Consider the following 72,089-nt stretch of genomic DNA (forward strand, 5'->3'; position numbering starts at 1 on the left):
TCCTGGTGTGTCCGCTGTGCCGTGCGTGTGATCATTGCTTGTACAGCCCTCTCACAGTGTCTGGAGCAAGTATGGTGGGTCTGACACACCGGTGTCAATGTGTTCTTTTTTCCATTTCCAGGAGTGTATTTTTTTTGTCCATCTACTTTGGCTTTGTGTTACCAGTTTCTTGTTTTACTATGTTCCAAATGGCTTTGCTTTTAGAATGAAACTTTCACTCCGCAGCAGAGTGTGTGCTAGTATGAAACTTCCTGACAGATTAAAACTGTGTGCTGGACCATGACTCAAACTCAGAACCTTTGCCTTTGTAGGCATGTGCTCTACCAACTGAGCTACCCAAGCATGACTCATGACCTGTCCTCACAGCTTCAATTCTGCCAGTACGTTGTATCCTACCTTCCAAACTTCACAGAAGCTCTTCTGCAAACCTTGCAGAACTAGCACTGCTGGAAGAAAGGATATTGCAGACACATGGCTTATCTGCAGCTTGGGAGATGTTTCCATAATGAGATTTTCACTCTGCAGCGGAGTGTGTGCAGAAGAGCTTGTGTGAAGTTTGGAAGGTAGAAGATGAGGTACTGGCAGAATTGAATCTGTGAGGACGGGTCGTGAGCTGTGCTTGGGTAGCTCAATGGTAGAGCATTTGCCAATGTAAGGCAAAGGTCCTGAGTTCTAGTCTCAGTCCGGCATATGGCTTTGCTTTTTTTTGCGTTCTTTGTGGTCTTGTTATTTTGGATGCTTTTTGCAGCCTGCAGCAGTTTTCTGTACATCCTCTTCTATCTGAGAAAGAACTGTAAGAAGGCTTGTCACTTTTATTTTCTTTGATAGAACTGAAATATTTGAGAGTTTCAGAGGATTTTCTGATACCTTTTGTTATTCAGTTCTTTCTTCTAGATTCCACAACAGAATGTCCTATCTTAGGATTTGCCTCCAAAAATTTCAATTTGAATATGTTCATGAATTTATTAAATTTTTTATTTACGTGTGTTCCAGAATAAACTCCCAGCCATGTCTGGCTGGTCATCTGCATTGCAAATTTGCACCTTTTTGATTTCGAAAGTACCCTGAAGCTAAGCTTTTGTATTTGTTTCTTTGGAGATATTCTGAGTTCTGTAATTTGATCAAAATGGTCTGATACCCTAAGGTTTTTACAGCCACCTTACAACATTTATTGTTGATATCTATTAGAATATGGTCAATAAGTTAACGTGAGTGATTGGTTATTTCTGTGGCATTTGTTACCCATTGTGAGATACCATAACTGTACAGTATATTCAAGAATCTGTTGCTGACTTCATCCATTTCATCATACTGATGTTTAGATCTCCACAAGTAACAGCATGTCATTTAGGATTACAAATTTTTTAGTGAATCTTATAGTGAAAAAAAGTTTTGACAGTATAAACAGTTTTCAATTGTATTTTGTTCTTTTAACTCTACTACTGAGAATTCAAAACATTTTTCATCACTCAAAGAAATCATGGCACTTCTAACTATGAACTGGAGTCCTCTTTTAGCATGTAAGAAATGGACTTTCAAAATATAATAGGAAAAATATACAAATAAAATATCAAGTAATAGTTGTCAAACAACATAATAATCTGAAAAGCTCCCATACTGAAATAAAATATGAAGTTTTCAAAGAAAGATTTTGAACAGTTCATTAAACAGAGATGTATTGTCACATCATCTGAATAGGCAACACAATGGTACAGTTTTGTTTCAGCAGGTAGCTAGCTGTCAGAACTTTTGACTCCCTGAGTCTAGAGGTACATATTCAACTGGTAGGGATTTCCAATTTTTTGCCTTATGTTAGATGGGAACATTTTGAATATCTTACCAACGAAGGACATAATTCCATTATGAACACTGGACAATGAGGAGAAGTCTACATAAAATTATTTTTGTGTGTTGTGTTGTGACTATGAATGACACAGTTCAGCTGAAACTGCATTTTATATCAGCAACAGGAACTTTTAAGATGTTCAGTTGTGAAATTGGATATTCTTCAAGGCATCAGGATGTGTTGTATTAACTGATCCTTTCTTATCCATAAATTTCTGTGCCATAAATTTCTTATCATCCCAGTTTGATTCAGTACTTCTCAATTAGTTATCAGGTCTACCAGCTAATCTACCATGCTAGTCCGATGCACACTGCAGTTAGGCTTCAGTGTGCCCTTAATGAAATTCGTTCAATGGTCTGTTTATCAGTGTGTGATTGCAAATGAACCATTGGTAGAAATTTACTACTCTTAGAAACCACCATAGTTCTCTGTCTGTGATAGGTTGAGGGTATTTGCTTATGGCCTTTAGTTTTCTGTGTGGCAGTCATACCCTGCGTATTACCCAAATATCCTAGGAAGTGCACCTCTTTCTCACCAAAAGCACACTTGGTAGGTTTAATTACTAGTCCCTGTGTGCATAGGCAGTTGAACACTTGTATCAAATACTGTAAGTGCCCCTCTTCCGATGTGGATGTCACCAACATAATGTACACATAGAAAAAAATCTAAATCTTTTATCACCTCATCCATAAAGCACTGGAAGGTCTGAGCTGTGTTATACAGTCCAAATGGCATCCTGATGAACTCATGTAGGCTGTACAGTGTCATCACTGCTGTTTTGAGAATGTCTTCCATAGCTACAAGGATCTGATAGTATGCTCAGACTAGGTCAATAGTGGAAAATATCATCTTACTGTGAATGTTTGTTGAAAAGTCTTCTATGTGGGACCAGGTACTGGTCTGGAATTGTCCTTGCATTAAATTCATGATAATCATCACAGCAGCACCATCCATTCTTCTTTTTAGTCATAACATGAATCGGACTGCCCAACTGCTATTAGAAACTCTGCAGATACTCTGTGACAGCATGCTGCAAAATTACTGTTTTACCACTTTTAGCTTTTGAGGTGGCAAATATCTAGACTGAGCATGAGTTGACAGCTCTAGTGTGGTCAAAAGGTGGTGAACGGTTGTGTGCTTGACCTGCGGGAGAGTAGGCAACTGCTGAATGATGTCAGATTATCCATTCAGTAACTGCATGTATGGCGTATCACCTATGGCTGTGCCTACCACTACTAGGGTGACACAACAGGCTTTTCCTGGAGTATGATTATTAGTAGTTCAATCTGTTAATTGCTGACGTTGCAGATCTGACAGTAAGGTATGGATGGGCAAAAAAATCTGCTTCGATAATGTGCTGTGATATATCTGCCACTGTAAATTGCCATTCAAACACACAGCATAGGCCAGGTTAAGGAATAACGTCACTTGACCATACATTCTAATCTTTGAGTCATTAGCAGTGAATACACAGGAATCATCACAGCACTGGCATGGCACGGAATTTGCTGGATATATTGATACTGCTGCCCTGGTATCAACCAGGTATTGTAGTTTTGTGTTGTGGTTCATCACAAAAAGTCTGTGTGTTTGCAATGAAGTTGTTGTAGTCCCCATGGTGTTTGGTTTGTGCTTCCATCTGTAAGATTGTGTACTTTTTTGTTCATAATTACCAAAACTTCTTGCGGCACCAATATAAGTTCTGTGCTGATGGTGACTGATTATGATCTTGTGACTGTCAGTGATGAGGCCATTGATGGTTGTGCATTGTTTGTAATGCAGCTACCTGAGTGGTTAGTTCTGCCAGTTGCGATTGCAGGGAGGTTAGCGTCACTATGTGCACGTTTTCTTGTCATTACATAAATGGTGAGACATTTGGTGCAGGATATATTTTAACTTCACTGTCAGTTATTTGAGCCAGTGCTTTTAAATTGCCGGTACCCACTGTGAGATTTTTTGGGTGTCTGGGAACAATCAGGACAACCATATGTTCCACAGCACATCAACACTTACAGTGTTACTTGCCAATGTGTGTAAATGTCTTAGAGTTGTGACAGAATGTGATCTCTGAGCTCCTCAGTGAGAAAAATCTTATCTAGCTGTTTTGCTTCTGGTTGTGACAGGTGCTTGATCATTGCATTTCTTACTGATGCATACCATTTGGTATCTGGTGATGTGGCTTCTGCTGCTAGATCCTCCATGAAAACTCGAGATACATAGCTGTATTTAGTCTTATCTGCTAATATTTGTGTGAGGATGTGCTAACTTTCTAGCTTGACAAACCATAATAGAAGATTATGGTGCCAGAATGGTCAGGTTTTTATTGTCACCCTGTTAATTGCACTGCTGGCTGCTGGTTCAGTTGTGACTAGTGAGTCATTCATTCTCATGTGGGAGTGTGCACAGTACAGCTAGTGGGGAAGTTACAAGCATCAATGCTGCAAAACTGCACAAAATGCTGAAGCCAGCGTGGACGTATCGCAGTTGGCTGGGGGTCACCAAATATGTGGGTAACAGGGAAAATAAGATATTTATTCCACATATACTTGATAACCGCTAACAGTTATACAAACATGAAAGTATGCACAATGTAGAGCATGAAGTAATAAGCAAAAAGTAAATGAAAGACCAACTACATCAGTACAGCTTGAAATCATCACTGCACAGAATGTTTATAGGCCTCTGTACATTTCTGAAGACAAAATGTCAGAATGGGTCACTACATACTAAAATAATTTTTAAAAACATATGAAACAGTATGTTGCTTAGATCTCTTAGTCTTGTATTTCGATATTATCTGCTGCACTGCATTGGATTGTACTATAATATAATTCACCTGTGCTTTCATGGAACAAATTTGAAGTTAGACACAGTGTCAAGCTTCATTAATTAAAGAGGGTCAGGACCTATACATCCTGGAACACAAATAAAATTTAAAAAAAATGACTTAATAATATAGCAATTCCTTCTCCCATAGCTGGCATGTGATACTACAGCATTGGCATTAGTAGACAACAAGTACCAGTTTCTGGTATTTATTACTATTACTCATTAGAGTTACATTGAATTTACGTTGCCGTGCCCAAGTAAGCTGATAAATTGTAGAAGGAGTGGTTAATGAGATTTTCTTTTACTTTGTTTTTAAATGTTTGGGGAATAATCTGATGTCCACTGCCAACATGTTATATGTTCTACCATAGAGTACACAACTCTATTCTGGTCCCAAGAGGCAGATGCATCGTCTAGTTCTAGTATTGTTGTTGTAAATTGCTGAGTTTATCCTAGATTGATTCTTGTTATTGATCACAAATACCATAAGAAGTATTTGTATTGGCATGTAAGTATAGTAATCCACAGGACTCTTAACAAGGCTGCTGCAAGACGTTTGATTATCATTGTTACACAGTATTCTTCTTGCACACTTCAGCAAAATAAATACCTCTTTGCTTTAGCTGCAATGACCCAGCAGATTATTCTGTAGGACAAAGCTGAGTGAAAGAATGCAAAGTATGCTAGCAACTTTGCCTGCAAATCAACAAAGTGAGTGAAAATTGTGAATGCAAAGAAGGTAGAACTTACTAAATCCATTTTAATCTGCTTGGTGTATTGAAGCCTTCATCTCTCACTACACTACAATCCCCTCCCTTTCCTGCATCCCGTTCACTCATATGCCATATGCACATATGTTTCCCTCCATTATTAAACTGAAGATTCCTTGAGTGAGGCCTTTTACCTGATGCCATTTTCTAAGCAAGTTGTACCAGAATTTTTTTTCCCTGGTTCAGTTCAGTACTTCATCATTACTTATTCAATCTGTCCCTCTAATCTTTATCTTTCTCATTAACTGCCACATTTCAAAAGCTTCTCTTGAACTGTTTATCAATCACATTTTACTTCCCTTTTTAGGCCAGACCCAAAGCAAGAGAACCCAAAAGGCAAAACCACAAATAATGTACCAGGGTATTCCAACACAAAAATAATCCACACAGTGGGTGATGGCATTCACTTAACAACTGAGAGCAGTGACATTTGTGTAGAGTCAACAGTACTAACAGACAAACAAAACTGCATGAGATAACTGCAGAAAGCAATGTGGGATGTACAAGGAATGTATCCATTAGGACAGTTCAGCAAATTTTGGATTAATGGGGTATGGCAGCTGAGTAAGATGAGTGTCATTGCTAACTGCATGAAATTGCCTGCCGTGTTTCTCCTGGGCCCATGAGCACATTTGTTCAACCCTATTTGACTGGAATACTGTGGCATGATTTCAGTTAGTAATAACTGATCGTATGGTTTGAATGTGGTGCAGTCTCCATGAAGCCATGGACACAAGTTGTCAACAAGGCACTGTGCAAGCTGGTAGTGGCTACATAATGGTGTGGGCTGCATTTACATGGACTTGACTGTGTCCTCTTGTCAACTTGAACTGGTGTTTGAGTGGAAATGGTTATGTTCATCTGTTTGGAGAACATTTGCAGCCATTCATGGACCTTCTGCTCCCAAACAATGATGTCACATCACTGGGCCACAATTGTTTGCGATTAGTTTAAAGAACATTTTGGACAATTTGAGCAAATGATTTGGTCACCTAGATTTCCCAACATGAACCCCATCGAACATTTATGGGGCATAATCAAGAGGTCAACTGAAGCACAAAATCCTACACTGGCATAATTTATGCAATTATGGATGGCTACAGGGCTACACAGGCAGTGTGGCTTAGTATTTCTGCAGGGTATTTAACAATGACTTGTTGAGGCCATGCCACACTGAGTTGCTGCACAATGCTGGACAAAAGGATGTTGGCCATGATATAAGGAGGTATCCCATGACTTTTGACACTTCAGAGTGCGAAACATCAAAAATCAGGTAAACTGCGAAGAAACTATACTGTTATATACAGCAATAGAATGATAAAAAATCTAAAACAATCTAGAACTGATGAAATAACATCTATGGAAATTAAATATTGTATGTAGGAGCTTAGGAAATGTCTTACACAAATAATCAGCACATCATTCTTGGAAGGAATATTGACACATTGCTTGAAGATACCGCTCATAAAAGCAATACATAAGAATTAATGAAAGACACCTAGGTCTCCTAATACTCATTTTGAAAATAATTAAATAAGGTTATACACAGAGACTCATTGCATTTTTGATGAAATGTGGGGTAATCAATAAAAACCAATTTGGCATCAAGACATATAAATGTACCATTGATGCAGTTAATTCTACAAGTAAAGGTGTCTGACTGTGTAGACCATAAAATATTAGCAGATGTGTTAGGGGTATATGGTGTATGGGGCAAGGCAAGAGATGGTTAGTTGGTTGGTTTGGGGTATAAAGGGACCAAACTACAGGGTCATTAGTCCCTTTTTCAAGATGCAAGCAAGGCTCAAGGTACAAAAACACCCAACACCACACCTAATGAGAAAACGAATGGAATGAACAAAAAACAGGGATATCATACACCACAAGGAAGAGTAGAAGAAGGTATTAATACCATAGAGCATATGGTCTGGGCTGGCTGATCACAATAATAAAAATGGGATGAGCCAGTCACTCTGCAACACATTAAAATGTCCAGCTCAAAAAGACAAGGCGAGATGAACACATGTAGGGAAAAGGTGACCACCAAGACACAAATGCAAAGAAAATGCTACAGAGTTAAAATGGAGGGAGGGTGGTGACCTCAGAAAGAAGGCTAAAATCCCACCCTTAGATGGCATGATAAAGACCACCCTCATGAATAAAATGTAAAACTAATCTGCTGTTCAGGCACTGTCACCCAACACTGAAGGCAGGGTGCTGGGAAAGTTAAAGGTCTGCCACAGAGTGGCTACAACTGGGCAGTCCAGCAAGATGTGGGTGCCAGTCATATGTGAGCCACAGTGACACTGAGGTGGGTTGTCACAATGGAGGAGGTAGCCATGTGTTAGCCATGTATGGCCAATGAGAAGCTGGCAGAGAACTACAGAGTCCCTGTGAGAGGCCCGCATGGAGGTCTTCCACACATTTGTAGTCTACTTAAGGGCACACAGTTTGTTGTGCATACTGAGATTTGCCATTCCTTCTCTCAAAGCTGAGAAACCTTGTGGCGTAATAATGATTGCAGGTCAGTTACAGGGATGCCAGTCTCTCAAAGAGGTTTCCAAGTAGCCTGTTTGGTCAGCCTGTTGGTAAGTTCATTTCCTGGGATTCTGATGTGGCCTGGAGTTCACACAAACACCACGGAATGACTGAACCATTCTAGGGCATAAATGGACTCCTGGATGTTTGCTACCTAAGGATGGTGGGGGTAGCACTGGTTGATAGCTTGTAGTCTGCTCAAGGAGTCATTACAGAGAAGAAATGATTTGCCAGGGTATGAGTGGATGCGCTCAAGAGCACAAAAAATGGCTGCCAGCTATGCAATGAGAACACTGCAGCTATCTAGCAAGGAGTGCTGTTCAATATGTCCTCCATTAACATACACAAAGCCAACGTGACTATCAGCCATTGAGCAATCAGTGTAAACCACTTCATGGTCCTGGTACATGTCAAGAATTGAGAGGAAGTAACAGCAGAGAGCTGTGGTGTTAATTGAGTCCTTAGAAAGAGGTGAAAGGTCCAGGTGAAACTTTGGCCTAGGTGTACACCATGGAGGTGTACGTGAATGGACCTCGAGTATATGTTTAAAGGCAAGGACTCAACTTCAGACAGAAGAGATTGGACGTGAACAGAAATGTTATGACCCGACCTGGGACTCTGATGCGGGAAATGAATCGCTACGGGTGGGAAAAGGAGACAGTAATTCAGATGCCCAGGAGAACTATGAATGTGTGCAACATAACTGGTGAGCAGTTATGCATGCCCAACCTTTAATGGAGGGACTCCGGCCCCCACCAGGATGCTAGTCACTGGACTCATCCTAAAAGCTCCTGTTGCCAGTTGAACGTGACAGTGGTGCACTGGGTCAAGTAAGCGCAATGCTGATGGCGCCGCTGAACCATAAACCAGACTCCCATAGTCAATGCAGGATTGAACAAGTGCTGTGTAGAGCTACAGCAGCGTATAGTGATCTACATCCCAGTTGATATTGCGCAGGCTCTGGAGGGCATTGAGGTACTACCAGCCCTTCCACCTCGACTGATGAAATTGAGGAAGCCAAGTCAATTGGGTGTCAAAAACCAGTCCTAAGAATCAATATGTCTCCACTATAGTGAGTGGATCATTATTAAGGTAAAATTCTAGTTCCCAATGAATGGTACAATGCCGACACAAGCGCATGGCACACGACTTCACAGCTGAAAACTGGAAGCCGTGGGCTAGAGCCCATGACTGCACCATGTGGATGGCTCCCTGTAGGCATTGCTCAGCAACAGCAGTACTGGAGGAGCAGTACAAAATTCAGAAGTTGTCTGCATACAGAGAAGGGTAGACAAATGGCCTGACAGCTTCTGCTAGACCATTAATGACCACTGAAAATATAGATACACTCAATACAGAGCCTTGCCAGACCCTATTCTCCTAGATATGGGGGGAACTATGGGAGGCACCAACTGGGACGTGGAAAGTATGGAGCGATAGGAAATTTTGGATAAAAATCAGGAGTGGACCCCGGAGTCCCCATTCATATAATGTGTCAAGGATATGATGGCGCCAGGTCGTGTTGTAAGATTTCGTAAATCAAAAAAGACAGCGACCAGGTGTTGGCATCTGGGAAAGGCTGTTCAGATGGCAGACTTGAGGGAAACTAGATTATAAATGATAGAGTGACCCTGGCGGAAACAGTCCTGGTATGGAGCCAGTAGGCCATGTGAGTCCAGGACCCAACACAACCACCGACTTACCATACATTCTAACAGCTTACAAAGAAAGTTGGTGAGGCTGATGGGCCAATAGCATCTACATCAAGGGGTTTTTTACTGTGTTTGAGTACTGGATTTGATGGTGCTCTCCCACCATTGTGATGGAAAGACGTCATTGCACCAGATCGTTGAAGATAATGAGGAGATGTCACTTGTAGTCAGATGAGAGATGTTTGATCATCTGGCTCTGGATCCGATCTGGCCCAGGAGCTGTGTAGGGGCAATGTGCAAGGATGCTGAGAAGCTACCACTCTGTAAATGGAGCATAATAGGATTCACTGTGACGTTCAGTGAATGAGAGGGCTTTCCTTTCCATCCGCCATTTGAGGGTGCTAGAAGCTGAGGGATAATTCTCTGACATGGAGGCTCAAGCATAGTGCTCAGAAAAGTGCTCGGCAATTGCATTTGCATTGGTAGATAACACACCATTGATGTTAATGCCAGTAACACCTGTCAGTGTCTGGTACCCACAAACACGTCTGATCTTCGTCCAGACTTGGGAAGGTGACATATGGCACCCAGTCCTCAACACGTACCTCTCCTAACATGCCTGTTTCTGTCTTTTTATAAGCTGGTGAATGCAGGCATGGAGCCATTTAAAAGATATTAGGTGCTCTAGGGAAGTGTGCCACTTACGTTGCTGTATAGCTCATCGACGCTCTTTAATGGCCTCAGTGATTTCTGGCGACCGCCAATGTACTGACTTTCGCTGGTGGCACCTTAAGGAATAAAGGATTATGTTTTCCGCTGCAGACCCTAAGGAATAAAGGATTATGTTTTCCGCTGCAGAAACAATCATTCTAGTGACGTACTCAACTACCACATTGATGGTACCATGTAAGGGAGATTCAATGGTGACAGCAGAGGTGAAAGCTTTCCAGTCTGCCTTGTATAAAGCCCACTTTGCTAGACATCTGGGGGCGAATGGTGCTGGGGGAGTGACAGGAAGATGGGAAAGTGGTCACTACCACACAGGTCATCTTGGGCTCTCCAGTGGACAGATGGGAGAAATCCTGGGCTGCAGAGGGGTAAATCAATGGCCGAGTAAGTGCCATGACCCACACAGAAATGTGTGGGGCCCCAGGATTTAAGGGGCAGAGGTCAAGCTGAGACAGGAAAGTTTCCACATTTCTACCTCGGCCAGTAAGCACAGTGCCACCCTACCAGGGTTTATGGGCATTAAAATGTCCCAAAAGTAGGAAAGGTTTAGGGAGTTGATGAATCAGTGTAGACAATGTGTTCAGTAGTACTGCACAATCTGGAGGAATATATACATGGCAGACATTTATTTCCTGTGTCATCTGTATCCTGACAGCCACAGATTCAAGAAGGGTTTGAAGGGAAGGAAAGACACTAGATCCTATTCTGCCTGAAAAATAGGAGCCAATACACAATAATTACAAAGACAACAGGAGAGACAATAAAGAGTGATGTGAGAATTCTTAACTTCTCTGTCCCACAGGGACCGATAAATTGCCCATCGCTCTTCATTTTGTACACATGTCCCATTCCAAACATTGTTACTGGTGATATAGTACTTTTACAGTTGACACAAATATACTATTCAGAGGATAGTGACACAGAAATCTTGAAAGAGAAGACAACTTTGAAGTAAATTACACTATCCAAAGACATTCTGAACTAATTTTGCATAAAAACATTGCTGAAGGACTGTATTTACATTTTAGACTAAAAAACCAACAACAAGAGGGCATCAACATTTGCATAGTTTACTACGTACCAGAAAACTTAACATACACAAAATTCCTTGCAATAATAACTTAGCAAAATGTAAAGGGGGTTAAGCACACAGAACATGGAAATAGAAAACACAACTCAAACCTATACATCCTGCACAAACTCAGCTACCGAAAGGAAACAAACATTGTTAAAATGATGTACTATTCACTAATTTATTCTACATTAAGCTGTGAATAATCTGGTGGGAGGTACATCCAAAGCCAATACTAATAGAGTATCCGAAATCAAGAAAAGAGCAATAAGAAGTACAGCCAACCTTAACTGGAGAGAATCATGTAGACCACCATTTAAAGCATTGTAGATACTAACAGAAGGAATGATATAAGGAATCAAACTTCTGCCATAAGCACACACACCACACCAAGGAATTCAAATCATAGCCGCCCTATGTAGGCTCAAAAACCCTAGAAAAACTTCCTTCTATTAGAGAAAGACAAACCATAAAAAGATTAAAAAATCTCAGAACTGTCAACTATTTCTCTAGTATAAAAGATTTCGATGTGATGATAGTGTAAGATGGATTGCAGTGTAATACTGTGTACAGAATGAGATATAGCTTATGTAAAACACAAGATAATTTCTCAAAGAAGACAGAAACAAACTTTCAAACCATATAGAAATATATATACAGTAAGTCCCATTTATCTTTACCACCCTAAATAACTGTTTGTCCAGATGAAAATTATAGAATGTTTCAAGCAAATGTTCTTTAGCCATCAGGGGAACATGAGCAGGATTGCCTTTGTTGGAGCTTTGTTTCTTACAAAGATATGAATAATGATATGACTTTTTAAATGACTCCCTGTATTTTTTATTAGATAATTCATTTCCTCTCCTAAAGGCCTATTCATAATGTATCACAGTGTACCATTCACTGAAACACAACATTATTAATTACATAACACAACATTGACTTTGAGCCTGGGATCACAAACTTGTCCACTTGCTGGAGTTGTCAGAAAACAAATGAAAACCAAGTAAATACATAACACCAAATTGACTTTGACTCTCATGTATCACTGCCCAGGAGTAGAACATTTGAAGGTGCTCAAAGTTGTGACCCTGGACACCGATACACTGGTGCATTTGTTGAATGAAAGAATTATTTACTGCTTCCAGTGTTGCGTGCTGAAGATAACTGCAAGCAAGCATGATACATTCCTGCATGTCCTCTGAAGTTGTTGGAATATCATGATAGACAATGTCTTTAATGCATCCCCAAAGAAAAAAAGTCTAGAGGATTTAAACCTGGAGACCCAGCAGGCCAAGTAACTGTTCCTCCTTGACCAATCCATCTCGCAGGATACCTTTGGTTTTGAATACGATGTGCACACAAGGCATTACGTGCTGGGTATCCATCGTGTTGATACCACATAAGCATTCTGGTTCTTAGCAGCACTTCACCCAGAAGAGAAGGAAGAATTTGTCTGAGGAAGTTGGCATACACTGTGCCATTTAGACTACCATTGATGAAATAAGGGCCAGTAATTGTAGTACCAAGCATCCTACACCAGACATTAACTCTCCATTGATGCTGATGTTCCACCTGTCTAAGCCATCATGGGTTGTCGCTGGACCAACAATGCATGTTCCTTGTGTTTACCTGTCCTTTTGTTTGATAAAGAACATTCATTGGTAAATAGAACATTGGAGAATAAGTTCGGGTTGGTGAGGATTTGCTGCTGTGCCCACTGACAGAACTGTACATGATTCTGGAAATCATTCCCATGCAATTCTTGATGTAGGCATACATGGTAAGGATGGAACTGGTGACATGTAAAAATATGCTGTTCACTGGTTTTTGGAATGCCACTCTCGTCTTCAAGCTGTTGTGTGCTCACATGTGGATTCATAACAACAGAAACGAGAATAGCAACTTCGGGAGCTTCGTTTGTGCAACTTCTACGATGATTGCATTGTCATGGGTTGAAACTTTCCATTCCAGAAACATCACAACATGATGAGAAAACATCCACTGGAATGGTGGGTTCTTGTCAGGATATCGCCCTCTGTACAATTCTGCTGCCTCCATAGCATTTTGCCTACCTTCAACAACAACAATAAAAGAAAAATTAATTTGATGCAGTTTGTAGGAAAGACAGACTCAACTGTATGCCTATTCTACACAACAGTATTTAAAAGGGCTAAACTACTGTATTAAATGTACCCGTACATTAGGAACCAGTATTGCAATTATTGTTCTGCTAACTTACATTCCCCATAGATGAGTAGCATTTCTACCTTCTCTTTGTTGGAGTACATTCTTCTCATACAACTCTTCAACTGACGATGGTTGACAGAATGATGGGTGTGCATTCTACTTATGTTTCCATTGTCCTCTGTCGACATTAGCATGTGGATGTGTTCCATTACCCTGAGTACCGGCCCTAAGCGCTTGGAGTGTCAATGTCAACGTTGTGTTATGTAATTAATAATGTTGTGTTTCAGTGGATGGTACACTGTGATACTTTATTCAATAGGTCTTTAGGGGAGGAAATGAGTTACTGAATAAAAAATACAGGGTGCCATTTAAAAAAAGTCATACCACTGTTCATAACTTTGTAAAAAACAAAGCTACAACGAAGGCAATCATGCTGATTAATGTCCCCCCTAATGGCTAAAGAACATTTGCTTGAAACATTTTCTAATTTTTATCTGGACAAATAGTTATTTAGGGTGGTCAAGATAAATGGAACACCCTGTATATTGGTGAGAGGCTTGTACCTTGAGCTAGCATGTACCTAGTACAAATCTTATATCTCTGTTCTTTACTCTACAACTTGGGATCCTTTCACACAATAGATTGGCTACTGTGATGTGACTATATCCAGCTATATTACAGGAGCAAGATGCAATTATTTCAATTTCCTAGATATATTATTGTTTTTTCACCTAAAGTAAGTTTCTCATTCTTAATTCAATATTATTCCAGCTATATATACACACACAAATAAAGTTAAACACACTGACTGGGCAATAATAATACAGGTTACAGAATAGGACAAGCACTCATTTGCAATCACTTAAATAATACTGCTTCTTTGGTGGCTCACCAAAGTGTGCAAGGGGCTGACCCTGGTGGCCTCTATAAGTGCGTCAGTGAACTTTATGGACACGCGATCTGTGAAATTACACATGTTATGAGTGAGGATACATCACTCCTCCATTTTAGGGGGTGGGAAAACCACATGCATATGTAAAAGCAATAGGCACAGAAAAATACATGGTACAGAAAAATGCATGCTGTAGAAGAAATACTTGGTACAGAAAAAAAGCACTAGTACCAAGAAAGCACTGATATGTGACAAACAACAGCACTGATCTCACAAGGCACTGAGATTCGGGTTCACAGAAGACATAAATGATGGCACTGACATCCATTTCATCGCCTGAAGGTGGCAGTTGCTGCAGCACTTGGCAAGGTTTGGTTTGGTTTGTGGGGGTTAAAGGGACCAGACTGCTACGGTCATCGGTCCCTTTTTCCAAATACTAAAAGCACCCACAGAGAATATAAACAATCAACAGACGATAAGACAGATGACACAGAACAAGAAAAACGTAGACAAAGACGAGACAAGACGAATTAAAATCATACAGAGTGTGACGGTGGTTGGCTGACCATACAAACAAAAAGGGAAAAGCCAACCACCGAGAAACACATGAAAAAAAATCAGACAAATTGTAGGCCATAGGCCAGAATCAACACAAAAACTCACACACTTACATTAAGCGATAAAATCCTCCTGCCCGAATAAAACGCAGCACTATGTCCGCTATGGAAGAGTCGTCAGATAAAAGCGCAGAGAGCATATCAGGCAGCGCAAAAGTCTGCCTGAGCACAGTTAAAATGGTGCACTCCAACAGAATATGGACCACCGTCAAGGACGCCCCACAACAACAAAGAGGGGGATCCTCACGACACAGTAAATAACTGTGAGTGAGTCGGGTGTGGCCAATGCGGAGCCGACAAAGGACGACTGATTCCCTGCTGTTGGCTCGCATGGATGACCGCCACACAGTAGTCGTCTCCTTGATATGGCGGAGTTTGTTTGGCACGGGCAGGTTGCGCCAATCAGTGTCCCATAAATCGAAAACTTTGTGGCGTAATAGTCCCCGCAAATCAGTTGCTGGGAGGCCAATCTCCAGGGATGGTGCGCTAGTGGCCTCTTTTGCCAGGCGGTCAACAGTTTCATTTCCGGGTATCCCAACATGGCCCAGGGTCCAAACAAAGACCACAGATCTGCCGCAACGGGCAAGAGTATCCAGGGACGTCTGGATAGCCATCACCAGACGAGAACGAGGGAAACACTGGTCGAGAGCTCGTAAACCGCTCAGGGAATCGCTACAGATAACGAAGGACTCACCTGAGCAGGACTGGATATACTCTATGGCACGAAAGATGGTGACCAGCTCAGCAGTGGAAACACTCCAGCCAGCCGGCAACGAACGTTGTTCAGAATGGTCCCCTAGAGTTAGTGCATAACCGACACGACCAGCAACCATCGAACCGTCGGTATAGACAACGCCAGAGCCTTGATACGTGGCCAGGATGGAATAAAAGCGACGTCGGAAGGCCTCCAGAGGGACTGAGTCCTTCGGGGCCCTGTGCCAAGTCGAGCCAAAGGCAAGGGCGAGGCACACAGCATAGGGGTGTACGCAGAGGGGCCCGGAAAGGAGGTGGTACAGGGAAACACCCAAGCCCGAAGAGAAGCGATCGGACAACCCGACCGGGGCCGACGTTCTGGCAGACGGACGACTGACTGCGGGAACAGGACACGATAATTTGGATGCCCGGACAAGCTAAAAACATGGGCAGCATAAGCAGCCAGTAATTGTTGGCGTCGTAACCGCAGTGGAGGGACACCTACCTCCACAAGTATGCTGTCCACAGGGCTGGTCCGGAAGGCACCAGTGGCAAGGCGTATCCCGCTGTGGAAGATTGGGTCCAGCAGCCGCAATGGAGATGGGGTGAGCCATAAGCCAGACTCCCATAGTCCAGACGGGACTGGATTAACGCCTGGTAAAGCCGCAGGAGAGTAGATCGGTTGGCGCCCCACCTGGTGTGACTCAGGCATCGCAGAGCATTTAGATGCCGCCAACACGCCTGTTTAAGCTGCCGAATATGAGGCAGCCAAGTCAACTGGACATCAAAAACCACCCCCAAAAACCTAAATAACTCCACCACTGTAAGAAGCTCGCTGTCAAGATAAAGCCGCGGCTCCGGGTAAACAGTGCGTCGCTGGCAGAAATGCATAACGCAGGTCTTAGCTGCCGAAAACTGAAAACCATGCGCTACAGCAGCTGCAATGCCAATAGAGCTGTAGTAAAGGCAGAAGTCGTCAGCATACAGGGAAGCGGAGACAGAATTTCCCACGGCCGCAGCGAGCCCGTTAATGGCTATTAAAAACAGACAGACACTTAGAACAGAACCCTGTGGCACACTGTTCTCCTGGACTTGGGAGGAACTATACGAGGCTGCGACGTGTACGCGGAATGTACGATACGACAGAAAATTGCGGATATAGATCGGCAGAGGGCCCCGAAGGCCCCATCCATGAAGCGTAGAAAGGATGTGATGACGCCATGTCGTATCATACGCCTTCCGCATGTCGAAATAGACAGCGATCAGATGCTGACGGCGGGCAAAGGCAGTACGGATGGCCGACTCCAGGCTCACCAGATTGTCGGCGGCGGAGCAGCCTTTACGGAACCCACCCTGAGACGAAGCCAGAAGGCCCCGAGACTCCAGTACCCAATTCAAGCGCCAGCTCACCATCCGTTCAAGCAACTTGCAAAGTACGTTGGTGAGGCTAGTGGGACGGTATCTGTCCAGCTCCAAAGGGTTCTTCCCCGGTTTCAGAAAGGGGACAACAAGACTTTCCTGCCATTGCGACGGAAACTCACCCTCGACCCAAATGCGGTTGTAAAGGTCGAGGAGGTGTCGCTGGCAGTCCACTGAAAGGTGTTTCAGCATCTGAGAGTGGATGCTATCTGGGCCAGGAGTGGTATCAGGACAAGCGGCGAGGGCACTGCGGAATTCCCACTCACTGAATGGAACATTGTACAATTCAGGATGGTGGGTGCAAAAAGAAAGACTCCGACGTTCTATCCGCTCTTTAATGGAGCGGATGCCCAAGGGGTAGTTGGCAGAAGCGGAATTCAGAGCAAAGTGCTCTGCCAAGCGGTTTGCAATGACGTCGGAGTCAGTACAAACTGCTCCATTCAGTGAGAGCGCAGGGACGCTGACAGGGGTCCGATAGCCATAGAGGCGGCGAATCTTGGCCCAGACCTGCGATGGAGTGACATGGAGGCCAATGGTTGACACATACCGCTCCCAGCACTCCTGCTTGTGTTGGCGGATAATGCGGCGGGCTCGTGCACGCAGCCGTTTGAAGGCGATAAGGTGTTCGATTGAGGGATGTCGCTTGTAATGCTGGAACGCCCGCCGGCGAGCTTTAATCGCTTCAGCGATCTCAGGGGACCACCAAGGCACAGTCCGCCGCCGAGGGGACGCAGAAGAACGGGGAATGGCAGATTCGGCGGCAGTAACGATGCCGGTGGTGACCGATTGAACCACTGCATCAATGTCATCGTTAGAGAGAGGCTCATTAGCGGCAGTGGAGGAGAACAAGTACCAGTCAGCCTTATTCAGAGCCCATTTGCTAGGGCGCCCAGAAGACTGACGCTGTGGCAGTGACAGAAAGATAGGAAAGTGGTCACTACCACAAAGGTCGTCATGCACTCTCCATTGGACAGACGGTAAGAGGCTAGGGCTACAGATCGAAAGGTCAATGGCGGAGTATGTGCCATGACCCACACTGAAGTGTTTGAAGGCACCATCATTTAATATCGAGAGATCGAGTTGCGCCAATAAATGCTCAACGATGGCGCCTCGACCTGTTGCCACCGACCCATCCCACAGATGGTTATGGGCGTTAAAGTCGCCCAGTAACAAGAAAGGTGGCGGCAATTGGGCTATCAGAGCAGCCAGGACATGCAGCGCGATATCACCATCTGGTGGAAGGTAAAGACTGCAGACGGTAACAGCCTGTGGCGTCCACACCCGAACAGCGACAGCCTCTAAAGTTGTTTGGAGAGGTACAGACTCGCTGTGAAGAGAGTTCAGGACATATATGCAGACGCCACCAGACACCCTTTCATAAGCTGCCCAGTTCTTATAATAACCCTGGTAGCCACGGAGGGCAGGGGTTCGCATTGCCGGAAACCATGTTTCCTGCAGAGCAATGCAGAGGAAAGGGTGAAGGCCGATAAGTTGGCGGAGCTCAGCTAGATGGTGGAAGAAACCGCTGCAGTTCCACTGGAGGATGGTGTTGTCCATGGCTGAGAAAGGCGTGATGGGACTGGGAAAGGAGATTACGCCGCTGGGTCACCTGCTGCCTCCGATTTAGCACCTGTGATAGTGCTTTCCATGGTGTCTGAGGAACCGGCGAGATCGAGGTCCTCAGCGGACGCCAGAATCTCCACCTCATCCTCAGACGCAGAGCTGGAAGGTTGCGGTGGGATGGCTGCCACCGCGAGTTCCTTGGGCTGAGAGCTCTTCTTGGGTTTCTCACGCCGTTCCTTGGGTCGCACCGGCTGGGAGGGCTTCACCGATTCAGTCTCCGGGACGGAGGAGGATCGTGAAGCCCTACGACCAGCTGATTGCGGGCACTTACGCCACTGTCGGTCGTCAGCCTCCTCGCTGGCGGAAACCTGGGAAGGAAGGGACCCAAGGGACCCCTTGCGAGCGTGAGAAGCCGAAGAAGTTGGACACTTCTCCGGCTTAGAAGTGGGGACGGACGTCCCCGATGGGTGGGACGGTGTTGCTCCTGAGGTAGGTGGCGCAGGAGCAACACGGTGGGTAGAGCCCCCCACTGGCGAGGGGGCAGGAGGAGTTGTACTACTCGTCGATCCGGCCACAATTGGAGAAACAGACGGGGCTAGCACAGGTGTTGTAGCAGCAGCGCAGGAAGATGTCATTCTCACAGGATGGAGTCGGTCGTATTTCCTTTTGGCCTCAGTATAGGTTAGTCGGTCCAGGGTCTTGTATTACATGATTTTATGCTCTTTCTGGAAAATTCGGCAGTCTGGTGAGCAAGGTGAATGGTGCTCCCCGCAGTTGACACAGATGGGAGGCGGGGCACATGGAGTATTGGGATGTGATGGGCGTCCGCAATCTCGACATGTGAGGTTGGAAGTGCAGCGAGAAGACATATGGCCAAACTTCCAGCACTTAAAGCACCGCATCGGGGGAGGGATATAGGGCTTAACGTCACATCGGTAGACCATCACCTTGACCTTTTCCGGTAATGTATCCCCTTTGAAGGCCAAGATGAAGGCACCGGTAGCAATCTGATTTTCCTTCGGAGCCCGATGAACGTGCCGGACGAAATGTACACCTCGGCGCTCTAAACTGGTACGCAGCTCTTCATCAGACTGCAAAAGAAGATCCATATGGTAAATAACTCCCTGGACCATATTTAAACTCTTATGGGGTGTGATCATAACGGCAACATCCCCCAACTTGTCACAAGCGAGTAACCGTCGTGACTGGGCAGAGGATGCCGTTTGTATCAGGACTGACCCAGAGCGTATTTTTGACAAGCCCTCCACCTCCTCAAACTTGTCCTCTAAATGCTCGATGAAGAACTGAGGCTTTGTGGAGAGAAAAGAGTCCCCATCACCCCTCATACAAACTAAGAAGCGGGGCGAATAACTGCTACTGCCTTCCTGAGACGTTCCTCCCATGGTGTGGCCAGGGAGGGGAACGTTTTCGGATCGTACTTCTGAGCGTTAAACTGAGCCCGAGAACACTTAGAGACTGCTGGCGGCTGGCCACCAGCGAGAGACGATGTACCACACTTCATTGCGGGTCATCCACCCTGATGCCACCTACTCCGACCAAGGGCCCTCCCCACGGGTGCCACCCAGCCACGGCAAGAGCCACCTGGCAGGATGGCCGTTGCCGGGAGTCCTGATACCCCAAGAGGATAGGCATCTACTCCTTGGCATACATGGGGAGTTAACAGCGCAGGCATCAGTAGAGCGATCCCTGTGTTGTCAGGGGGCTACAACCAACAGGGTACATGGTGGCCCCACCACAACAGACTGGCTACCGTGCTGGATGTTAGGGAACATGTGGTCCATGGTCGCTGTCGGTGCAGAAAGAGGCACTGCACAGTGCAAGGTGTAATCTGCACGCAGAAACAGAGTCGTGCCCAAGAGATGGAGAGCGGACAGGACTGAAATTCAATGCTGTATAAGCTGACGAAAGGTCTGATCGCAAGATGGACACAATGCACCAAGTAAGGCGCCCTTCCCCAATCGGCTCGCTCTTCGGAAAATTTTGAGAGATGGAGGTCAAACCCAACAGGGGACCATCATATAAGGCTGAAAAGTTTGAGACTCCTTTTAGTCACCTCTTACGACAGACAGGAATACCGTGGGCCTATTCTAACCCCCTAACCCGCAGGGGGGTGGGGCACTTGGCAAACCGTCACTGGTGTGTAAGGGCAAAAGTGATGAGAGGGCACATGGGCATGCTGTTCTCCTTCATGTGAGAGGCCGCAGGGCAGGTCTGAGGATGGTGTCTCCGTAGAGACATCCTTATTGAGGTCAGTGTTCTGTGCTGGAGATGTCAGCAGGGGCATTGGAGACAATGGCTGCACAAGATCCAGCAATGGAAGTGGTGGTGGCTGTGATATCAGATACAGCAAAGGCTGGACCAGCAATGGCATTTGGGGAGTGGGGATGGAGGCAGGAATCCCACACAGCAATTTGCGAGGCAGCGACACCTGCTGTGGCACTAACTGGAACATCTGTGACACAGGAACATGCTTTGGAGGTGGCAGCGGTAGGGGAGGTGGTGGGCCCTCTAGAACAGACCCTGCTGTGCATTGCCACATCTGGTTGAAGTGACAGGACAGCCACCTGTCAGGAGAGTGGATGATGCACAAGGGCCAGTGCAGTGATGCTCGACGATGACAGGAACCCAGTTTGACCAGTGGCTGACACCACCAGCCCAGACAGATGCACTAGTCTGAAACCATTGTGGAGCCACTGGAGTGAAATTCTACAAACAAAAAAGGTCTAAAGCAGCTTCAGGGGATCTGCCAGATACATACTTCCACATCTGAGTTTTAAATGTCTGAACCATGAGTTCAGCCTCGCCATTAGATTGAGGATGAAATCATGGAGCTGTGAGATGGCAAACAACTAGCCTGACAAAAAGATGTAAATTCTTGAGAAACAAACTCGGGGCAGTAATCGGTAACTATGGTACACAGAAGTCCCTCAACTGCCAAAATCTTATACAGGGCCAAAATAGTGGGCACCACAGATATGGACAGACAATGTGCTACATAGGGAAACTTGAAATAGGCCTCTACTACAATGAGCCACTATGATTTAGGAAGATCACAACAAAACTAACATGTAGATGCTCCCACACGTGCTGTGTCATTGGCCAGGGGGGAAAAAGAGGCTTGTGTAACTGCTTTTGTTGAAAGCAGTGAATGGAAGTGGTGATAAACCATGTAATGTCCCCATCTATGTGCGGCCAATAAACATGCTGCTAGACCATAGCTTTGGTGCAAGAGGTCCCTCAATGACTGACATGCAGAAGTCACAGTATATTACAGTGTAAGGAAGTGGGTATCACAACTCAGGGAGCAGCTAACAAAAGAACCCCATCAAACATGGAAAGGTGGTACTGGAGGAAGAAGTAATTACACAGGGGATCCCAGGCCTAGAAGTTTTTCTGGCCACCTGTGCTGCACAAAAGAGAGGACACCACCAAGTACAAGATCTGCGATGGTGGCCAATGCTATCGTGGAACTAGTGATGGTTCTCAGTATCTAAATAGAAACAAAGCAACTCATCCTGATCAAACACTAGGCCAGCTCAATTAGAAGGAGAGATAAGGCATTGGAGTGTTGTGCTGTTGGCATGAAATGGATTTGATGATGATGAGAGATGAAGAGAGCCTTGTCTGGCACAGAAGCCAAGGAATTAAAAAGAGCAACCAATGATTTGTGATATGTGATTAAATGAAACTTAGAACCATACAAGACGATGTGAAATTTCTTGAGGGTGAACACAATCACTACAGACACCTTTTCAATCTGGGAATACCACTGCTGAGCAGGAGTTAAAGTCTTAGAAGTCTAAGCAGTGGGTTGTTCAGTTACATCCATGTGTTTGTGCATCAACACCACTGCAAGACGAAGCTGAGAGGCATCTGTAGCAAGCATGATGTGAAAAGTGGCCAGACACAGGGCAGGTTGAAGTTTAGATTTAAGCAAAGTGAACACTTGGTCACAAGCTGGGAACCAGAAAAAAATAGCACATTTTTATGTAAAAGCATATCAGTGGATAGGTCTGGCAAAATTTATGGTAGTATGCAACTTTACCTAGAAATACCTGCTATTCCTTAATGGAGGTTGGCCATGGCAAAGCCACAATTGCATAAACATGGTGATATAACAGCTTGAGGCCTCTGTGAGAAACCTCGCAACCTAGGTACTCAACTATTGGTTCAAAAACTTGAGGTTTGGCCAGATGGCACTTGATACCTGCAGACTGCAAAACAGAAAACAATGACTGGAGAGTGCTAAGGTGGTTATCAGTGGGAGAACTCGAAACAATGACATCATCAAGGTAAGCTACAGCTGGGCACAGAGGCTGTCAGTTGTTCTAAAAATGCAGTAAAATTGCGGGTGTGCTAGTGATTCAAAAAGGCAAGTATCTGGCTGTTTCTGGTGACTAGAGGAAGCAGTTTGGTGCTGGTATGCAAGACTCACACATCCCCTTCATCATTGGACTTACTTGGAGGTGCTTTGCTGATCTTTTTTTGAGGATAGTCCGCTGCATCAATCTCCCCAACTTCCTCTCCAAAGATATGATGCTGCAAGGAGGAATTTTCTCTACTCTTAAAATGATTCCATACACTCAAGATGCTTTTAAATCAATCCCACTATATTTTAACTTCAGCAGACAGAACACCATGTAACAGCTTTCACCTAAATGAATCATATTTCATAAGCCCAACGACTTGTAGTCTATCAGAAACTATTATATACTTTTACAATAAGTACAGTTCCAGAAATCTCTCAAAGTTCTCGCAAGTCCACCAGCAACATCTCTAGAGAGTCAGTAAGTAAGTCAGTGTCTTTTCTTTTCTTATAACATAATTCAACTGCTCACAATAATCACTGACGTAGCACCATCATGGAGTAAGGCACACTTGCTCCTTGTGCTTGGCATGTAGCTTCTGTGAAAAGTGCGGCAACCACTTGCCCACATCGTTCAACCATCAACATTGTAGCATTCTCTTGATACACATCCGCCCTGTGCACACAGAAAACTGGAGCAAGGTAGGCACTCTCCTGTCGTTCACTCTCGTACGTAAAATATCAGGTGTTCGTGATGGTTGAAAGCCGATGTCTCTAGAATTTGTATCGAAATTCTCGAGGCACTTCCTATCCCTCCCCTTAGCTTGAATACTTGATATTTTATAAGTATTCAATGTATACATTGACGTCACACTTAATGCATTTCACCTCTCTAAGATATTCATATACTCCATAATTCTAGATATATATGTATTTTCAGAAATTCTTGAAATTCACAGGATGAGCTCCCTATATTTGTCTTTCCTCTGACTCTTTACTCTATTTTGATATCTTTGAAGAATATAAACCTTTATTTGGTGCTTCAATCTGTATTACTCTTACTTCTGTATTTTGAGGACTCTCCTTTCAATTCCACTCGTAAGTTCCATGTGTCATGGACCCTTAAACCTTTTATCGTTTGCCCTTAATCCTTTATGCTACTCCTTCCTTTGTTTGTATGGACTAGTACTATCCTATACAGCCTTCTGTAGCCTGGAGGAACTCTGGAGAAAATTTATGAGCCTGTTCTTTCCAACATCCATAAATCTTAATAAAGCTAGAGGTATTAAGAATTCAAACTTAACAGAATAATTCCTACCAAATATGTGATTTCTATCACTATACTGCCCTTTTCCCCCTTAGGAACAGTACTTATCCCTTACCTATGAGTTATCCTATGGGTGACCTTTCTCCTGCAATTCTGGTAGGTAAACCCCTTTCTTCTTTCTATATTCTATGGTACAGATCAATCCCCTTCTTGGTGCCCCTGCCCGCACAGTATAGGTCACCCTCTCTCTGGTCTGCCTATCTGCCATTTTTTTCCATTCACTAAAAGCTGGGTGCCCCCCACCCACCCCCTTTATCCTTTGTGAGTAGGGCCCATGGTTCATTGTCCTGGTATACATCTTCATGTAAACTATCAATAAATATTATCATGTAAAATTAAAAAATCTACTTCAGTCTCCAATACTGCTCATTAATACTTAATTTTGTATCCTAGAACCCTCCTTTACTTTTCAGCCTCTCTACCATACCTTTATCTACCATTCGTTACTTATTATATATACTTAGGTTATCAAAGGTTATATCATCTTTACTTATCAGAGAGTCCCACTATTCAACAAGTTGTCAAGTCATTCTTATTTATATAAATATATATTTTTAGAATTAGTCGATGCAGAACCATCACCTATAATACCATATGCTCATGTTTTACCATGTGCACATACTTCCCCCTACAACACTTGATGGTTCTTACAAGCTATTGCCCTGTATTCATATTTATTGTTTGTGTTTCAGTCTTTGATTGGATATATATATATATATGGGAGTGTATTTGTGTAGCCTGATTCTTCGGCCTACTTGTGTAAAATGAGGTGAAGGTTATAGGAAACCTTGGAAAGTCAGAAGGACTTCAGCGACAGAAGTGTATGCATATGGAAAGAGGGAAAGATAGACCGGTACTCAGATGAGAAGTAAGAAAGGAAAAAAATAGTAATGGTTGCTAAGATCAAAGAAGTGAAAGAAGATAGTCCTAAATACAGGAAACCTTTCCCACCCCCTTTCCCCAGGATCCCTACTTCGCCAGTACTTGAGTGAGAAGCCGGAGGAGATATGATGTTACATCTCTTGCAGAATGGATATTCTCACTTTCACCTTTGAAGCCTCTGAAGAAAAATCTTAGCAACCCCAATGGAATGGCAAATGGTGAAGAGTCAGTCACATTTGTTTGCAAGGGTTGTCTGAAAGGTGTGGTGTGTCTGTAGTTTTAGACATGTTTGTACCTGCCCTACCCACCCCTTCCATAACTAATACAGACCCTCCCCTCTACATCACCTCTCATAAAAGGTATAACATATTCTATACTAAATAGACAATTATACACTATAATCAAATAGTCATTTCCTCAGTCGCTTCATATTATGTTATTCTCAAATATGATACTCTGTTCTGTTCACTCCATCTTGATGTCACTCTGTTTACATAATACCATTATATCAGACCTCCTACCAGTTTGTTCCATTTTATGTTTAGACATCACTGTTTATTCGTGATTCTCTTAAATTAGTCACAGTCTTTTAGTCATATTTGGTCACTTAAATACTAACATAGTTTAAGAGGTTATGAATAGATTACAAAATAGTTGAAGATTTGAAGAGAATTCACTGACAGACAACTAATGTGAAAGTAACAACGGAAACAACTCAGGAGCTGATAGTCGTCACTCTGCCCCTTAACACAGAATGTTAACCTCCCTGGGGGAAAGATGTGACTCTGCCCGGATACCATGAATCTGACATTAACCTCACTCAATTGCTTATGGACCAATACTTCTTGTTAAATTTTATGTGAAAGTCTCCCCACAGCAAAACAATTACCATTTTACTAGGAAGCATGACACTAAGTAAAGTTATTCTATGTCTTGGACAAGTTTGAATTCTTTCCATGAGTCATCTCTAACATTGCTATTGCTATTATCATTAAGTTTGGAAAAAGCAACAGTCGCAATGTTTCTGGAGATTATATTCTCAGAAATTTCTTGATCTATAAGTAGCTCAAATGGTTCTGCCAGACTACTTACTTTTATCACATCAAAGTTGGCTAGTTTTTCCTTAAAATTTCTCTCTACATCATCAAATCGAGTGTTGACACCTGCAATTTGCTATTGGACAATAGGGATCATCTTAGTCTGTCTTCCTACACTGTCTTTTAAGTTATATAGTCTTTGTTTCACTGTATCGAACATAACATTGCATTCATTTTGAAATGATCCAAATTTTTCATTTAACTCCAATTCTACATTGTTGTAATTATCTTCAATGTCAAATGCTAATTTCTTAGTTAAATCTTGAAATTGCACCACCTGTCTCTGGTTAAATTCACTAAATAGTTGATTAACACAAGTATTTAAAGAACTGGTTAGTTCACTCTTTAAATCCAACTCCAGATTCTCGACTTTATTGTTCAGAGTGTCAAAATCAGTCTTTACCAGACTTATATTTGTTGCCTGACTGTTTAAGATTTCACTTTGGCTACTTAAAACCTCACTCTGAGCATCTAGTTTGATGTTAAATTGTGTATTTACTGAATCTAACTTAAGACTTTGAGCACTTAAGGTTTCATTCAATTCCGTTCTTAAAGAAACATTCAGTTCCTGTCTTAGCAAAGCATTTTGAGCATTTAGTTCTTGTCTTAAAGGAGCTGAATCAGCTCTCTCAGTGTCTAACTTAATATTTAGTTCTTTTCTTAAAGAAGCATTTTCATCACTTAGTTCTTTTCTTAAATCTGCTGAATCTGCTCTCTGGGCTTTAAGTAAATTCACTACCTCAGACCAGTCTGTCACTTCTTTAGTCACTGTCATAGCCATGGATGGTTCTGAAGTTTCCCCTGTTTTTTGAATGCTATCCATATCCCTATTGATTTTTGACCTGGTGATCATCTAAAACAACTTCCCCTTTAAATGTGCTAGCTACAGTTCTATAGTCTTTGAAGAGCTTCTTTTTTTTTTAAATTTTCTGCTTCAACAATTATTGTTGTTTGCTCACCTGGTGTAGAGTATTATGCTGCACCAGCGATCAGGTGTAGAATCGGCACCGGTGAATAGCACAGGTACCGGCAGTGTCGAACATTGGTTGTGGTGATGGAGTCAGCGAGCAGATGCGAAGTCAGTAACAGTGAATGGCAGCTGTTGCAGTCAGCAATGGTGGTGAGTTACTGCATTGGCATTGGCTGTTTACTATGTTGCCATTGGCTGGTTACTGTCTTGAAGTCAGTGGCTGGTTATTGAGTATGTGAGAATTGCTTCCTCCCCACACCCAAATCTTCTTATCTAAAGTATTTTATTCATATTATTTTGTGTAGTATTTATTAAATCATTCATACCTTTTTCTGTTTGGGCTGCACCCAATTATGCAGAACGATTTCTCAGTCTTGTTACTAATGGTTGCTATGGCAACTCTCAATATCTTCTTTTCTCAATTTACATAAAAAATTCTCCTTTCTGATCATGTTGGTTGCCACATTCTGGTTGTTTCCAGTGACTATAGGAAGCAATGTGGCGCTGGTGTGCAAGACTCACATGTCCCCTTCATCATTGCACTTAGGTGGATATCCTTTGCCGATCTTCTTTCCAGGATAGCCAGCTGTGTCAATCTCTCCAACTTCCTCTCTGAAGATATGATGCTGTTTGGAGGAATTTTCTCTACTCTTAAAATGATTCTGTATGCTCAAGATGTAGATTAAAACTGAAGAAACTGCAAAAATGTGGGAAATTAAGGAGATGGGACCTGGATAAACTGAAAGAACCAGAGGTTGTACAGAGTTTCAGAAAGAGCATAAGGGAACAATTGACAGGAATAGGGGAAAGAAATACAGTAGAAGAAGAATGGGTAGCTCTGAGGGATGTAGTAGTGAAGGCAGCAGAGGATAAAGTAGGTACAAAGACGAGGGCTGCTAGAAATCCTTGGGTAACAGAAGAAATATTGAATTTAATTGATGAAAGGAGAAAATATAAAAATGCAGTAAATGAAGCAGACAAAAAGGAATACAAACGTCTCAAAAATGAGATCGACAGGAAGTACAAAATGGCTAAACAGGGATGGCTAGAGGACAAATGTAAGGATGTAGAGGCTTATCTCACTAGGGGTAAGATAGATACAGCCTACAGGAAAATTAAAGAGACCTTTGGAGAGAAGAGAACCACGTGTATGAATATCAAGAGCTCAGATGGCAGCCCAGTTCTAAGCAAAGAAGGGAAGGCAGAAAGGTGGAAGGAGCATATAGAAGGTTTATACAAGGGCGATGTACTTGAGGACAATATTATGGAAATAGAAGAGGATGTAGATGAAGACGAAATGGGAGATACGATACTGCGTGAAGAGTTTGACAGAGCACTGAAAGACCTGAGTCGAAACGAGGCCCCCGGAATAGACAACATTCCATTAGAACTACTGACGGCCTTGGGAGAGCCAGTCATGACAAAACTCTACCAGCTGGTGAGCAAGATGTATGAGACAGGCGAAATACCCTCAGACTTCAAGAAGAATATAATAATTCCAATCCCAAAGAAAGCAGGTGCTGACAGATGGGAAAATTACCGAACTATCAGTTTAATAAGCCACGGCTGCAAAATACTAACGTGAATTCTTTACAGAAGAATGGAAAAACTGGTAGATGCAGACCTCGGGGAGGATCAGTTTGGATTCCGTCGAAATGTTGGAACACGTGAGGCAATACTGACCTTACGACTTATCTTAGAAGAAAGATTAAGAAAAGGCAAACCTACGTTTCTAGCATTTGTAGACTTAGAGAAAGCTTTTGACAATGTTGACTGGAATACTCTTTTTCAAATTCTAAAGGTGGCAGGGGTAAAATACAGGGAGCGAAAGGCTATTTATAATTTGTACAGAAACCAGATGGCAGTAATAAGAGTCGAGGGGCATGAAAGGGAAGCAGTGGTTGGGAAAGGAGTGAGACAGGGTTGTAGCCTCTCCCCGATGTTATTCAATCTGTATATTGAGCAAGCAGTAAAGGAAACAAAAGAAAAATTTGGAGTAGGTATTAAAATTCATGGAGACGAAGTAAAAACTTTGAGGTTCGCCAATGACATTGTAATTCTGTCAGAGACGGCAAAGGACTTGGAAGAGCAGTTGAACGGAATGGACAGTGTCTTGAAAGGAGGATATAAGATGAACATTAACAAAAGCAAAACGAGGATAATGGAATGTAGTCAAATTAAATTGGGTGATGCTGAGGGAATTAGATTAGGAAATGAGACACTTAAAGTAGTAAAGGAGTTTTGCTATTTAGGAAGTAAAATAGCTGATGATGGTCGAAGTAGAGAGGATATAAAATGTAGACTGGCAATGGCAAGGAAAGCGTTTCTGAAGAAGAGAAATTTGTTAACATCGAATATAGATTTATGTATTAGGAAGTCGTTTCTGAAAGTATTTGTTTGGAGTGTAGCCATGTATGGAAGTGAAACATGGACGATAACTAGTTTGGACAAGAAGAGAATAGAAGCTTTCGAAATGTGGTGCTACAGAAGAATACTGAAGATAAGGTGGATAGATCACGTAACTAATGAGGAGGTATTGAATAGGATTGGGGAGAAGAGAAGTTTGTGGCACAACTTGACTAGAAGAAGGGATCGGTTGGTAGGACATGTTTTGAGGCATCAAGGGATCACAAATTTAGCATTGGAGGGCAGCGTGGAGGGTAAAAATCGTAGAGGGAGACCGAGAGATGAGTACACTAAACAGATTCAGAAGGATGTAGGTTGCAGTAGGTACTGGGAGATGAAGCAGCTTGCACAGGATAGAGTAGCATGGAGAGCTGCATCAAACCAGTCTCAGGACTGAAGACAACAACAACAACATGCTCAAGATACTTTTAAATGAATCCCACTATATTTTCACTTCCACAAACAGAACACCACATAACACTTTTCACATAAATGAATCATATTCCTTAAGCCCAATGACTCACGGTCCATCAGAAACTATTATGTACTTTTACAATAAATACAGTTCCACAAATCTCTCACAGTTCTCGCAAGTCCACCATCAGCATCTCTAGAGAGTCAGTAAGTCAGTGTCTTTTCTTTTCTTCTAACATAATTCAGCTGTTCACAATAATGACTGACATAGCACCATCACAGAGTACGGTGCACCTGCTCCTTGTGCTAGGCATGTAGCTTCTGTGACAAGTGTGGCAACTACTTGCCCACGTTGATCAACTGTCCACACTGTAGCATTGTCTTGATACCCATCTGCTCTGTGCACACAGGAAACCAGCGTGAGGTAGACACTCTCCTGTCTCTCACTCTCACACATAAAATATCAGGTGTTCAAGATGGTGGAAAGCCGAGGGTCTCTAGAATTTGCGTCGAAATTCTCGAGGCACTACAAGCATTGATACTGGTATGGGCTAAAAGGTGTGGTCTCATCCAAGCAGAGCTAAAGATATGCTTTCAACAAATCAGTCTTGGAAAAGTAGTGGCTGCCTGATAATTTAGTGAGCAACTTGTCAGGATGGGTCAAAGGGTATATGTCTCTCACAGACTGTGCATTAATTGTGACACTGATGTCACCACAGAGGTGAAGCTTACCTTTTGGCTGCTTAATGATGATCAGTGGTGTAGACTATTCACTTGAAGAAATGGACCAAATGACATCAAGTGATATCAGATGGTATAATTCAGCCTTGACAGAGTCACACAACATGTCAGACACCTGCTGTGCATGAAATAACCAGGGGTGGGAGAACTCATTTATGATAATCCAGACTTGAAAACTGGTTGCACAACCAAGCCCAGGAGAAAATAGAGATGACAACTCAGAGCAGAGGGACTTCAGTTGCAGATATGGAACTGGATCTGACACTAAATTTACCTCATAGGCAAGGAGAAACTGAAAGCATCTTACCCAACCAGGTCTGTGGTATGGGAATGATCCATAAAAGGGAAGGTGAGAGGACAAACAATAGATTTGTAAGAGAAAGGAGCAGAGAACTGACCTACAATCAGAATCTGCTGTTTATTGTAGCTAACCAACTTCTGAAACCTGTGTGAAGGGAGGGGAGCCCAAGTCCATGTACATTTGTGCATTTACTAAAGTCGCTATTGTGTCCACCATGTTTGAAGAAGAGTTACTCACTGATGCAATGTTGCCTTTTTGTCAACACTTTTTGCAAACAGCCCAACGCTTAGGGAATGCAGCTTGCTTGTGTTGGATGAAGAAATATGGGCAAGATAGAAGGGGGACAAATGGCTGCTGTTGTGATATGGCCTATTGCTGATACAGTCAAAACCGATGCTGCCCCCGTGTGATGCCAAGTCAAAGATTGTACTGCTGCAATGGCTTCCCTCTCAGTCTCAACACTTGCAGTGTGCTTAAAGGAGTTGACTGAGCAACTTTTGATACATCCCCACCCCATTCAGAAATCTAATGACCTGTGGCCCATGACACTTCAGAGGACTGTACTATATTGAGCACATCAGTGAGCATTGAGTTTTCACACTGAAGTGCTTTTTCGTGGACTCCCCTATCTGAAGTCAGATGAATGATAACATCACGTGCCATGTGATCAATGAAGGATTCATGATGGGTACTAGTGACAAATTTACAATGATGGCTCAGCCTGTGTGCTACTGCAATCCAGGTTTTGTAAGACTGGTTTGGGCATTTATGACAACAGTAAAATTCTATACACATACCAGTGACATGCATTCTGCCACAGCAGTAGGTTGAGAGAAACTTGCACAGTTCATCAAATGATAAGCTGGATGGTTCTTGCAAAGGTGCAGGTTGGCACAACAACTGATAAATTCACAATGAAAAGCCACGAAAGAAAGAAAGCCCTACAGAAGTTTACATTGTCTATGTGGAAAACATGGGAATGGTGTAATAGTGTTTGGTAGGAGGCCCAATCTTCAGCCATTTCATCACATCTTGGAAAGAGTGGTGGATGAACTGATGGGAGGGTAACCTGCTGTGAGCATGCAGAGGCCACTTGATTAAGAGTGATGGTGAGAGCCTCCTGTTGTTCCACACAAGCTTGCTGCTGCGCAGTGGTATGTTGGAGTATTTCTTCCACCAAGATATTCATCAGTGATTTAGCACTGACACTAACACATCTCCTCATCTCAAAGTTTGCTATAACAACAACAACCATGATTAGGGAACATAGCAGCTTGTAAGATGCGATAAAGTACGGGCTGTGTGTAGCACTGAACGCATTCACTGAAAAAAAGTAATACAGGTTACAGAATATGCCAAACATTCATTCGCAATTGCTTACATAATACTGTTTGTTTGGTGACTAACCAGAGTGCTCCAGGAGTCTGACCCAAGTGGCCTCTATAAGCAGGCCTATGGACAAGCAATCTTTCAAACCATGAGCATCATGAATGAAGGTACATCAGTTAGTAATCATTTTAGCCATTTATCTTAATAAATATACTGGAAAATTTTCTATCATTTCATTGTTTCAGGAATTGTTAACCATTTGTTGAAGTGGGTGGAAAACTGTACCTTGAGGCAGTTGATGATATTGCAGCATGATCATGGACTGAGGTACTTTGTAACAGAGATTTAAAATATGACAATAGAGATTAACAATACAGAAATGCTACATAGGCTTAAAACAACAAAAGTAATTTTTTTGTTTTTAAGTGTTTATTAACATGAATTGTTAGGCCTAATTTGTTAACCAGAAAATTAATGTTATGTGTAATTTTTTGGATGTTCAGTTTATTAATCCCATGTTTATGTTCTTTAATGTCTGTTCATAGTATATGACCTGTCTTTGTATTTTAAACTGTGGCTCAAGGTACAACACTATACTGTGCTTTTAACAAATACAACATTTTGAAAAATTATGCAATGATACAACCTTTTAATATGCTGATTATGTATTATGATTCCTTTGACTAGAAACTAGATAAGTAATGAAATGGCTCAATAAACACACCAAAAACCCAAAATTGCATCTACTATGATGGTTCAAAAAGCATATCCAAGGTACAAACTTTTTCCCTGTATGTACGTATAAATTTAGTGTAGATGATGGAAGCAATATTGTAATTTAATATTGCACCATTATGATGTGATAAATTGGACATGCCTATATTTTTCCCTGCTTGTGATACTAATTTCAGTTGGTCCATACAGTGTATGTTGTCCACAGACGTAACAAAAAATAGCTTTCTTCTATAATCTACAAATGCCATAAAAGTAGGTTTGTTTTTCTTCAACCTATACTCTAAGATGAATTGTAGGGACAATATTGCTTCACATGTACTAACAGTTCTGCAGAACCCAAACTAATCTAATACCCACCATTTTTGCCATTATTCTGTAAATATTTTGGGGTCAGAATTTTGCAGCTGTGACTTGTTAAGTGTTCACATCTGTCAATACTTGCTTTGTTGGGAATTGGAATTATTACTTTCTTCTTGAAGTGTGAGTGTATGTTTCCTGTCTCTTGTATTTTGCACACCAGGTGAAATAATTATGTCATGTATGGTACTCCCAAGGATGTTGACTACTTCTGAAGCTTAGGTCTTTCAGTGCTCTGCCAAATTCTTCTCACAGTATCACATTCGCCATCTTATCGTCATCTACTTTCTCTTCCCTTTCTTTAACCTTGCCTTCAATTTCATTTCCCTTGTAAAGACCTTCTATATATCATTTCAGCTTTCCCTTTCTTATTTAGTACTGCTTTTCCACCTGAGCTCTCAATATTCATACAGCTGCTTCTATATCCTCTAAGGCCTCTTTAATTTTTCTGTAGATGCTATCTACACTGTAGCTAAGAGGTCATCAAAGATGGATACCATACAGAGGACCCAGGTTCAATTCCTGGTGTTCCAAGGAGTTTTCCTTGATCTGAGAACTGGCACTGGGTGCACTCAGCCTCATGGTGCCAATTGAGAAGATTCTTGATTGAGCGGTTGTGTTCTACAAACTATGCAAAACAGCCAGGAGAGCAGTGTGCTGACCACACACCTCTCCATACTGCAGTTGGATGACAGCACAATGCTGAAGATGAGACAGGAGCTGGTAGACATCCCTTACACCTTAATGACCTGGCAAAGTGCTTGTTATAGATGATATCCACATTCTCCTGGTTGTACATGCTTCTACAAGCTTCCATTTATCATTTACCCATTCCTACTCAGTCATTCTGAACTTATTGTCAGTCTAGTTTTTTGGACATCTGTATTCCATTTCCAATTCTGTTTCATTTGCTGCATTTTATATTTTCTCCCTTCATTGACTAAATTTAATATATCTTGTGATATGAAAGGTTTTCTACTAGTCCTTGTCTTTTAACTTATTTGACCCTCTGCTGCCTTCCCTATTTCATTTCTCAAAGCCACCCATTTGACTTCTGCTTTAGTCCTTTCCCTTCTTTCAGTTAGTTGTTGCTTATTGCTCCCTTTGATACTCTCAACAATGTCTAGCTTTAGCAATTTATTTCACTTTATCGAGATCCCTGTTGGTAACACTGAAATGAAAGCTATGAGGTGTATTCTCATATCTGTGTACTGTGAGTTTTCATATCTTTGTTCTGAAAGTGGAACCTTTGCTTTGGTGGAACTGAAAATGGGGTGTTTTGTTGTGAGTGTATCTTTGAGGAGCCAAGCTTTATAAATCATTTTGCAGCCTGTTTTAAATGCATAATATTAACAGATTATTGGCTCAGCATGTAAATAGTTGAGAGGTATTTGCTTTTTCTTGTTAACACATTTTCATACAATAATGTGAATTTGGCTGTTGCTCTTGTGTTCAGCAAGAATGGTAGCTGAAATTAGTGGATATACTTGAAGCACCTGAAGACTGCATGAAATGGAAACAGCATGTAAGATGCAGTTGAAGACACTGTACATACAGTTGTCGTGAAATGGTGGAAAATATGACCACAGAAAAAGTAGCGCACACCAGTAGTGATTGAAACATGTTGCAAAAGTAGCACTAAGGAAATCTATTTCAGAGTAAAATTTGAGATATGTTATGTGTGTGATTTGAAATAGCAGTATGCTATGACTGAACATGTTGGCTGAAGCACTTAATATGACAATAGAGAGGATATTAGCACATACGTCATGATGTTTCAAAAGTTTTTTGTGGTTTTGTACAATAAATTGCAATGCATGAGTAGGAGCTTTTATCTGAAGGCTTTTGAATTGTCAAATTTTATTCAGGCCATGAATATAATATGACAATTTTACAGATCTGTGGACGTGATTCTGTACAAAAACAAAAATATGAACCTTTTGTTTGAAAAATGCATGATTGAACTGCATGATCGAAGCATAGTTGAATCACTTGCCTTTATTGCACACAGTAATCCTAGAAGAAAACTCAGTGAAATAAAGATGAGTATAATCAAAAATCAAAGAAGCATGTTGAATGTGCACAACAAAAATTTTCTTGTCACAGATGTGGGAAGATAGTAACATTTGTATCAATCACTGAAAAGGTGTTGCATTTTTGTTACATGGTTATGTTGCCTCAGCTGATAACTATGTTGAAGTTGACAGTTGGTACTGCAAGAATGGCACCACAAATCACAACACTGAATAATCAGCATGTACTGTTCCTGAAAATATAATTAGAAAAAGAAGTTTAATCATGTTAGCTTGTAGATAGAAAACTGTTGAAATTCAAATACAGTTGAATAATGCCAGAAAAAAATGCTGAATTTAGAGATGTTCTTTATGATCTTGAAGCAATTGCACCCTTGTTCTCTGATAAAGCAACTGCACAAAAAGGTTTTTGCATGATACTTAATAACAAAACTGTCAAAAATGAAGACAAAGTGGCAGGGAAAATGATGATTTGTCATGTCAGCTATGGTAGCTATGTTCTTAACATATACATCATAAAATTAACACAACCAGTTCATGTGAATTTGGTGATGTTGTTGGATATGGCACAAGTTTGTCATGAGGTCAGCAGATATAACACAGGAAAATCATCATGAAGCAGGTGAACATCAGTGTGGATGGATGCAAACAATAATTCTGCAATGGATGTGTATTAGATAACTACATCAATTGCCTTTCATGAATAGAACAAATTGATCAGTGGTTAAAGGTGAACAAATAGATGCTGACATAAATGGACCAATGTCTACAGAATCTCTTGGAAAAGCTCACTAGTATTTATATTTTAATGATGATTTTAGCAAGATTTGTAAAATTTTCTTCATGAAGCAGAAGAGTTAAGTCAGCACCACCCTGGAACAGTTCTTAAATGAAGCGAAGATGAATGGCCATGTGTTCAAACAGTTCAGATGTGAGAGAGGAAAAGAGTTCAGTAATGAGAAAGTCTCAGAATTTTTGGCAAACAAAGGCAAAGAGTATTGTGCTACTCCACCCTAAATCCTATAGTAAAATGGTGATGAAGAAAGAGAAAACTGCACTATTGCCTGGTGTTCACATTCTATGTTGAACACTAGTAAATTACCAAAAGAACTGTGAGCAGAAGCATGCAATACTGCTACATGCATCTTTAATCCCAGTGGGAAGTCCTCTGAACTGCAGTATGGACTACCTGTAGGCATCTGGAATTACTAGAGAATCTTTGGAACAGAACGTTATTTGCTTGTGAACCAGAATTTTCTTTTTGTTGGCCAATGAGGCTGTGTATGGACATCTGATTGGATATGTGAATGACAGAGCAGCTTTAATATCTGGATTCCATCTCAGAGGAATTTTGAACTATATCATGATGTAAAATTCAACACTGAAGTTATGTGCAATCTGCATATCATTGTTAATGAATTTCTAGTTGCTCACTAGTTGCTCATGATGACACTGTTCAACAGAGTCAATCTAATGGGACTTCTGATAGTAAAAAGGAATCAGAAAAATCAGCCATAATAATAACCATCAGAAGGTATTTGAATCCTTTGACCATTAAATATTTTTTGGCATAATGACAACTTGGGACCAGTAACATAATCCATGGAAGATGAGACCAACAACAAGTAAACAATATAAGTACTAATGTAGAACTATAGATGTGATGTGGGACTAGTGCGAACTAACTACAAAATAAACGTTGTCATCGTATTTGAAGACAGAACATTGGGCAATCAGTATTGAAGAACTCACTGCACTTGATTGTGTCATTCAGGGTAATTACATTGTACTAAGAAGAATTAGCCAGACTTATTTTTCAGATAAGTTAAATGTCAAAGGAAACTAACATTTGCCACAAATGCAAAAGCCAATGTAATGGAGCAATCAAGGTCTGTGAACAATAGGACTGGAGAACAAAGAGGATGGAACAGACACACAGCAACAGAAGTTAGATACATGATTCTAGCTTTTTTTGATTATCCTGTCAAAGTAAAAACTGTAACAGGAAAGTTATTACTTGTAACATCAGTTTCTTTTGTCTGCCATGTTATCCTTGGCTTAAACCAGATGTGGATATGGAGGGACATGTGGTCAGCACACTACTCTTCCAGCTGTTGTCAGTTTTCACGACCAGTGCCACTACATCTCAGTCAAGTAGCTCCTAAATTGGCCTCACCAGTGCTGAGTGCACTCTGATTGCCAACAACACTTGGCAGACCCAGACAGTGACCCATCCAAGTGTCAGCCAAGCCTGACAGCACTTAACTTTTGTGGAATGGTGGGAACCAGAGCTACCACTGTGGCAAGGCTGTTGGCAATTCAGAGTTAGAACTTCAGAAACAGAGCTTGGAAGATTCAGTAGATTTAGGAACAATTTATAAGAGAAATGATCACAGCTATGAAGGTTTTAGTGCAAAACAGTAATACTCTAGACAAACAAATGTCTGATAGCAATAAAACTTTGAACAGACAGATTTTCAAAAACAGTGAAGATTTGAAAATCTAGCTGGGAAATGAGACTGCTGAAAGTTGTGGTACAGTTGAATTGGAGGTAAGAAATCAGGTTCTGCCATTGAGAGATGAACTAAGTGGACAAATTGAAACCACACATTCAAAAATAACAGAATTAAATGATAGAGGCATAAACAATGACTCCAGTGATCAAATTGTTACTTAGAAAGTAACTGATCTGGAAGTAAATTTACAAGGTGAAAGTTCAGAAGTAGAACATAATTTTAATAATGAAGGTGTGTCTGTTAACAACAAACTTTTGTAAAGTTGAAAAAACCATTTCAGAAGCAGATAATTAATGTATAAATAATATGTCATGTTTAGAGAATAATTCATTTGATGTTCAAAGACAATTGTGTAGTTTACAGGGGGATGTTGGAACAAAAACATACTTTAATACAAGTTGTAATGGATTTTCTTCTATGCCAATGAAAAGTTTTCCTGGAGATAGTATTACAACACTGTAAAGAAAATTTCATTCCAAATTTACCTGATAATGTTTAAATTTGTGAAAAGACATTTGGGAAGTGAAGAACTATATTGGGAAATATTTACTTGTACAAAATATTTATTTTATCAAGAGTCTGACAACAGCCTCTTTAACAAGTTTTGGTCAGCATAAGAACAAGATAGAATTAAATGCAAGGTATTGTAATGGAAACTGCTGAAACAATAATTATCATGGGAAGAGAGATGATAACAAATACAGCAATCTAGAAAAAGGGCCTGCCAAGAGATTTTGACAGCAAATGGAGACATTACAATAGGGAATATGAACAAAGTAACAGAAACTGGACTCATAATCAACATCCCCTGCAACATTTGATTCAGGGTGTTGAAATTAGTTAACAGTGAAATTAAATTTTGCTCCATTGGAGGTCCTCGATAAGAGAGTGAAGGATAATGATACCAGTACATTGACCAATAAGAGTAATATATTTGTTACACGTAACAATTGGTACAACAGGAGAGGGTAATTACACAAGAGTACAAAGTTAATAAAATATGACTAGATCAATAGTTTTTGGATGATTTCTGGGAAGACAGTGTTAAGGAACTGTTGTATCATACTTTTGATACAACTACAGAAGGTGATCATACTCATTGCCATCCTCAACTATGAGGGTTGGAACTTAAATAGTGGCAGCTATTAATCTACAACTGATACAAAAGAGTTACATGTTTGCACCTGTTACTGTCCTCAAATGTAGTCACTAACATTGTGTAGAATCTGTTGCCAGCAATGTGGAAGGTGTAGTATACCATTAGCAGAAACTGTTCTGTTGATGGTGTGAATTGTGCAATCTACTGCCTATTGAATCTCTGGAACAGTTCTGAAGCGAATGCCATGAAATGGTTCCCTCATCTCTGACATCAAATCAAAGTCACAAAGACTTAAGTCCAGGGAGTACGGTGGATGGTACAATACTTTCCAGTCCCATCGACCAAACAGAGCAGCCACAGCTTGTGCTGTATGCGACCACACATTGTCAAGCAAAATGATGGGTGGGTTGCGCAGAAAATGTCACCGCTCCTTTCAAAAAGCTGGTCTTAGGTGGTGCTCCAAAAACGAACAGTAACATGACTTAAGTCCTTGTGACTCTGATTTGATTCCGAAGATGAAGGAACCACTTCTTGCTTCAGAACTGTTCCAGAGATTCGACAGGCAGTAGACTGCTCCATTCACACCATCAACAGAACAGGCTCTGCTAACAGTATACAACACCTTTCACATCGCTGGCAATGGGTTCTACACAACACTGGTGACTACTTTGGAGGACAGTAACAGGTGCAAACATGTAACTCTTCTGTATCTGTTGTGAATAAATAGTTGCCATTATTTAAGTTCCAACCCTCTTATTTGTAGTGTGCTGAGGGAAACACTGAGAGGAGAATGGAGAGAACACTGAAACGCTAATAATGAATAGTGACAAGAAGACACAAATTTATTGATGAACACTCAACTTTATACAAATTGGCTCAGGTAGCAGATCAAGAAGTTCAATTACTATTCCCAAAGCTAATGCTGGATAGTAAACAGTTCTTACACCACTAGAATTTTCACTGAACATGGGATGGTGTAGACTTGCTAGAAGCAGATGATGTGGTGCAAAGTACACAAGTAGAATGTAGTCTTCTTGGTGGTCAAGATGACTTGGAATTGCCTGCTCTGCTATGGCACTGGCACATATCACTTCTCTGGTGGTGCAACCACTGCAACTGCTTGGTATGACAACTGTTGAAGTATATGCTGTCTCTGGAGTGGGTTGTCAACCTACTAGGGCTTGTGGTACTGTCTTGTTGTGTGAGCTGTACTTACAACACCACAAAAATACAACACGACATAAATGAAAAATCTGAACTATGAGCTAAAGGGAAGATGATTTAGAAAACTGTTACAGTGTTGATATGTGGGAAAATCTGGATGAGGGTGCTGATGACAGCTTAAATATTTGTGAGATCTATTCTGAATATGAAGAAGTAGTAGAATGTGAGTACAGCAAGGGACATTGGTAGACGGTGATGCAACTGATGTGTTTGTGATACTCTTGACGAGGGAGGAATTAAGTGCAATGAAAATGAAAATGTATATTATTTTATTGGATTAATAGATGATTTGATAGATGAGGTGGAAGAGGAGTCTACGTTATTCGTTAAGTTGACAGAAGTAAGAAGAAATGAAAATTCAGTTGTAAATGATGTTTCTGAACTTGTTTATCCTCCCAACTTGTACAAAAACAAATTTCCTGTGTTTTATCTTTCCAGTCTCCCACTGCCTCCCAAAGTCCCACCGTCAGGCCACAGAGGAGCATCGTCTTATAACTCAGTACCACCCAGGACTGGAGCAATTGAAATACATTCTCTGCCAGGGTTTAAACTACCTCTCATCATGCCCTGAAATGAGACATGTCCTGCCCACTATCCTTCCAACCCTTCCCACAGTGGTATTCCAGTGTTCACAGAACCTGCACAATATACTCGCCCATCCCTACTCAGCTCCCGCTCCCAAAGCCCTTATCTCATGGCTATTACCCCTTTAATGGACCTAGATGCAAGACCTGTACCATACATCCTTCCACCACCACGTACTCTAGTCCGGTCACAAACATCACCTGTCCCATCAAAGGCGGGGCTACCTGTGAAACCAGTCATGTGCTGCAACCACTGTTCTGCATTCTACATGGGCATGACAACCAACAAGCAGTCTGTCAGCATGAATAGCCATCGACAAACTGTAACCAAGAAACAAGTGGACCATCCTGTTGCTGAGCATGCTGCCAAACATGATACCCTTCATCTCCATGACTGCTTCACAGCCTGTGCCATATGGATCCTTCCCACCAACATCAGCTTTTCTGAACTGCACAGGTGGGAACTTTCCCTGTAATATATCCTACATTCCTGTCACCCTCCAGACCTCAGCCTTCATTAGTCATTGTCCTCACCCATCCAGTCCCTTCCCTGTTCCCATTCTCCTTTCCTGCTACCCTGTCCCCCTCCCACCTCTCCCCTGCCCAACGTCTAACCTCCCGACTGCACATAGCTGTCCTACCCCTCTTCCACCTTGTCCCTGCATGCTCTCCAGCAGCACTTCACTGTCTGCTGCCTTTCCCTACTATCCCTTCCCCTCACTGCCCTAGTCTCCTCCTTACCCTGTACCAGTCACCACTCCCATCGTGCACTGTTCCTGCTGCTCAGTGTGGCTTCAGTTCCCTGAGACTGCAGTCATGTGTGTGTGTGAGTTGCATTTGCACGTACATGCTTGTATGTGTCTGTTGTCTATTTTTGACAAAGCTTTATTTGTGACTGTCTTTTTGTTATGCCTATCTGCGACTCAGCAACTCCACTATATGGTGAGTGGCAACTTTCCTTTTAATATTATTGAAATAAATGTTAATCGGATGAAGAAGGTAAGTGATGTGCTAGAAACAGGAGCATTCCAAGTAGCAAAGATATGGAGTTCAGTGTAGTGGAAAAGGACCTCTTTGATGAAGACACTGATACAAAGGCAAGTGATGAAAGAGTGACTGCATATGCTTGTGTGAACATATGAATTGGAAAGGGAAAGTATTACTGGACTCTCCAGCAAAATTTCTGCAACATATGAAGCTTTAAGAAATGAATTTAGACACAATAAGAATTATATTGAGATGTCAGAGATGGAGTAGGGGGAGCAACTGATAGACACAGTAAGTTGGTCAGGTACCGTACTACTGTATATGGACATTTTTAATTAAGGATATAAAATTTGAACATAGTTACTTAATAATTTCATAATTAAATGGAATATTTATTATGGAGACTTGCTTACCAAAGCCAATGCAATTCTTGAATGCATAGGGAAAACATTATGTGCAGTGCAGCAGACAAGAAAGGGACTGTAACACAAACAAAATTCATGGGGGAGAGAAAGGGAGATGATTTCTCAGGTTGCATTAGTGAAAGAAAAAAGTTATGTACTCAAGGATAACTGACAACTAGAAATTGGAGAGAAGTGGTTATTGAAAATAATTGAAGAAAAGATATCTGAAACTGTGGGGCTGAACAAAGAATGAAACCATGAGCCTAAAAGTTTGTTATAGGAATATCGGGATGTATTTTATGATGTACACTTGTTCGCCCGCTGCTTGAATACTGCTCAGCAGTATGGGATTCGCACCAGATAGGGTTGATAGAAGAGATAGAGAAGATCCAATGGAGAGCAGCGCGCTTTGTTACAGGGTCATTTAGTAATCGCAAAAGCGTTATGGAATTGATGGATAAACTCCAGTGGAAGACTCTGCAGGAGAGATGCTCAGTAGCTTTGTATGGGCTTTTGTTGAAGTTTCAAAAACATACCTTTACCGAAGAGTCAAGCAGTATATTGCTCCCTCCTACGTATATCTTGTGAAGAGACCAAGAGGATAAAATCAGAGTCCACACAGAGGCATACCGACAATCCTTCTTTCCACGAACAATACGAGACTGGAATAGAATGGAGAACCTATAGCGGTACTCAAGGTACCCTCTGCCACACACCATCAATCAGGTGGCTTGCAGAGTATGGATGTAGATGTAGATGTACCAGGTAGTAAAATGAATTTTTTGAAAGTCTAATAAAATTGAAACCTTATGAGCCATTCTTTAAAAGACTGCATGTTGTACCAATTGCAGAGAGCAACTGTTGTAGAAGAGTACCAAAGGTTGGAAAGGCATCATATAACTGAGAGAAGTAGTAATGGTTATAAAAATCCTTTAGTAATTGTAGCAAAATGTGCTGGAGGTGTTCTACTTGTTTTAGATTCTACACTTCTGAAAAACGTATACATGTATAAAATGATCATCCTGAGAACATAAGTGAGTTATTACATACATTTGAGTGTATTAAACTGATGACAAGCTTAGATTTAATCTCTGGATTTCATTATGTTTCACTTGCTCCCGAATTCTGAAAATACAGAGCATTTTTGTACATTGGTAAATGCTATTATATATTGCATTTTACTATTTGGTTTAAATGTTTCAGTAACTGTTTCATCAGAGCTTTGAATCAGATATTTCTAAGTTAACTATATATGCTGATACTTCACAATCAGAGTTGGGATGAACATTATTTGTTACTAAAACAAGTGCTGGACAAGTAGAGATGAAGAAGGCTGACATTAAAATTGGAAAAAGGTAAATTTGTGGTTCATGAAAATTCTTAGCTCACTGCATTACTAAGGAAGGTATATTATCAGAGTCTGACAAAATCAAAGCCATTGCTGAGTTTCCAATAACCAAAAATTAGAAACAATTGAAGTCCTTCCCGGAAACATGTGAGTATTACAGAAAGTAACTCAATAAACAAATAAAGAAAGTATAAATGCACCAAGTTTGTGTAATTTGTTGAAAAATATTTCTGTTTGGACCTGAGACAGGGGCTGCCAAGAAACTTTTCATGTTACAAAAAGTGCTTTGTGCAAATGTAACTTGCTGTATAGACCTCACTTATGCTTACCAAACATGAAAGATCTTACACTGTAATCAAGAAGGAATTGGTAGCTGTACATTGGGTGTTTACCAAATTTAGAAACTATTTGTCAGGACAAAACTGTTGTGCACTCAGGCCAAAAGGCCTAAAGCCACTTAAAAGAATGCAAGTTGTAGAGGAGGACAGAGATTGGAGTACATCCAGCAAATAACTTAGGATCAAAGTTTGCAACTGCTACTCTGAGATAAAAAGGTTGGCAGATGGAAAGATTTGTGGTGGGCCATGTCAAACCAAACAGAACACTGATGTCTCAAAAAAATCTAAAAAAAACAAACTAGCTGCTCCAGTGCTACTTAACAGATATGAAGTTGGCATAGCGAACAAGGGAGACATAAATTGAATAGTGATGATAGGCTAGAAATAAAATTCCTCAGAACAGTTAAAGAATGTAATCTAGAAGATAGAATAAGAATCGAAGATGATATAAGTGAGCCTTAAATATTTAAAGCAGCTGAAAAAAATAGACACATATAAGCGGAAATGGAAGCTATATACAAACAGAACGCAACAAGATACACTGATGAGCCAGAAAAATATGACCATCCACCTAATAGCCGGTATGTCCACCTTTGGCATGGAGAACAGTGGCGAGATGTCATGGAATGGAAGCAATGAGGCCTCGGTAGGTTGCAGGAGGGAGTTGGCACCACATCTACACACATAAGTCACCTAATTCCCGAAAATCCGGGATACGGGAAGACGAGCTCCGACGCCGCTTCAATTACATCGCAGAAGTGTTCAACTGGGTTCAGATCTGGCGAGTTGGGGTCCAGGACATCAACTGGAACTCGCCACTGTGTTCTTCGAACCACTCCATCACACTCCTGGCCTTGTGGCGTGGCGAATTATCTTACTGAAAAATATTACTGCTGTCAGGAAACACGATTGCCATAAAGCGGTGTAGGTTGTCTGCAACCAGTGTACGATACTCCAGGCCTGTCATTGATGCCACGTACAAGCTCCACTGCACCTATGGATGTCCGCGTGAATTTGCCCCAGAGCATAATGGAACCGCTGCCAGTTTGTCTGTGGCTTACAGTAAAGGTGTCAACGAGCTGTTCCCCTGGAAGGCGACGGATTCACGCCTTCACATTGGCATTAAGGAGAAAGTATCGGGATTCATCAGAGCATGAACGCCCTGCCACTGCGCCGCCGATGGTCATGTGCCCATTTCAATCACAGCTGGTGACGTGATGGAGTCAACATTGGTACACGCATGGGCCATCATCAGTGGAAGCCCATCTTTAGGAGTGTATGGTGCACTGTGCATTCAACCTCACTTGTACTCTGCCCATCATTAACGTCTGATGTAAGTTCCGCCATAGTTCGTTGCCTGTCCTGTTTTGTTTGGGTAATGGGGAAATGGACATCTTTACACGTAGTATAGACTGTGATTTTAACATTTGCTCAAAGTCTAACCAATGTTCCATTAGTAGCGACAGGATCGAATACTAAAGGCAACATGCCTGCAATATGCATGTGACTGTACTTTTCAGCACTTAAATAATGAAGGACCCATAATGTAGAAACTTCTCTCTTGTCAGAAATCACATTACTCACGTTGATGCGATCTCTGTAGTCTCAGAAAGCTGCTCATATATGCTTCTGTGATATTCTTCAATAGCACCAGTCACGCAGCCTTCACGTCTCGTCTGTCTATGATGTTCTCGACCTACTTGGTCTCGGATCATAGTTAAGCCTACAGCTACACCAACAAACGATTAGACCATTAAAAACTGTGCTGCAGTCTAGTGTTAGCATGAAACAAATTCAAGTTTATGCCAGAAGGAACTTTCCACATGGAACTTAAGCTGTTTTATAAGTTACATACATGTACCATATTGAGAAAACCCATAATGCAAAATTATTTCAGAAGTCACTTAGAGAATATAGAGGGCGATTCACCTGCCCCTACTGATGGGTTTTGTGCAACCTGCAACGCCTTCAAATCTCACACATTATTTTAATATTATCTCAGTTACTACGCTTAAACTGTTAGTCCTAAAAAAATGAACAGAACCATTTTGTAGGAAATCTAATTTTGCTAAATTTTGTACTGGGAATGTTTTTGCTAGAGACTGTAGCTTTAGAATTATTCAAGAAAAACATACAAAAGTGACCTTCAACTGCGTTTTTATTATTAACTCAAAACTCGTGGCCTCCAGTGGAAACATATCCCATAAACTACATCAAATTTCTTACGAAAGGTCCCATTAATTTTTTCTGTAGAGCTAATAGACTGCATGCAGCGAGCGAAAGAAGATGAAAATCTCACCTGTGTTTTTTTAAGGTGTAGTGTTTTGCATAAAACCTTTCAGTAGGGGGAGCTAAATCAGGCTGTATATTGCAGCACTGTTTCTCTTCTGTTAAAAGTGTGTATGGTTTGTGTAGTACAGCTTGAGTGAGAGGTAAACAATCTTTCCATAGTATTGTACAGCAAGTTTCAATCCAAATTGTATTTCATTGAGCCGGCCTGGGTGGTCGAGCGGTTCTAGGCGCTATAGTCCGGAACCGTGCGATCGCTACGGTCTCAGGTTCGAATCCTGCCTCGGGCATGGATGTATGGGATGTCCCTAGGCTAGTTTGGTTTAAGTATTTCTAAGAGGACTGATGACCTCAGAAGTTACGTCCCATAGTGCTCAGAGCCATTTGAACCATTTTATATTCCATTGATATCTGTTCTTATAGTGCAAATGAAGTATTCTTTCATTGTATTGCGGTGCTGTCCCGAAGTTTCAAGCACGGGCAGTTACTGTTGAGAACGTAAATGTATTTTAAACTTTTATTGCATTGTATTGTTTGCCCCTCCATCATGTACATTTGGACTATTGATCTTATCAAATGACTCAAATACAAAAATAAAACTAAATACACGGTGGATTTATATTGGGTTTTTGATGTGTAAGGCATCACATTTAGTGCACAGTCTTTGGTCTTCAACGGTTATAATACCCAAAACCAGTGCCAATCCATTACAGGATAGCATTTCTTAACAGAATATGATGATGCAGGAGAAACCAAACATTCACTTCTTTCTTTTTTCATAATTATTACTGTTGCTACGTTACACAAAGCCGGTATGAGCTGGTACCACATAACGTCCACTTAAGCAAGTAAATTCGAATATTTCTAACCAGGCTGACAGCTTGTAAGACAGAACGCAGCACACTATTTGGAAATTCATCTACAGATACTTACATAATATCAGAGGTGCCACAGGGAAGGGTAGCAGCATCATTAATGTCCACTTTCGCATTAACAACTTACCAGCTAGTGGCAACTTCAACTTCCGGCTTTCTGAAAATGATGCAATTACCCACGACAAAATTGTAATCAGAGATAAAAATGTAACGACGTTTGTGAGCTTACTGTGGTATCGTTACCCGCCTCAGAATCGATAATTGCTCCTCTCAAGAGTGCGGGGTGTGATTGTTGAGTCGCTCCTGAGTTTCCATTGTGGGTGCCACGAGCCCGACGCGTGGCGTAAAAAAACACTAACTGTTGCGTTGCCAAAAACAGTTGAAAGCTTCACCATCGAAGTTACCTGTTTTACATCAGCGTTCGTCAGCAAACATAATATAAATTATTGCCGGGCGGAGTGTCCGTGCGGTTTGAGGCGCGATGTCACGGATTGCGCGGCCCCTCCTGCCGGAGGTTCGACTCCTCTCTCGGGCATGGGTGTGTGTGTTGTTCTTAGCATAATGTTGCTTTAAGTAGTGTGTAAGTCTAGGGACCGATCACCTTAGCAGTTTGGTCCCTTACGAATCCACACACATTTGAACATTTTTGTAAATTATTATGAAAAATGTTCTCCCTATACACATACATTATGTCGTTGAGGTTACAGAAGCAATAGAGAACGCAGCATGTCATTCTCAATGGAGAGAAGTCTTCTGAAATAAGAGTGATTTCAGGTGTGCCGCAGGGGAGTGTCGTAGACCGTTGTTATTCACAATATACATAAATGATCTTGTGGATAACATCGTAAGTTCACTGAGGCTTTTCACGGATGATGTTGTGGCATATCGAGAGGTTGTAACAATGGAAAATTGTACTGAAATGCCTGAGGATCTGCAGCGAATTGACGCATGGTGCAGGGAATGGCAATTGAATCTCGATGTATACAAGTGTAATGTGCTGCGAATATATAGAAGGAAATATCCCTTATCATTTAGCTACAATATAGCAGGTCAGCAATTGGAAGCAGTTAATTCCATAAATTACCTGGGAGTAGGCATTAGGAGTGATTTAAAATGGAACGACCATATAAAATTAATCGTCGGTAAAGCACATGCCAGACTGAGATTCACTGGAAATTAATCGTCGGTAAAGCACATGCCAGACTGAGATTCACTGGAAGAATCCTAAGGAAATGTAATCCGAAAACCAAGGAAGTAGGTTACAGTACACTTGTTCGCCAACTGCTTGAATACTGCTCACTGGTTTGGGATCCGTACCAGATAGGTTTGATAGAAGAGATAGAGAAGATCCAACGGAGAGCAGCGCGCTTCGTTACAGGATAATTTAGTAATCGCGAAAGCGTTACGGAGATGATAGATAAACTCCAATGGAAGACTCTACAGGTGAGACGCTCAGTAGCTCGGTACGAACTTCTGTTGAAGTTTCGAGAACAAACCTTCACCGAGGAGTCAAGCAGTATATTGCTCCCTGCTACGTATATCTAGCGAAGAGACCATGAGGATAAAATCAGAGAGATTAGAGCCCACACAGAGGCATACCGACAATTCTTCTTTCCACGAACAATACGAGAGTGGAAAGAAGGGAGAACCGATAGAGCTATTCAAGGTAACATCCGCCACACACCGTCAGGTGGCTTGCGGAGTATGGATATGGATGTAGATGTAGATGTAGACATGGATTTACTCACAGTTCAGTGAAAATTTAATTGACAGAGACTTATAAATTGTGTGTAATTAAAATTCCCGATTGGAGATTACTAAATCTACAGAGCAAGAACCAACTCGTTTTGCCAACCTCTTGTTTCTTTATTACGAAAACTACAATAAACCGCCAACAGTAACACAGTCTTCAAAACCAAAAAACATTAAGGATCCCTTCTGCAGATGAAGCAAATAACAACTAATTCATATAATCAGAGTTCCTGTACAACTGTTCCACTTCGAAGTCGGCTGTTGGCAGCTGGTAGATAGCCTAACACGACAGAAGTGACGTATCACAATTGTTGCAGAAGAGAGGATGGTCGAGGTGACACACCGCTGGCCTGGCCGATCTTCTCCGCACTCGGCGAAATGCTTGCTGAATGGCCAAATACCGGCTTATCTAGCCCCGGGCGAAAGAATATTTCCGAGACTATTTGCATACGCGTATTAGCCGGGAAATATTTCTTTGATTGTCGCGCCCTCTTCCCCTGCTGCTGGTTGATACCATCTGATTGATGTTGGCCGCACCTACTTGTTTGTTGTCAGCTGTGGTACTTGCTTGTAAACACTCTTGCGTCGGCCAGACTCTGCAACAGAGTTGGCAACCCGCATCTCTGGTCTGTCTGTGGTGTTGCCGCTACAGTAGGCGTCTGTGGTGACCGCAGCAGAGATACTTTAGTTTGTATATCATGTCACGAGATCAACAGCCAGTCGCGTCGTGAAGCGCTCACACATGCACTTACGAAAATGATCAGTAGTATCTTTTAGACGATCTAATGCTAATTACAAGAATCTATGCCAACTATCAAAAGCAAACCGAATTATACAAAAGATGACTTTCAAATAATCGTGTGGTAGTAAATCAACAACGTTACTGAACACCATGACGTTAGGTTTTAGTGTACCATTGAAGTGCTAATTACAAGTTAAGACTACAGTATGACTAATTGGACCTTTACCAGATATTTATGGTCCTCATTATCTGCACGCTACTTCGACCTCCACAAATTTAATAAACAATTACAGGGCTAAGTTACAGTTGGTGGGTACAGCATTAAGAGGATAAGCGCCGAGGGGAAACAGGTACATACAGTCTAGAACGCGGCCATTAAAAATTCCGATCCAGCTGCGTGTACAATTAGCTGTGTGTCAGTTGCTGTGGGTAGGTCTGCGCCTACCAAGCCAGCAACCCACATTACGCCTGAGGGAAGAGTTCAAATTGTTAGGGGCCAGTCTTTCCACAGACGGACACCACTCCACCACAATGCACCGGATCACCAGATGGCATCCCAGGCGCTGAAAGTAGTACTAACGGTAACCCGGCCGCCACTCAATATATAGGCTGGGCGTCGTGGGCTAGGGGCCGAGTGCAGTAGCATTCTTTGTTTTTTTTTTTTTTCAGACTTGTCGGCCCAGTGTATTACATTGCTGCTACGAGAACAAGACACAAGCTGCGCAGCCTATCAGGCGCGGACAGTGACATATGCCCATTTGAGACATTATTACAGAAACAATCGAACTGAACAACAGTTAATTGTAAAAAAAAAACTTCAAAGGACGAGAGCTTAACGTAGTTTTGAAAGTAGTCAATCAAATAAAGTGCAACTAAGAGCCATCTATTAGGCTTTACTGATATGCCCACTATGTAAAATACAGAATATTACAGAGTACTTTCACAAACAGCTGCACAATCCAAAATAACTTCAGTACACATCTGTATGAGATTTCAAGAAAAAGTTGTTTCGGAACTAGATGTGTCTAGTAATTTTTTATTTTGGTCATCAGTCTACTGACTGATTTGGTGCGGCCCGCCAAGAATTCCTTTCCTGTGCTAACCTCTTCATCTGAGAGTAGCAATTGCAACCTATGTCCTCAATTATTTGCTTGACGTATTCCAATCTCTGTCTTCCTCTACAGTTTTTGCCCTCTACAGCTCCCTCTAGTACCATGGAAGTCATTCCCTCATGTCTTAGCAGATGTCCTATCATCCTGTCCCTTCTCCTTATCAGTGTTTTCCACATATTCCTTTCCTCTCCGATTCTGCGTAGAACCTCCTCATTCCTTACCTTATCAGTCCACCTAATTTTCAACATTCGTTTATAGCACCACATCTCAAATGCTTCGATTCTCTTCTGTTCCGGTTTTCCCACAGTCCATGTTTCACTACCATACAATGCTGTACTCCATACGTACATCCTCAGAAATTTCTTCCCCAAATTAAGGCCGGTATTTGATATTAGTAGACTTCTCTTGGCCAGAAATGCCTTTTTTGCCATAGCGAGTCTGCTTTTGATGTCCTCCTTGCTCCGTCCGTCATTGGTTATTTTACTGCCTAGGTAGCAGAATTCCTTAAATTCACTGACTTCGTGACCATCAATCCTGATGTTAAGTTTCTCGCTGTTCTCATTTCTACTACTTCTCATTACCTTCATCTTTCTCCGATTTACTCTTAAACCATACTGCGATCCGAAAATAACTTTGGAACCGCCGCAATGACGGCGTCGATTTCCGAGTCAGTGATTTGCTAATGGACTAGCAAGAATGGTTCAAAATGGTTCAAATGGCTCGGAGCACTATAAGACTTAACTTCTGAGGTCATCAGTCCCCTAGAACTTAGAACTACTTAAACGTAACTAACATAAGGACATCACACACATCCATGCCCGAGGCAGGATTCGAACCTGCGACCGTAGCGGTCGCGCGGTTCCAGACTGTAGCCCCTAGAACCGCTCGACCATCTCGGCCGGCGACTAGCAAGAATTCGGGTGTTTGTTTCATTAGTGCTACTCTGGATCTGACTGCTCCGTTATAGTGAACTCTGATACTACCTGTACTGATGTTAAGCTCAGAATTATCACAATATTATTTGTACTGTCCCGTTGGGACTTGAACTTTCGTTAGCGTACTGTGTTGTGTGTTTGCTACTTAATCGTATTTTCAAATAGTAGTTATTTTTCTAAAGCCTTTAGACAAAATCTTTTAGCCGAAAAGGGACTGTTTCAGTCTCCATATAAATACTGCTGTTATTTTCACATTCTAAAGGAGACTTCCTTTTCAGTACTGTTTATTGTTATATGGGAAGAAACTGTCTTTCTGGAGCAATTATTTCCTTTGCTCTACTTAACACACTCGGAGAAGGTGTAGTCTCATTTGCTAATTAGACTTATGCTACAAAATCTACGTGAACAATTTCTAGTCTGCTAAACCAGGGGTACACAACGTGAGTTATCACTGTATTTAGGAAGTGTAAAATTGTGCACTTTACTATTTATGAGTCAGTCAGGTAAAAGGAATTCCTCTCACAAATGTGGAGATTTGAAAGTAGAAAGATAACGTAACCACAATTGCGGGTAAAGCAAGTGTTCATTTCATTGCTAGGGTACAGGTGAAATTCAATATTTGTATAAAATTCTTATACGTTGCACATCTCAATAACACCCAAGTGTGTGTGATCCATACCTGGGAGCACTAACAGGCGTATACAAAAGTGAGTGCCATGAACAATCACACGTTTGCTTGGCTTGCTAGAGAATTGGTACGAACCTTCTGGGGTACCATAGCCGGGTATACTTGACTGATTTTCAGATTCAAATGTGATTATCCTAACTGTTTTTTAACTTCTGTGATATTTATGACAGTGCACATAGGGTCTTGGATGAAAGGATTACATACGAATTAGTAAAATGCATTTTCAAAAATGCGGAGGAAGTAATGGAAAAAAATAATAGGAGGCCGAAGATATCGTGGATTTAGAGGTATATTGACCTGTCTATAGTTCCACCACAACTGTCAACAACCATTCGCTTTGTGATCAGTATTTCAAGAACACCATGAAACTTTGACCACCCACAAGTAAATACATTGATCTACAGTTATGTTAAGTGTTTTGTTAAGCCTCATAGACGAAAAAACCTAGTACGGTACATAAATCAAACAGTGCGATCCATTATCAAAATTATAAACGCAATGAAAGGTACAAGGATGGACTATCACACACAAAGCTACAAATTTAGTTGAGCATAATATCTTCAAGTTCAACTTCGTCTGCATTGTGATAATTAATGTTTGTGTTCCTTATTTCCACACTGTCATTGGCATCAACACTGTTTAATAAATTGTATGTCTGTAAATCTGGGGTAACTACGACCAGTGGTCAGAGTAACACCGAAACAGAGAAATCATACATATGACCTCAGAAATCGTAATGGCAGATGTGTACATGTGAACGAAAAACTAATCAGTCGTCTGTTTTACGAATTAATCGAACAACATACATGATGTAGTAGACATCACCGATTGCTTTGAAGTTAAATGAAGTCAGTGGATTTCAAGACACTTTTTGTACGAGGGTAATCCCAAAAGTAAGGTCTCCTGTTATTTTAAGCACAGAACTCTGTTTGTGTGTCAGTTGGTCACACTGTTATGAAGAGTGCTTCACGCGCTGTGTGTAAACATGGCGCACGCCGCGCTGAGGCGCTGTCTTGGCAGCCGGTGAGAATGGAGCTCCCGTTGGATGTTACCGCCAAGTGCGAAATGCGCGCAGTTATTCAGTTTTTGAACGCAAAGGGCACTGCGCCCCTTGAAATCCATTGCCAATTGACGGAAGTGTATCGTGAGTCGTGCATGGATGTCAAAAATGTTCGTAAGTGGTGTAGAGAGTTAGCAGCTGGTCGGACCGAAATTCACGACGAACAGAGGAGCGGAAGACCGTCAATTTCTAAGGAGACAGAGTTGAAGTTTGAGCAAAGCATGCGTGAAGATCGGCGCATCACCCTGGATGATCTCTGTACGTTGGTTCCTGAGGTTTCCCGACGCAACGCTCACAGAATTTTAACGGAAACATTGAACTACCGGAAAGTGTGCGCAAGATGGGTGCCACGTGCGGAACGAGTTGATGCTTCCCGCACATTTCTTCACCGCCTGGAGCCGAACAGGACAACTTTCTGGACTCAATTGTCACGGTGACGAAACCTGGGCATACCACTTTACACCTGAGACCAAGCAACAATCACGCCAGTGGCGGTATCCTTCTTCGCCAAAGCCGCGGAAATTCAAAACCCGGTAAAGTCATGGCAATCGTTTTTTGGGATCGGAAAGGGTTATTGTTGGTCGACTTTATCCCCACTGGGACCACAATTAACGCTGACAGTACTGTGAGACTCTGAAAAAACTCAAACGGGCAATTCAGAACCGGAGAAGAGGAACGTTGAGCAAGGGCGTACACATTCTCCATGACAACGCTTACCCACACATCGCACGGCAAACGGTTGCTCTCCTGGAACAGTTTCAGTGGAACATAATCACCCACCCACCCTATAGTCCTGACTTGGCGCCCAGTGACTATCATCACCTGTTCCCTAACTTAAAAGAACATCTGGCTAGAAAGCGATTCACCTCCGACGACGAGGTGAAAGAAGAGGTTCATAATTTTCTGAACTGCATGGCGGTGAGCTGGTATGACATGGGCATACAAAAAATGCCACAGTGTCTACAAAAATGCACCGACAGAAATGGTGATTACATCGGAAAATAGCTAAATGTTCCAGCTGTAAACTGATGTAAGCCATTGTAGAAATAAACAGTTCTATGTACTTATAAAAAAATAGGAGGCCTTACTTTTGGGCTTACCCTCGTATACACTGCTGGCCATTAAAATTGCTACACCACGAAGATGACGTGCTACAGACGCGAAATTTAACAGACAGGAAGAAGATGTTGTGATATGCAAATGATTATCTTTTCAGAGCACTCACACAAGGCTGGCGCCAGTGGCGACACCTACAACGTGCTGACATAAGGAAAGCTTTCAATCGATTTCTCATACACAAACAGCAGTTGGCCGGCGTTGCCTGGTGAAACATTGTTGTGATGCCTCGTGTAAGGAGGAGAAATGCGTACCGTCATGTTTCCGACTTTGATAAAAGTCGGATTGTAGCCTATCACGATTGCGGTTTATCGTATCGCGACATTGTAGCTCTCGTTGGTCGAGATCCAATGACTGCTAGCAGAACATGGAATCGGTAGGTTCAGGAGGGTACTACGGAACGCCGTGCTCGTATCACCAGCAGTCGAGATGACAGGCATCTTATCCGCATGGCTTTAACGGATCGTGCAGCCACGGGGACGTTTGCAAGACAACAACCATCTGCACGAACGCCACTTCGGCGACTTGCGCGTCGATGGGGATGAAATGATGATGGTTAGGACAAAACAAAACCCAGTTCCTGAGTGGAGAAAATCTCCGACCCAGCCGAGAATCGAACCCGGGCTCTAAGGATGGACATTCTGTCGCGCTGACCACTCAGCTACCAGGGGCGGACACAGCCATAACATTGATAACATCGACGAGCAGCTTCGAATTCTACATGAAGTTACAAAAAGTAAACGATTAGACACTTTAGAACAACTGGAGATTTATGTTACGAGACGCAGAGAACCTGACAAACTCCTCAATGAACAGAATGAGTTTTCAACAGACGCATACGTCGACATGTACGACGATCTCTTCATCTGAGCGAATTGTTTGTATTAGATACGTGCTTCAGCTGAGGATGGAGCCTTTCGGCGGTCGAACATTGAATTGTCTAGTGCGGGTCGCAGCAGATGTCAACAACCTCTAAGGCGGAGGAGCGTGCCAGCCACCTGCAGCAGAGCGCTACACTCGTCGTCCTGCCCACGTCGTCACTGCCGTACTAATGGACAACGGCGTAAATACAGCGCCATCGGACGTCAGAAATACAATCTACAAGTGCAACTACTACTTTCACCTGTAGCAATGTTTTCTCCTTGTTCTGGAACGTTATTTCACGGATTTAACGATCTGTTCTGTAATTTTAAATTTATACATCTTTGACCTAAATATTAATAGCAAATTTGTCATATTTTAGGCTTTTGAAAAATGACTGTCTTACAGAGGTCGTACGCATTTAGCGCAAAGAGGGGGGACAAAATCTAACAAATCTGCACCATAGCCACAACTAAGTACTTTTATCGGAACCACGAATACACACTGCCCTTTTCTGTCTGTCGTTTCATCACAAAGAATTGAAACTCTTTCGTCTTTCGCGGCTCCTTTTAATCTTTCCTCTTCTTCTTTAATGAATCGAGCTATGTACCCTTCCCGTAGTCTTCCAACTGAGGGTAAGTCTCCACCACCTTAAAATGTCAATAGAACTGCTATTAGAGTACTATGTAACGAATTAAATTACCACATTACCGAATTATAAGAGTTTTTGAGAGGGTATTTTTAATATAGGCCTATTCTGACCAACAAAAATTATTGGCTATCGAGATTGCCTAATCTTTGCTGCGATTAGCAGACGGTAAATTAATTATTACACAAACCTGGTATGTATTTGTTCGTCCATTCTCTTAGCTTCGGATGATCAACTTTTTCCCTCGGAATGTTAGCCTCAATGAAAGCTCGAGTAGTCGATAAAATGAATTCTTCTTTATCATTTTTCGCTCGTTTTGTCACTGCAGTGACCTCCGTGAGCGTAGCTTGTCTTTTTATACCAGTAGTTGTTAGCGCCTTCTCCTTGTTCTTCTTATGGGAAGACCTATTATTGATGTGTTTCAGGCATGTGTCCTTCCTCTGCCACTCAGTACGCTGATTGCAGTATTTGCAAATAAGTATCTTCTATTTTTGTCGAAAACATAAAATCCTTCTGCCGAAAATTTCTTTTCTCGGTAGAAAACTGTCACTACCATATTAATCATCTGTAGCACGGAAACAAAACACAAAATACCACACTCAATGCACCCGTGTTCCACAACGATTTCCAACACGCAATACTGAATACACCGCCGGAACATTGTAGAATGGTTTTGGAATACTCGATGTATTATATATATCGAAATGGTGTACAATCGATATCCGGATTGTATTACCATAACTCCAATCGAATTTCCGCAGTTAAGTTCAAATGACGAGATTTTGCAAAGTTTCGTCAATTATTTCGCGATTTGGCTTAAAAGTAAATAGTTTCGCGTTTCCATCGAAATGTGTAAAATTTTGTGAAAATTTTGCTATTTCGCGCTTTGCGAAAAACAGGTGTCTCTACTAATAAGCCTGGTTAAATATTGCACTTATTTTTAGGTTTTAATATAAATTTTCTTTCGTATTGTTATAGAATATGAAGATGGTCATTATATGACCGAAACCGGTTATGATTGTGTCATAAGATTGTGCTTGCGTCTATAAATAAACAAAATTTTTTTTACAATAGTAGAGTGTCTCGGCGGAGCGACGCAGACAGGGACTGCGTCTAGATGGGAGTGGTGACCCTTTCTAATTTCATTTTTATTTTATTTTTTTGCATTTTGTTCGTTACCGTTCGTTGGATTTGGTAGCAGTGAACGTCACATGGCATCCGTAGAAGTTCCCTTCACTCAGTTTTTTTTTTTTTTTGATTTATTACAGAGACCAGCCAGCTCTCTCACCGAACACGCTGAGCTACTGTGCCGGCGTGGAGTGTGCTCTAATGTGAAACTTCCTGGCAGATTAAAGCTGTCTGCTGGACCGAGACTCGAACTCGGGACATTTGCCTTTCGCCGGCAAGTGCTCTACTTAATGAGCTACCCAACCACGCGACTTTGGAGCTGCTAGATGCTGTCGGAACGCTTCCTTGGAGCAGAGCGTCGTACGGCAGAACTGAGTTTCGTCTCCGGAATGTATGCCGTCTCACGGAATTGCTTGCAATATTCAGTCGGGGCGTGGAATGTCATGGTGAACCTAGAAAATCTGAAAAGGGAAATACTAAGTCTCGATGTAGATATAGTAAGTATCGGTAACACGAAATGGAAAGAAGACAAAGACTTCTGATCAGCTAAGAGCACTGAAAGACCTGAGTCGAAACAAGGCTCCGGGAGTAGACAATATTCCATTAGAACTACTGACGGCCTTGGGAGAGCCAGTCCTGACAAAACTCTACCATCTGATGAGCCAGATGTATGAGACAGGCGAAATACCCTCAGATTTCAAGAAGAATATAATAATTCCAATCCCAAAGAAAACGGGTGTTGACAGATATGAAAATTGCCGAACGATCAGTTTAATGAGTCACACCTGCAAAATACTAATACGAATTCTTTACAGACGAATGGAAAAACTGGTAGAAGCCGACCTCGGAGAAGATCAGTTTGGATTCCGTAGAAATACTGGAACACGTGAGGCAATACTGACCTTACCACTTATCTTAGAAGAAAGATTAAGGAAAGGCAAACCTACGTTTCTAGCATTTGTAGACTTAGAGAAAGCTTCTGACAATGTTGACTGGAATACTCTCTTTCAAATTCTGAAGGTGGCAGGGGTAAAATACAGGGAGCGAAAGGCTATTTACAATTCGTACAGAACGCAGATGGCAGTTACAAGAGTCGAGGGGTATGAAAGGGAAGCAGTGGTTGGGAAGGGAGTAAGATAGGGTTGTAGCCTATCCGCAATGTTATTCAATCTGTATATTGAGGAAGCAATAAAGGAAACAAAAGAAAAGTTCAGAGTAGGTATTAAAATCCATGGAGAAGAAATAAAAACTTAGAGGTTCGCCGACGACTTTGTAAATCTGTCAGAGACAGCAAAGGACTTACAAGAGCAGATGAACGGAATGGACAGTGTCTTGAATGGAGGGTATAAGACGAACGTCAACAAAAGCAAAACGATGATAATGGAATGTAGTCGAATTAAGTAGGGTGATGCTGAGGGAATTAGATTAGGAAATGAGACACTTAAAGTAGTAAAGGAGTTTTGCTATTTGGGGAGCAAAATAACTGATGATGGTCGAAGTAGAGAGGATATAAAATGTAGACTGGCAATGGCAAGGAAAGCGTTGCTGAAGGAGAGAAATTTGTTAACATCGAGTATTGATTTAAGTGTCAGGAAGTCGTTTCTGAAACTACTTGTATGGAGTGTAGCCATGTGTGGAAGTGAAACGTGGACGATAAATAGTTTGGACAAGAAGAGAATAGAAGCTTTCGAAATGTGGTGCTACAGAAGAATGCTGAAGATTAGATGGGTAGATCACGTAAATAATGAGGAGGTATTGAATAGAATTGGGGAGAAGAGGAGTTTGTGGCACAACTTGACAAAAAGAAGGGACCGGTTAGTAGGACATGTTCTGAGGCATCAAGGGATCACAAATTTAGCTTCGGAGGGCAGCGTGGAGGGTAAAAATCGTAGAGGGAGACCAAGAGATGAATACAGCAGATTCAGAAGGATGTATGTTGTTGTATGCACAGGGAGATGAAGAAGCTTGCACAGGATAGAGTAGCATGGAGAGCTGCATCAAACCAGTCTCAGGACTGAAGACCACAACAACAACAACAACAACAACAATAAGTATAGGCTAATAGCCACAGCTACAGGAAATGGTATAACGGGAGTAGGACTCATTGTGAATAGGAAGGTAAGGCAGAAAGTGAGTTACTGTGAACAGTTCAGTAATAGGATTGTTTTCATCAGGAGGAAAAGAGTAGGTTCTCCGCAGAAATGGTGAGGAAACGAATAAACGAATATATAAAAAACACTGACGAGAAGAAGAGACAGGATGGTAGGACACCTGTTAAGACATGACGTAATCACTTTCATTGTACGTGTGGGAGCTGCAGAGAGTAAAAACTGCCGAGAGAAACAGGGATTAGATTTCGTACAGCAATTAACTGAGGACGTAGGTTGCTGCTCTGATATGAAGAGGTTGGCGCAGGAGAGTAATTCGTGGCGGGCCACATCAAAACAGCCAGAAGACTGACAGAAGCTGTTCTGTTGGCTTATTCCTTTACTGGCGAGCTCCCAGTGTGCTGTATTCCTATATAATGTCGGCGTATTGTTATTTGATTCGGCTTGGTTGTGCCCGTGTTTTTAGACCGTTCCAGCATGTTGCGTTAGAAAAAATACGGAACTTTCAGTTTACTAATTCATTAGTGATAATTGTAATTCTGGAACTTCTGCTCCTTAACTAAGAGGAATCTGGAAGATAAAAAGCTCACTGTTTGAGGATGGCACAGTGTAACCTCATTATAGTGAATTTTGTTTAGAGTTTGAAATGCTTTTACTCCCTTAAATATTTGCTTAACCATTTGAAAAGTTTTGTTAATTCATCTTTAAAGTCACCTCAGGATAAATTTTTTCTGTTGTAGTCACTTTTAAAAGTGGTTTAGAATAATTTTTCTCGTGATATGAACATCTGTTTAAAATTTGGATAAGGTTTTTATCCATGCTTTAAGGGTGACTCAGCCTGAACTGTGCTATTGTAAACATTGGTTTAAACTTAACTTCAACGCTTTTCTTGTGCTGTTTTTAGTGGTTGAGTTACGGTTAAGCATAAGTCTTGAACACTTGGTTTACACTAACTTGTTGATCGGCAGAGTACGATGTGTTAATTACGTTTTGGAGTGTTTAAATTATTTCAACCTCTTTGGGCAACGATGCTGTACTGATTCCATGCGTAATCCGGTGCCAAGATCAATTAAGAGGACCCATACGCAAACATGTCACACATTGTTCTTAAAATTTTGTGAAAATTGCCTTCTATCTAAATTCTGCTGAAGTTATGAATCTTGTGTGCACGTTGATTTTCGAGTATCTGAAATTTCTTCGTTATATTGCGTTGAAATTTTTTTCGTATTTCAAGATTTCAGGTTAAATTTTGCTTTAATAGAAGTCTGTCTTGCCATTTGTTTTGAGCCCCTGTTTTAGTACTCAAATTGCTGTGATTTTGTCTGTAAGACCAAGTTCTCACTTGTGGTGTATCCTCAGTCTTGGTTTTAGTTCTTCTGCTCCAGCAGTCCGCGTTCTGCATACATACCGTACCAAGAATGAAACAGGACGTAAGAAAAATGTTATCGGGCAAGGACACGCAGAAAGATATCGTACCCGTACTCCTTCTTACAATCCTACTTACAAAATTCCAAGAGAATTTTTTCAGGCAGACACTTCGATTATTTTCAGATCTATTCATACCTATTCCGTACTGATCGCGGAGATAATATTAAGTTAGATAACAGTTCACACATAAGGCTCGGAAACAATAGTTCTTACCACGATCCATCCGTCTTTGGAAGGGAAGGAAACTAATATACGAGTTTGTCGTAATAAAAGTACTCTCTGTCACGTATTTCACAGTCAAACATTGAGCATAGGTGTAGAAACTTACCTGTGCATTTTTTCCAAAATTGTTTCACGGACGAAGATAGTACTGCGGCCCCCGCTTTCAGTACTCGCACGAACACCAAAATGAGAGCTGTGGAAATAAGTCATCACGGAATAGAAAATCACCTAAAATTGCTGAACAGAGAAGAGGCAATTGAACCTGATGGGAAATCTTTAAGATTCTCTGCAGAGTACGCGAAACGACTAGCACCTCTTCTAGCACAAGTTTATCATAGGTCGTTTGAGGTACAAATTCTTTCAGGTGATCGTAAAAATTGACAGGTCATCCAAATTTTCAAGGAGGCTCTTCGGAAAGGTGCATACAACTACAGGCGTGCATCGTTGACGTCAGTCTGCTGTAGAATTTTGGAACACATTTTATGCCCGCGTATTATTACCTTCCTGGAGACCGATTCCACGAACAAAGAATGCGTGAAACCCAGCTCGCTCTATTCGTCCACGACTTTCAGAAGACAGAAGACACCCGCTCTCGGCTTGACCGCACTTTCCTTGACTTCCGTAAGGCTTTTAATATAGCATCGCACTGCTGCCTAATGAACAAGGCAGGAAGTACGGAATAACAGACCAATTTTGTAATTTAATTGAAGAGATCCTAGCAAATAAAACACAACATGTAGTTCTCAAAGGAGAGAAATCTCCAGATGCGAAAGCAAGTTGGAGGGAACGCCAAGAAAGTGAACAGACTCATTAGGGTGCAACATTTAAATGAAATATTGGTTTACGATGGCAGTTATCGAGCCAGCTCGGGGATGATGCTGTTGTAAAACGAGAAGGCGCAACACTACAAGAACAGAAAGACCAGAACAGGATCGACACTTGTTGCAGGGATTGGCAGTTGTCTCTCAACATAGAGTAGTGTACCATATATTGAGCATAAATAAACAGAAAGACCGTTTATTGTATCACTATACGGCTGCAGAACTATCATAGAAGTAGTCAGATTCAATAAAGCATCTGGGAGTATGTGTAGGGAGCGACTTAATGTAGAAGTAGAGGTAGATGCCGGACTACGATCCAGTGGAAGTAGCCGCAGGCACTGTAATCTACCCACGAGGGAGATGGCTTATACGAGGGTTGCCCAGAAAATAATGCACCGCATTTTTTTTCTCTCAGACAAAAACGTTACTATGTATTATTCGGAGTCTCCAGAGTGAACCCCTCAAAGTTTCCGTCACTTCCGGCAGATAGCGTACTGCAGGACAGTTTCAAAATGGCGTCTGTAGGTGATGTACGTTACAAGCAACGTGCCGTCATTGAATTTCTGACTGCAGAGAAAGAAACTGCGGCGAATATTCAGAAACGCTTGTGCAATGTCTTTGGAGCATCTGCTGTCGATAGAAGTACTGTTAGTCGCTGGGCACGGAGGGAGAGGTCATCAGAAGGCGCTTTGGTGGAGCTCCACGATTTGCAGCGGTCGGGGAGACGGTTCAAACGGCTCTGAGCACTATGGGACTTAACATCTGAGGTCATCAGTCCCTTAGAACTTAGAACTACTTAAACCTAACTAACCTAAGGACATCACACACATCCATGCCCGAGGCAGGATTCGAACCTGCGACCGTAGCGGCTGGCTAGGGGAGACCATCCACGGCCATCACACCTGACGTGTTGCAGCGAGCTGATGTTGTCACTCGCCATTAAGGGATACCATTCGTGGACATTTTGAGGAAGATGAGGAGGTGATTCACACAGTGAAGCAATGGCTCTGTCACCAGGACAAGGTTTGGTACCGACAGGGCATACACACCCTTGTTTCGTACTGGCGGAAGGCTACAGAACAAGATGGAGGTTACGTGGAAAAATAGGGTGTGTAGGTAAAACACCATTCTTTTGTGTGCATAATTATCAATATGTTCAATAAAGAATTGTTGAAAAAAATGCGGTGCATTACTTTCTGGCAACCCTCGTAAAACCCTTCTTCGACTGGTACTTGGGCACTGACAGTCAATCTGTGTTCCGTACCAGACAGGACTGATACAGGAAACAGAAGAAAGCAACGCGTTTCGTTACACGTTCGCTTAGTATGCGTGGGTCATTGAGATGCTCATTCAAGTAGTGGCAGGCGGTACAATAGAGACGGTGTGCAGTCAAATTTCGAGAGCGCACGTTACTAGAGGAATCAACCAATATATTGCTTAGTATTGCACAAGGGAACTCGTATAGGTGAGGGGGGGGGGGGGGGGGGGCTACACCTGGGGTATGAAGTATTTTGGGAGACGAATGGCCACTTGTAAGTAGCCATAAATAAGTTCCAGCGCCGTTGTAAGTAGGCTGTTTAGGTTTTTATGTTGGTAACGTCACGTAGCGCCCTGTATGAAAATCACTGGCCGTGCAGTCTGTGGCTGGTTGGCATTGTTGGAATATTCGCTATTGTAGTGTTGGGAAGTTAGATGTGAACAGCGCATAGCAACAATGTGATGACCATAATTTGCTGCACACAATTGCAATCTGGACTTGTGTCCATCAGAAAGAGAAAATTTGTAATACTGTATGAGTCACCTAACATTACCGCTGGATATATTTCGTAAACCACATCAAATACTGACTAATCGATTCCACAGACCGAACGTGAGGAGAGGGGCTACTGTAATTGGTTAATACAAACAGTAAAAAATGCACGAAAGTATGTTTTTTTTAACACAAACCTACGTTTTTTAAAACGGAACCCCATTAGTTTTGTTAGCACATTTGAACATATAAACAAATACGTAATAGTGCCGTTTGTTGCATTGTAAAGTGTTAATTACATCCGGAGATATTGTAACCTAAAGTTGACGCTTGAGTACCACTCCTCCGCTGTTCGATCGTGTGTATCGGAGAGCACCGAATTACGTAGGGATCCAGAGGGAACGGTGATGGACCTTAGGTACAGAAGAGACTGGAACAGCACATTACGTCCACATGCAAACACCTTTTTATTGGTCTTTTTCACTGACGCACATGTCCATTACCATGAGGGGCGAGGTACACGTACACACGTGGTTTCCGTTTTCATTTACGGAGTGAAATAGTGTGTGTCCCGACATGTCAGGCCAATAGATGTTCAATGTGGTGGCCATAATTTGCTGCACACAATAGCAATCTCTGGCGTAATGAATGTCGTACACGCCGAAATACATTTGGTGTAATGTCGCCGCAGGCTGCCACAATACGTTGTTTCATATCCTCTGGAATTGTAGGCACATCACGGTACACATTCTCCTTTAACGTACCCCACAGAAAGAAGTCCAGAGGTGTAAGATCAGGAGAACGGGCTGGCCAATTTATGCGTCCTCCATGTCCTATGAAACGCCCGTCGAACATCCTGTCAAGGGTCAGCCTAGTGTTAATTGCGGAATGTGCAGGTGCACCATCATGCTGATACCACATACGTCGACGCGTTTCCAGTGGGACCATTTCGAGCAACGTTGGCAGATCATTCTGTAGAAACGCGATGTATGTTGCAGCTGTTTGGGCCCCTGCAATGAAGTGAGGACCAATGAGGTGGTCGCCAATGATTCCGCACCATACGTTTACAGTCCGTGGTCACTGTCGCTCTACCTGTCTGAGCGAGCGAGGATTGTCCACGGACCAGTAACGCGTGTTCCGTAGATTCACTGCCCCGTGGTTTGTGAAACCCGCTTCATCGGTAAACAGGTAGAACAGCAACGCATTCTCTGTTAATGCCCATTGACAGAATTGCACTCGATGATTAAAGTCATCACCATGTAATTGCTGATGTAGCGACACATGAAACGGGAGAAAGCGGTGACGATGCAGTGTGCGCATGACACTACTTTGACTCACTCCACCGGCTCTCGCAATGTCCCGTGTACTCATGTGTGGGTTCGTGGCAACAGCAGCTAACACAGCAACTGCACCCGCTTCTCCTGTGACGGGCCTGTTACGGACCCGTTTGCGTGCTACGACCATACCTGTTGTATACAGTTGGCGGTAGATGTTTTGCAATGTGCAGCACGTTGGATGCTCTCTGACCGGGTACGGTTCTGCATACACTCTGCAGGCTTCATATGCATTTCGTCGACACTCGCCATAGATGATTATCATCTCCGCCTTTTCAGAGTTAGAATACACCATGGTGACAGTTCCTACAACAATACACTATCACAGACGTCTGGTAACACGGTGTACTACAGTTGGTCTGCGTGCGGAGACGAATGCAGAATAACAATAGCAGCAAGCGACAGCTAGACCAAACCACAACAGTGCACTACAGCTACACTCGCAAACACGGTCGTCATCGTAAACATGTCCCTGCAGATGCTGCTCGCCGACCGTGGCCCGTGTTTGTTACAACACGCAAATGAACGGCGGAGGTTTCAAGCGTCAACTTTAGTTTACAATATCTCCGGATGTAATAAACATTCTACAATGCAACAAACGGCACTGATTACGTATTTGTTTATATGTTCAGATGTGCTAACAAAACTAACGTGGTTCCATTCAAAAAAACGTAGGTTTGTGTTAAAAATACATACTTCCGTGCATTTTTGTATGGTTTGTATTAAACAGTTACACTATATATATATATATATATATGACTTTTGACTATTATTAAGGTAAATACATTCTTTGTTCTCTATCCAAATTTTTCATTTGCTAACTATGCCTATCAGTAGTTAGTGCCTTTAGTAGTTATAATCTTTTATTTAGCTGGCTGTATTGGCGCTCGCTGTATTGCAGTAGTTCGCGTAACGAAGATTTTTGTGAGGTAAGTGATTCATGAAAGGTATAGGTTATTGTTAGCCAGGGCCATTCTTTTGTAGGGATTACTGAGAGTCAGATTGCGTTGAGCTAAAAATATTGTGTCCGTTTAGTGTTGAACAGAATAAGTAAAGAGAGAAATGTCTGAGTACGTTCAGTTCTGCTCAGCTGTTTGAAAATCAAATAACGTAAGAGGTTTACCAGCACAGTAATTAATTAATTTTTTTAAGGGGAGGTTTCACCGTTCCTGTGAAAAAACCCGCGTAATACTGGTTTTTTTAATCATTTTCTTGAAAAATAAAACACCTGACTACACAACATTTTTCTCTCTACCTGAGAGATAACAGGGGGAGGGGTGGCGGCCCCCTTTGCTATGCGGTATGGGCACTTTTGGTCTTACATGTATGTCACGAAAATATCATGAATATAAAATTGAGTTCCACAGAGTCTTACGAAAAATTGTTATTCTCGTGGTCCATTTACAGCTGAAAGAGGAAAGGGCGGACTTACAGTGATATACAAAGTATTGGCCTCCCTTTCACCGTAGACACCGTTCAGCTGATGATCGTGTAATACGTACAGGGGGCGGGCAAAATATGGAAACACCGAAATCACCACGCATGGTTAATACAGTGTAGCAAAACTGTTAACATTCAAAACAGATTCCAGTCGTCTCCGAATGGAACAATACATGTCTTCTACGGTTTGCAAGATAATCTTATCCCACTGATCTCCCAAAATAGGAAATAGTGAGAGGTTCAGATAAAACGATGGAGGTGAACAGCGATATCGCACCCCTGCCTCCCGAGTAGACCACAAAACCTCAATAATATTGAGATATGGTGACTGTGGTGGCCATGGAAGGTGTGACTCTTCGACCTCGTGCTCAAGGAACCATTCCCGCGATGATGATGATGAAGTTTGGTTCGTGGGGCGCTCAACTGCGCCGTCATCAGCGCCCGTACAAATCCCCAGTCTGTGCACAGTCCAATGTAGCCACTTTCACGAATGATGATGGAATGATGAGGACAACGCTAAAGCCCAGTCCCCAGGCAGAGAAAATACTAAACACGGCTGGGAATCGAACCTGGGACCCCGTGATGCAGAGGTAGCAATGTTAGCCACTTTTTTTTTATGGTGAAGACAGCGCAACACTCAGACCCAGAGTGGAAAAAAAATTCCCGACCGACCCGGAAATCGAGCCCGGGCCCGTATGACGGCAATCCGTCACGCTCACCACTTTTTTTTTTTTAAAATAGGAATTTTTTAATAGCCAGCTATCCTAGCCACTTTTTTTTAACAAAAATGAGAAAAAAAGGATTTTGGAAGGTTTGTTTTTCTGCTTTTTTTACTTTTATTTCATTTTATTTTTATACAAATGTATAAACGGAAGGCCGTGCCTCTTCGGCTACGTAAACAGAATAATAGGAAGTCGTCCCGTTACGACAAAGGATGCTCCATACTATAGCCCGCTGCCAATTTTTCGATGACAGTCTTCTCGTTGCTGTGTTGTTTCCGCTGTTTGTTCAAATCTCATAAAAAAATGGAACTGGGAAGAGGTGCTATGGTTATCATCTCATGTCATCGATAATCCAGCTGCGAGGCGGATTATGGAATGCGCTCCAAAGGAAATTAGAAAAATATTGCCTATATTTAGGGTTCTTGACGATCGCACAATGTCGTTCGTTGAGGTAATACCAAAAATCGGGTACTGTCTTTTCGCCATTACCGAAGAGGTAGTGAATAGCGTGGCCGCTGATCCACGTCACAGAGTTCGTTTTTGCTCCTGGGAAATAAATCCTATCGGGGAAAAGAAGTGATCGGGTAGTTATCCTGTCAGGAGTCGTGCGTGTGAGAAAAGCCAATATCTGACGCACAAAATACCATACGTCCTTTGCCGACCCGCATTCGAAACGATGTTCATCTGTGTCAATCACTTGGCATGTGGCACACAAGGGGGAATCAGCGAGGTGGATGCGATGTAGGCGGGGCTGGCACAACTGTTTCCCATTAACAGTTACGTACCATGCAGATTGCACGTCAGTATCAAGGGTGGTGGCATGCCACACAGCGCGCCACTTTGTATTGGGGTGTTTGCTTTTAATCACATTCGGCGTCATGTTCATTTGCATGGCAGCATATATCGCCCTCGTCATCATCAAGCGTGTGGGTAGCAGTGCAGTGCGGATGTAGCTTAATTCAAGGAAGAACTTGCTAATGTAGAAGAAAGGTGCTGGGATGTCCGATATCATCACAGGAGGTGCGACTGAGATTGGTCGTAAGGCCTCCAGTAAGAGACTTGTGAGGCACGTCGGACTTCGTCGCCACAGTTGCAGGTGACAGCTGACGAACAGGGCCTTTGCTCTGTTCTGGACATGACAAAGGCCTAAACCCCCTCTGCTCCTCGGGAGGGTTAGGGACTTGTAACGAATCTTAAATAACATGCCCGTATTAACAAAGGATCCCAAAACCGCCAACATGCGGTGAGCCAGGGTAGGTGGTATGGGGAGTATCTGTGCAAAATGGGGGATACGTGACGCCAAATAGACGTTAGCATATCGTGTCCGTTGCAGGAGGTCTAGATGCCTCAAACGGTGGTCACTTATTCCTGCTCTCATCTGATTCAATAAACGCCTGTAGTTAAGGGCTGTTGAACGTTTCATGTCAGATGTGAAATCAATGCCAAGACAGCGGATTGTGTCACCGATTCGTAGCGGTGCGACGTTCTCGCCGGGTAGGCCTCTGCCTATAGACAGAACGTGTGATTTGTGGAGATTGAGATGGCTCCGAGATGCCGCGCCGTAGGTCGCCACCCACGCCAGTGCTGCACGAACATCGTCATTATTGCGTAGAAGGAGTACCAGATCATCTGGATAGGCAGTGCAGCAGAAAGTGTGTCCACAAAGGGGCATCCCGGTCAGGCGTTGTCGGAGGCCGCAGAGGAGTGGTTCCAAGACGAGGGCGTACAATACCGCCGAAAGAGGGCAGCCTTGTCGCACCGATCGCTGGATCTGTATCGGCGGCGTAAGACGGCCATTATATAACACCTTGGACGTCGCTCCACGTAGGAGACGCATCAGTATATTAACTATGACGTCCGGATACCCCATGTGTCGCAATACCTCCATCAAAAATGCGTGGTCGACTCTGTCAAAGGCCTGGCTAAAGTCGAGTGAGGCCAAAACTCCTGGCAGTTGGCGAGCTTTGGCTAGCGCGATCATATCTCTATATCGGCACAATGCAGTGGGAATATTATGGTCACCACCTAACGATGCCTGGTCCTGCGACACAACACATCGTACTGATCGCTTTAGGCGTGCCGTCAGAAGCCGGGTGAAAATCTTCAAGTCACTGTTGAGTAAGGTCAAGGGCCGATAGTCACTGATCCTGGATCCGCCTCGTGGTTTGTGTATGGGCACTATCAGTCCTTCTAGGAAAGCCCCAGGTATCTGCGTCGTGGGAGACATAAGATCGCGGCAAATATCAGTCCACGCTGGTGCCAGCAATTGTTGGTACGTCCGGTCAAATTCCAGAGGAAGGCCATCAGGTCCCGGGGACTTATGAGCAGCCCCAGCCTGTATTGCTTCAATGATTTCCTCTTCCTTTACATCAGCAGTCAAATCCGCCGCCGCTGTCGGAGAGATCGAGCCATAAGTGAGTTGAGAGACTTCGGCGATCACCTCTGGGGGATGTCGATGTTCCGAGTACAGCATAGTGTAGTGAGCATGAAGGGCGTTTCCTATGTCGCGCTGGGTATCAAGGCGTCGTCCGTCTTCCGTCGTGATAGCTTGGATCAGTGTCCTGCGTCGGCGCCGTCGTTCTGCAATGACGCGGTACATAGACGGTTCCTCCTGTGCCACTCTGTCTTGAGTGCGCGCTCTGACGATCGCACCCTCAAGGTGGCAACGTGTTAATCTGATGATCTGTGCCTTGGCACGGTTCACCGTCACCTGCCGTGCAGGTGAGTACGGCAGTGTTGCACATTCCCTTAAGATGCTGTAGTAAAAGTCCATGGTATGTCTCTTCCATGCTGCAACATCTCGGCCGTAGCCTATCAAGGTCTTCCGGAGGGCTGGTTTGGCGCAGAGTAACCACCACGACAGTGTAGACCGGTAGGTGCCACGCCGGCGGCTACAAGAGTCCCACGTGTTCTCTATAAGGCGGCGGCATTCCTGAGAAGCTAGGTGAGCGACGTTCAACTTCCAAGGACCACGGCTGTGCCATATCTTCTGGCGGCCGAGGGTAATAGCGCAGATGTAGGCGTCGTGGTCAGAAAAAGCTGTGGGCCAAACTTCGGCAGCTCTTGTCCCCACAGCTATGGAGCGCGAGATGTAAATCCGGTCGATGCGGCTGGAGGAATGGCTGGTGTAGTGAGTAAATCCGGGCCGATCGCCACAAACATGTTCCCACGAGTCCACCAATTGAAGATTATTTATAATTGTCGTAAGTTCTGCGCATGGAGAATGATGTGGTAACTGATTCTTAGGTGCTTGGCTACAGTTGAAGTCCCCTCCCATTATCAAGGCGTCCTGACGGCCCATAAAGAGGGGCGTGATTGTATGAGCGAAAAAGGTGGATCGTTCGCGACGCCGACCAGATCCTGACGGTGCATAGATGTTAATAAGTTTGACTCCTTGGATAGTAAGAGCCATGCCTCTGGCGTCAGGGAGATACTCGACGTCTTCTGCGGATATACCGTCGCGGAGGAGGATCGCCACACCACTGCCATTGGCAGACGCATGTGAGACCCAAGTCTGGTAGCCATAGGGTCCCTTGAAGTCGGCGACATACACCTCTTGAAGGAGCGCAATGTCGATGTCTGCTGCGTTGAGTAGATCCTGTAGCATCGCTAGTTTATGTCGGGCACGTATGTTGTTGATGTTAATCGTCGCTAGACGGTATGTTTGGTCAGCCAGGTCGGCAACTGGGTTGTATAGGAGGCCAGGTGTGGGCGGCAGGGGCGGCCCCACAGAGGCTGACGATACAGCCGTAGTCACTGTTGTTGGCTGGTGCTGGGTGCAGCCGAGGGAGCATCTCTGCCTTCGGCATCCTCCTGGTGCTGTGGCTCATCCTCGATATCATCCGCCCAAGAATCAGATGCAGCAATTGGTAACTGTTGATTAGTGCTGTCAGCAGAGCGCTTGCGCGTATGTTCAGTAGCAGAAGTGATGTTGTCAGACCGAGGCTCAGAAATTGTATCCGCCGTAGCATCGTGATGGGAAGGTTGAGTTGCGGTGGTAGAGTCCTGAGCGTCGTCCGACGCCGGATATTGGTCTGGGTCGCACATCCGAAGCAGGCAATCATCGGACGGCGTATGGCGCCGTTTCTTGCGTTTTCGAGGGGACCGTTGTTTCCGGACATGTTGTTCTGTGTCAGAGTGCGGGCGACAATCATCTGATGCGGTCTCCATTGGTAGGAAGGCAGAGGTCGGGACAATTTTAGTTTCTACTTCCATCTTCTCTTTAGGCTCGTCTTGGTGGCACAATTGATCACCGTCTTGAGGCAAGTCTGCCGAAAGCGTCGTAGAGGGGGATATTCTGTCCGCCACACGGTCATCGACCACTGACTGCAATATGGTGCTACGATCCTGGGCAGGAACAGCTGTTGCGGTTGCAGCCGCTGCATACGTGATGGGGAGTGAAGTAGGCGTCGCCGGGGATGGAACTTCACCAACCGGTGTCTGAGTCAGTCGGCGTTGAATGCATGCCGATCGGACATGTCCTTCCTGGCCACAGCCGGCGCAAGTACGGGGTTGTCCGTCGTACATGACAATGGCTCTGCAGCCGCCAATTACAAGATAGGATGGCACATGCTTCGTCAGTTCAATCTTAATTTGTCTCACTCCATTTAAGACGGGGTACGTCTCAAACGTTTGCCATTTTTCAGCCAAGTGGCTTAGCACGTTGCCGTACGGTTTGAAAGCTGTCATCACAACATCTGGCGGGACTTCGAATGGCAGCTCGAAGACCCTCAGAGTGCGAAAGCCTAATCCAGCGTGGTCGATCGTGACAGTTCCTATGTGACCATCAGAGTGCTTAAATTTAAGTCCATGAGCGTGTCGGCACACC

The sequence above is a fragment of the Schistocerca gregaria genome, chromosome 6 (genome assembly GCF_023897955.1).
Source record: "Schistocerca gregaria isolate iqSchGreg1 chromosome 6, iqSchGreg1.2, whole genome shotgun sequence".
NCBI classification, from domain to species: Eukaryota; Metazoa; Arthropoda; class Insecta; order Orthoptera; family Acrididae; genus Schistocerca; species Schistocerca gregaria.